Here is a 72,089-nt window from a genome sequence, read left to right as displayed (position 1 = left end):
CCAAATAGCTAAGTAGTTTCCAGATTAATAGTAAAATTAAGTAATAAGAAGTGTATAGAAAAATATGGTTTGGAGAATGAACTGCAATTTGCTCCAGAACTCTTTGGCTGTATCCTGCAGGTTTCCTCTTCAGAGGCAGGAGGAGGTGATCATTTAAGGTTTGGAGGATGATCCAGAAGGTCCTCTGAGCTATGGGAGGTGAGGGTACCTTGGCCCGGCTTTCACAGCCCGACAGCCTGACTCAAGTTCCAGGTCCAAAATAAATCCATCTTAAGCAAGTGACTGGGCCTCTCTACCTCTGTCTCCTTTTCTATAAAGTGGAGGCTGTAATAGTCCTGGCTTTGCTGTGTCATTTCAAAGATACAGTGAAGCACTATTTAGAAACCACAGTGTTAGACACAAATGCCTGTGAAATATTACCTGTTGTAATTGCTGGTGTAGGGAAGACGTTAGGGTTCAAAGCCGATGGCCAAGAAAGAACTCTTGGGATGTCTTTGGTGCAAAAGGGTGATTTTATTAAAGCCTGGGGACAGGACCTGTGGGCAGGAGCAGGAAGAGCAGCCCTGGGGTCTGGGGGAGAGGCCCATTATATACTCTCAAGTTGGGAGGGTGTGAGGGAGAGGGTCAGCCTCTCAAGTATTTTGGAAACAAGGTTTGGGAAAGGCCAGTTATTATGCATTAGTAAAAACTCAGTCCTGAGACCCTTCAGATTGCTTGGGGGATGATTGCCAGCATATATCTTGGGGGGAGAGATAAAAGAAGTTTCCAAAGGAATTTTTATATGTTAAAGCAGACTCCCAGAATGGGGGGGGGGGGGGGATCGGGCTAAGATTGCCTCTTGCCCTGAGCAGAGTATTAACATTGAGGCAGCTGAGTCCCTAGAGGAAGGTCACCCTGCCTGTTCCAAGGAAATTTAATAATGTTTCCTGTGTCTTTGCTTCCCACAACAGTTGCTAACACCCCTGATCAAATGGATGCAGCTTCATAAAAAATGACCTGAAATTGTCCAAGCAAGCCCTGAAAAACATAAGGAGTCAGCTTCTGACAAAAGAATTCAAGGAGCTTTCCATAATATTCTCCCAAATTTTTTACTGAGTCAGGAAACAAGTGAGAAGGATAAAGGCGAGATAAATGCGTGGATCACTCTTCCAATCTCAAAGGAAAAACAAAGCAGGACTAATCATACTTTGTCGTTTCTCAAACCCTGGAAGGTCCATTTGGCTAAAATAATTAAGGTCAGTAAGTTAAAGTGTCCTAGACCTTGCAATGACTTTACTTTCATAAATCTGCTCCTTCTTTTTATTTTATTTTTTTTATATTTTATTTATTTATTCATGAGAGACACAGAGAGAGAGGCAGAGACCCAGGCAGAGGGAGAAGCAGGCTCCCTGCGGGGAGCCCCATGTGAGACTCAATCCCAGGACCCTGGGTTCACACCCTGAGCCAAAGGCAGCCGCTCAACCCCCCCAGGTGCCCCTCTGCTCCTTCTTCATCTGTCTTTCCATAACGTTTCTGAGTTTCCCTTTAACAAAACTGTTTTCAATCTTGATGGAGAGGAGATCTTTTCCTGAATTTAGGACAGGATACATAATCCCTTGATACGTCAGATCCCATCCACCTCCATCAAGGCATCTGCAAAACAGGGTTTCTCACCAAGACCTGCTGTGAAGGCCCAGGGGGAAAGGGTGGGCTGGGAAGCCCATGTGAATTTGCTTCTGGTTCATTCCTTGGTGATTTGGCCTTGGCCTTGGCAGGCCTTCCGGGACTAAGTGACCAATTCCTATTCGGTAGGGGCCTGGGGCTCCAGGCCCCCTTGAATTCCTACATCTGAATGAAAGCAATGCTGGTTGCAAGTCCCAGAGGTGAACTGCGTTTCATCCTTTGATCGGGCTATTTCAGTTCCCCGCAGCCCTGCCACCTGCAGAGACAAAATGGTTCAGCCAAATCCTCATTCATTCGAACCCCAGCACAGACACTGGTGTCTCCCTGTTAAAATAAGCAAATTCTTATCAGTCAGCATCTGTTTCCCATCCCCCCTCCACCCAAGAGCCTGTTTACCAGATTTTTCATTGAGAGACTTCCCCATGGAGTATAATTCACTTCGTTTTTGCTCATTCATAAGATTTTTTTTTTTTTTACATCTCCCAGCTGCAACTATTTTAGGCAATTTTCTGAGGACTTATAATTGAATGCGACTCATTTGAATAAGGTGGTGCTGCAGCTCAAAGCAGTCAGAGCTCTTTGGAAATACAGTAAATTTACACAATATATATTTTTCGGTGGAAGAAGTATGTGATTCATTGATGAAGAAGCTTGTCAGTACCGTCTGTGCCACGTCTATTCGTAAATGACGTGGATCGTTTTTTAATATGCAAATGTCTGGAAAGGACTATTTTTTTCTTTTTTTTCCTCCCCCCCTTCCCAGAAGTTGCCAGCGTGAGGAACATAATCTAGACAAAGTAAACTCATCAGTTTCATACAACACAAAATCAAATTGCTATTGCCAGGCGTTCCCATGGCAACTGCCTTCCTAAGCAAACTTCACTACAAAATATACAGCTGTTATTTTATCTCGTTGCTAAGTTCCCTTGACAAAACCACACTATAATAACCACTCACATATATGTGGTTAAAGGGGATAAAGCTCCCATGGGCCTCACATGGCTTATTTTTAAATGATAACTTAGGAATTCACCCCTCCATCTTCAGCACCGTATGGGGTTTTTCTCTTCTTTGCTTTGAAATTGTGCCATATTAGGAAAAATCTATGCAAGTCTTTAATATACATTACTGTTAGTGGTGCAGTAGAATTTTGGGGGTTGTTTTTTTTTTTTCATTATCTAACAGTGAACAATATGTTAAACTACCCAGATTTCTCTTCTGATATGTCCTATCTCCACAGTAAATATATTTTCTATCATTGTTTTTTTCCAATTTTTTTTTTTTTTTTTAGGATACCCATGACTGGACCGCTCTTTGGGTCCCAATTACCCCTGTGCGAGTTGTAAAGAGAGTTGGTGCTGCCTGTCTCTAGACAGAAACCAGTAGGAAAATTGAACTCATTTGATCAAACTGCCAAGAGCTGGGAGAGACTGCTTTACCTGACTGTATGTCCAACCCTAACATATTTTATCACCAGTGAAAACTATAAATAAACCAGAAGAAAAATAGGTCCAAGCCCTAAAGGAAAGTCAGATTCCCATGAAATATTCACAGTGAGGATCCATTCTCTCACTAGTGAGGGGACCCAGAACAGAGAGGGAACAAGTTACATCTTCAGGAGGACAAGGGGGTCAACGCAAATCACTGTCCCAAAACAATAAAGTTGGGCTTAGTTCACAGATACACTGCTGCATTTCTTCATTACCTCCCTGTAAAATAGTGGATTTTTTTTTTTAGTTTAATTTCACTGAATTTGACAAGGAAACTGGTTGTCAGTGACCCTTACAGAAAGTTACAGCTTTCAGAAAGATTCATTCTTGGCAGTGTTTAAATGTAATATTTTATTTGCAAATGAAAGTTAAAAACAGCTTATTCTTACAGTGTTTTTCACAGAAGTCAAGCACAAAGAAAATCCTGGTTATCATTCATTGCCCTCATCAAGAGTGGGCATCGTGCCGGCCAACCCACTTCCACCCCAAAGATGGACGGGGCGAGCGTGAGCAGGGTTTTCCCTCAGTAGGCTGCAGCTGGATCCATAAGACATCTTCATTTATAAATTTAAAAAGAACCCTATTGACTTGATTTTTCTTAAAAGAAAAAAAGCCCATAAACATTAGTTTCATCATTGTCTCACATGGATTAAGATGACATCATAGTTTATATGGAGGACAAACCGACCTTCAAATTCACATCCACTTGGGTGTTTTTTCCAGATTCTTCTTGTTAAATCCTTTGATAGTCTTTCCTGCATGTTAGTGACATCAGTGCTTTGGCAGAAAGAACCCCTCATCTCTATGAGGGTCAGAATCCTATCAGGAAGCAAAAGAGGAAGCTAAGGAAGGTCAGAGGGATCAAAGGTTCTCTGAGGCAGCAGTGATTATGGGTGTACACAGTTATAGATATTTTTTGTCATCCTGGGATAGTTTTCATTTCACTGTATATGGATTTTTTTTTCCCCTTGGAACTCTTACTTGTTTGCTCCGAACTTGTGGAAAGAGCCTTACTAATAAAATCAATTTTAAGGACACTTGGGTGGCTCAATGGGTGAAGCACCTGCCTTCAGCTCAGGTCATGATCCCAAAGTCCTGGGATCGAGTCCTACATCGGGCTTCCCGCTCAGCGGGGAGCCTGCTTCTCCCTCAGCCTCTGCTGATCCCCCCCTTGTGCTCTGTCACACTCTCAAGTAAATAAATCAAATCTTTTAAAAAATAGATAAAATAAAATCAATTTTACTCACAAATTGGAAACAATATGTGTCTTGTGGGACACATCAAGCTCCCAACCCCAATGCCTTGGCTGTGCCCCATCGCCAACCTTGCCAGCACCTGCAGAGCCATGAGCCTGTTGGGCAGCCCTCCGAATCATGCCCTGTCTCACCCAGCACCTGCACCTCAGCCCTCTCTCCCCATGTTTCTTTTCTTCTCTTTTCTTTTCATGTATAGAGTTTTCCATTTTTGGTATTCAGTTAAACAAAATACATCTTCTGTAAATGAACCCAGCACAAGGCCAACAGCAAAGAAGGAATAAAAGCATGAAAAACAGAAAGTCCAGGGTTGTGCCTTATTAGGCATCTTGGTCAGGGATGTGCCCTTCTTTACTAAGGGAAATGGGGCTTTTTGTCCTTAGACATCTGTACAGGTCCCTGTTCCTAAGCCCCAGAGTTGAATATGGAACCAAGAAACCAGCTCTGAAATGTTGAAGCATCTTTGCATATCCTTTTGGCTCATGGACTTGGAGTGCATGGGGACTCCCCTGAAAGAAGCTTTACCTCCTCTTCCCAGGAAATGATTTACTATCCCTGGGCCCCCAGGTCCTGCTTGTGAGAGGTGCCCAGTTGACTGTTCCTTCTGGTTGGTGGTGGTCGCAGTATCTTGTGCAGAGGTTAAGAGCAGGCCTGGGATAGAAAATGGGGCAGGAGACAGGCCAGTTGCTGAGAGGGTGGAATGAAGTAGTGGCTTTGTTGGATTAAAGTGGGCCTTGTTGGATTAAAGATATGCATGAAGAAAAAGTGTCGGTATAAATGTGCACCCAAGTCATGATGGTGAGAAAAGGAAGCCTCCACTTCATCCCATGAAGTTCACTCAGGCTTAATGTGCAAAGCCAGTGGTGGCTTTGCTGCTGGGCAGAAGTCCGCCTGGTGGCTCTGCTCTCAGACCTGCCCAGGAGGGCTGCACAGCTCATCTCCACCTGCCCACCTGCCTTGAGGCAACCACAGCCTCATAATAACAATATTGTTATGTATATTTATACATATAATATGGAGGGTATATTTATATACCCTCTATAATATGAATATGTGTCTACCTACATCCCATTTACGTACTGATTTGTACCTACCTTTATTTATATATACCTTATATATGACTATGTAACTAGAAACCCAGCTGGCTTTTTTTCTTTTTTGGAAGGGAGGTGTGGTTTATTCACCATAGGAAAGTGCTTTATTGATGAGCTATCTCCGGAAACCAGAAAGACTATATACCCGCTTCCCGCTACCCCCTGTCTCTCCGGGGTCTCACATTGCTCCAGCTGGAGAAGGGGTATAATTGCTTCTTGAGGTTCTAGTGCCCAAGTCTTTCCCCTTATTATGTAGGTTTACTTAGAAACTCATTAGCAATATTGTTGTTGTCGATTTTCAGAAATGCTGTAGCTACTTAATAACAGTTATTGGTGAAGAGGTATGGGGGGAGATATCTATATATATCTATATTTATATCTATATTCCCTCTGACCTTTTATATATATATTCATCATGGTTTGTATCAGTTAGAAAAGTCTCTGCCATGCTGCAATAACAAATAGCCCCAAACATTTGGGAAAGGGAAGGTTACTTTTCCCCTTCCTCATCTAAATTCTCCTGCAAGTCCAGATGATGCTAATTTGTTCATGACAAAATGTAAGCCTCATCTTTAACCCACTTTCTTTCCTCTATCCTTAATATGGAAGTCAATAGTCAAATCTGTTCGAATCTGAATCCTTCACTGTCTCTTAGCTCTATTGACTGGTTTCTATCCACCCCACTGCTAGCACTATTTCAGATCAACATCATATGCCAACCATATTGTCCCCCCATAGTGGCACCTGCTTCTAATCTTTCCACAGCTCTTCCTGCCATCCACACCCACAGTACATGTCCAGTGAATTTACATACGCACCACTGGCCTAGGATGGTGTCTTATGGTACTTACTCATGAGGTGTGCAGATTCTGAGCAAGCTGGCTACCCCAGCATTCCTTTTTACTCATTTCCATCCTTCTCCATGGGACTGATGACTTTCTGTTTGTCCACAGTATTTTGCTTTCTCAGGCCTCCATAAAGACTGTATCTTCTCTGTAGTATTATTTGTTGTTCGTTAATATGATTAACTCCTAATCATTTAGCTATCTTGGAGTTCACTTCCTCCAGAAATCCTGTCCTAACTCCCTGAACACTGATCCTTATTACAGCATTTATAAGGCTGGAGTTAAGAGTCTGCTACTGCATCTGTATTCCCCAAGGCCAGGATAGAGCAGGGACTCTGTCTTGTTTGCCACCAGATTGCTCTGCCTGGCACAGTACGTTAGCCTTAGTAGACAGTCAATAAATGTTCATTGATTTTAAAAGAATGGGATATCCTAATCCTAACTCAGTTAAAATGTGATATAGAAGAAACTATTTTGCCTTCATGAAATACCCTATCTTGGTGAGCAAAACCACTTTAATATCTATTGAGTACTGCAAGAAAAATGTAAAAGGTATATTTTAGAATTATATCTATTCATCTCTATTAATCCAAAAATGCAACCACTTTCTAGAAATTAAGAATTTGCATACTTATAAGAGGATATTTCAGAATATTTCATAATTCTGTGTCTACCACAATTTTAGTATTATCAATTTAATCTATAATTCAGGTATTTATTTTCCAAATGACTGTATCATATAATTTTCAAAATGGTAAACTGGCTTAGGGTTTTCTTAGGTTTTTGTATGTCCTTCGTTACTGTCAATAGCAATGCAATCTTTTATTCATTCATTTATTCATATATTCATCCAATATTCAGTAGGAACTGTGGGAAATATGAATGAGAATAATGTATGGTCCTTCCCTAAAATTATAATTTAGTTGTGGAGGTAGTCAGGTATCAGCAAAATATAAACAGAGAGGATAATACTCTTGTAAAGTAATAAACACAGTACTGGAGAATGTCAGAGGAGAGATTTTGAAAATGTTCACAAAAGATGACATCTCAACTGCAGTGTGATGACCAAATCTTTCTTTCCATAAATAGAAAGAGAAGATGGTGTTTTGTGGGTGAGGGTATAGGGTGAGTCAAAGCAAGGTGGTCCCAACATCCGGGAAGAAGAGTGGAGTCCAGTGTGACAGAATGATAAGATGTGATGTTATGGGGGAAATGAGGGGAAACTAAAGAGCTGTTTCCAAATGATGAACTGACATCAACACCAATGAATCATTTGTCTTTATCATCTCTTCAATGGAAATCCACTGAAGGCTTTTGAAGCATGAAAATGTCCTGAAATTTAAAAACATAAATGCAACATGAAGCTGAATGAGAGAGCCTGAATTGGAGGCCTCAGCTGTGAGACTCAGGGACACGAAGGATGATGAAATGACCAAGTGTGGGAGGGGCAATGAAGCTGCCAAGGGGAGTATAGAATATGGCAACAACAACAACGATGAAAACCACTTGGGTCTGAAATCCACAAAGATTTGTGCTCATGGAGCTGGAATAGAGAATGAGGGGATCAGAAATATAAAAAATAACTTTAATTTTGATATTCCTGAACTGTTCTTCCTAGACATAGTACATACTCCTAGCAAAAGCATAGTCACTGAAATAAAATGAGACATTGCCCCATGCTCCACCAAACATATTTTCACAGACCATGGTGGGTATGCATACCACACCCCCAGAAACAGTTGAGTATTGTTTTCTTGTACTGAAATTTACATTTTATGCCTAATAGTTTTTTTATGTGTGTATATGCTATTTCCCCAAAATAATTTATCTCTTTCCAAAGAAAATAAGTGTTCTAGTTGGTAATGATCACTTGGAAGCTTGATGCCATAAGTTATGTATTTTATTTTTAAAATATTTATTTATTTATTTATTTGTTCGTTTGTTTGTTTGTTTATTTTAGAGAGAGACTGTGTGAGAAAGGAGAGGGACAGAGGGAGAGGGAGAAAGAAAATCTCAAGCAGACTCCCCACTGACTGTGGAGCCCAATGCAGGGCTAAATCTCAAGACCCCAAGATCATGACCTGAGTTGAAATCAAGAGTCAGACGCTCAACTAACTGAGCCACTCAGCACCTCTCAAGTTAAGTTTTAAGCAGTATATTAGTGAGTTCAGAATCAGAAATTGAGCTTTGTCATATAGGCAAAAGAAACATGTGGAGATTTTCATGAGATAGTCAGATATTTGGGTCTAGATTCATAGAATGAATATGGTTCAGAATATAAGTCACCAGTTACTATAAATTTATGTATTGCATAATGTCTCATAGATAGGTCATCATTAAATGCTTTGACTGCCAATAACATTAATAAAAACTTGAGGTAGTAGAGATCGTCTAAAATCTTGTGGTTCTCCAAGTCAGTTTTAAGCATTGATATTTTATTGATTCCAGAAAAAACTTCATGTAAAATCTCTGTTCGATGCTACAGTACTCAAGATGTAGACATTTACAGCCTTAGAATAGTACCCTGGAGAGAAATTTGCCAAGAACTAATAATCAAGATGTTATACACTCAGCCAACTGTGATCTTTATTAGACAGTAGGATCATGAACTATATTTCCTATTTCAGGACCTACAATAAAGATTCTTTTCAAACTTGTAATAAGAAATTATTCTGTTCACTCCATAGAATGATAGGAGAAAATTTATGTTTGAAAAATATTTCATATTCTGTGTATTTAGAAGCACATCTAAATCGTCATTTAAGGCACTGGCAATGTGCAGTGTAATAAAAAATAATAAATTCACGTGAGCCACACTGTTACTTTATCCCAGAGGGAAATACACTAAATATAAAAGAGGTAATAGAGCATACATGCTATTCTTACAATTAGTGAAATCAGTTGAAGAGCAAATTAACAGGACTTTTTTTTGACATTATAGACATATTCCTATATGTTTTAAATATATTTTTTAAAGATGATAAGGGCAGGAAATCACTTTGATGCAGTTGGTTATGGATACAAAAAAAGAGATCCTCAAAGCAATGTAGGAAATAAAATGAGATGGACATTTGGAATGAATTGAGAAACGTAGAGACAATCTGGTTTCTAAAAGTGAATTAACTTAGTGATAAATGTAGCCTTATGGGAAATACATATTTATGTCTATTTAGAGAGAGACTTGCACACGGAAAAACTAAACCCTTGGCACACCGCCTCATGACTACACAGCCAAGGACATTAAAGCATTTATCCGCCTCTGTTTCCCAGTCCACAACCTTCACTGTGTAGAAGTAGGAAAGTAAACGCCTGCATCCCTCAGAAGCTACTCCTACCTTCACTACTGTGCAAAGCTAGTTGCGCCCGGTCCTCCTGTGAGGACCCAACTAGGGTTGGTCTAGGACCTGTATCAGGTTAAATTTAGCCTGACTTTCTTGAGAAGCAGGAAGCCTTGAACATGCATTAGGATGACGGAGGTATACTGTTTAAATGTGGTGTCGTCTCTGTTGAGTTTGCCAGTGCCTACCTGAGTGCCATCCAGAGCCCACTGTTCTTTTTCTTTTTTTCCTCTGAACTTAATTCCCAAGGCATATATTTATAGTAGCTTGCCAATATGTTCAGGTTTGGCGATGAGGATGTGTTGAGAGTATTATTATAGTTATAAAATAAAACAGAAACAGAAGCGGTGAATCCTTATTAGCAAGTGGCTCCTCCACGGGCAAGTAAGGTTGGCAGAAGGTCCAAAGCAGTCCTTGTCGTGACAAGTAATCAAACACATACAACACATGTACTTGATGAAATAAATACTTTCGGAATATTAAAATAAACCACAAAAGAAAGTGAAGAAGCAGAGAGAAATGCAGATGCCTGAGGCCCACCCTGTAGTCTTAGCACTCCTCACCCAGTGCATCCATCCAAATGCTTGCAAGCCCTGCAGAGAGCCCTCCCTTCTGCTTGGTCCTCCTGAACCTGAACCCTGCTCCGTTCACAACCTCCCTGCTCCTCCTCAGCTCCCATACTGGTACCAATCTATGAGCTTTCTAATTAGAAAACTAAAGTCTTTCTCCACCACTTTTTAAAAACATGACTCTTTACCATTGAACACACTTTACTGGATCCTCTTCTTCTGTAGAAGACCCATTTTGTGTCTCAGGGGGGTTTTCATAATCTGGTTCCTGGAATTCTTGCCACTCCCAGATGGAGACCCCATCCTCCAGGCTCGTTGGACTAATTTCATTTCATGGAATCTACCACAGTCTCACATCCCTGTTTTCCCCCCACTGAGTGTTTAGTCTCCTTCTTCATCCTGCTAACTCCAAAGTCAGGACGCAATTCATGAGTCACCTCCTTCAGGAAGTCATCCCTGGCCCACCGCCCATGCTTTGCCTGAGTCCCTGTGTCGTGGGCACATTCAAAGAGTATTTTGTGCAGTTAGTCCATTTGGATACCTCTTTTCACTGACTTGATGTACATGTGAATCAAATTTATCCAAATCAGCAATGCTGTCCACGATTGATAAAATTAGATAGGTTTCACATGTAGACCACAAAACGCAGTTCCACTGTATGACGACTACTATTTGAACTTGATTCATGATCTAGTTTTTAAGCCTTTGGATCCATCTCAAAATTGCGTTATGGATTTAGAAATACTTTGTTGTCATTTTTTTACTGTTATAAATGATTTAATTCGGTATGTAGAAATTACTTTTCTTTGAAGGACTATATCTGAGTGAAATATATGAGTGCTGTTCCAGTGTAACAAGTCCGAGGGAGTGTGTTTAAACAATATAAAATTAAGTAATGGGGGGGTTAATTTGGAAAAAGATTACATGAAAGATGAAAAAGAAGTAGATCAAAGCAGATTTCAAGGATACATAAACAAAAGAACACAAAGAAAATTGGTCAAATGATCAACAGGATTATACAAGAAATAGGAAAAAGACTAAAGGAACTAGAAAAAAAACCCAGACATACAAGATATTTGGTATGAGGGAAAAAACTGAAATAAAAGCAAATTGGATGACAAAACAAAAAATAGAAAGCATTGTTAATGCAATAGCGACAAAATCCTGTTCTCTCCTGCAGGATAATATATAAAATATTCAGAAAATAGTTTCTGAAAGTAATAGAAATAGAACAAAGTTTTGTTCTGGCTTACTTTTAGTGAAAGTCTAAATGTAACATGACAAGGTTTCTTCTACTAATCATTTTCTAGACTATCTAGCATCCATGGTGAGGGACAGATCACAATTTGCTCAAACTATTGTTGATTTTAAATGTCTTGTAATGTCTATTTTTCCCCAAAATATCTAAATGTCTTTTAATATTCCTATGATAGGAGCCGTGCATGACCCAATTTCATGCCCACAATTGCATATATTTTTGACAGTTTTATTAATTGATAAATCTCTAGGGACAAGAAGAAAATGGGGCACAGATTAGGTGCTTAATTAATACATTTTTATTAAGTGAATTTTATTTTATAGCCATACTCATTTCATCTTTGGCATTAACTGTAGTAAAGGCAACTCCCAGGAAGACAGAAAAGAAAGTAATGAAACCACACTTCTTTGTACTTCTTTAGTTAAAAGAAACGAGATGGTTAGATCATTCTATTTCTGTAGCAATAAAACAAAAACACCACTATAAGCTAGCTCCGACTTTCCTATTATGAGTCACTTTAATGACAGGGCCTTCCACCTTGAAGTAGTTGGTTAGTACCAATCGCTTCAAAAAGTCAGTCTGTCCTTCTTTAGGGTGAGTGAAGCTGTGTGGGGGGTCTTACTGCTGCCTCGGGTACTGGTACCGTCTCTCGCAACACCTGTCATCAAGCTATGCTGCTCTTCTTTTTTTTTTTTTTCTTTTTATAAATTTATTTTTTATTGGTGTTCGATTTGCCAACATATGGACTAACACCCAGTGCTCATCCCATCAAGTGCCCCCTCAGTGCCCGTCACCCAGTCACCCCTACCCCTTGCCCACCTCCCCTTCTACCACCCCTTGTTTGTTTCCCAGAGTTAGGAGTCTTTCATGTTCTGTCTCCCTTTCTGATATTTCCCACTTATTTTTTCTCCTTTCCCCTTTATGGCCATACCATCCTGAATGCGCCCGATCTCATCTGCTGCTCTTCATTCTTAAGCACAGATCCTGTTTTCCCATGAAAGTGCAGGTGGTTTGGTTATTTAGCCTATGTTTGTTTGTTTGTTTGTTTGTTTATTTATTTATTTATTTATTTATTTATTTATTTATTTATTTATGTGTAGTCTTGCTCAGTCTAACTTAGATGTGTTTTAATTTTTTGCTTTGGATGCATGTAACAGATAGACACTCACACTAGCCCAACTAAAACACGGGTTTAATGCAAGAATGCCTCAAGGCCACAAAATCTAGTCTCATTCAGGCATCTCTCCACAGAGACAAATACAACTCCTGAGCCCCATTTCCGATTTCCAATTCTCAAAAAATTAAATGTGAATGTAAATATAAATATGCTTAATGGGTCCTGTGATCTACTTCATCTTTGTGCCTGTCGTCCTAGAATTCTGGGTGGTCTGCTCACTGACTGCTGTTGAGCTGGATGCCCACTCCTATTCTGATAACTGTACCTGGGCTGAATTTGTTCCTGATACGTAGAATGTGGCAGTAAAACAAGCCAGGCATTGCACGAGCAGGTCTGCCCTAGAAAGCAGGGTGAGGACAGTTCACTCTGGTGCATATTGAATACTAGAGATGCTCTTGCTAATACTGAGCACATGATGATGACACATACTCCTTTATTTATCCACTTACTCCACAAATACTTGTCGAATTCCACTCTCAACAGGCATCAGATTAGGCATTAGGGATGCATAACTGATTAAAAACAGGCAAGTAACCTAATTCCCTAACTCCTCAGCGCTGGGTAGGGACAGATATTTATCAATGAAAATACAAACAGGATAATTGCAGACGATAAGTTGTATAAGGAAATAAACAGAATAACATTATAAAGCAAGGGTCAGCATTTTTTTTTCCATGTGGAAAATATGTTAGGCATTGCAAGATATACTGTCATTGTTAAAATTGCTCAACTTTGCCATTTTAGGATGAAAGCAGCCACAGGCAGTGGGTATAGCTGTATTCAAAAAAAATATATGTATATATATAATTTTTTTTAAGAAAAAATCAGGTGGTGGGCTTGATTTAGTCTGAGAGCCATAATATGCTGAGCCAGTCACAGAGAATAACAATGGTGGTGGCCGGGTGAGCATATTGCTGGAGATGGTGTAATGAGAAGTCTCTGAAGAAGTGCTGTTTGAACTAGTGTGCAAAGGATGAGAAGGAGCCCGTGACAGCTGGAACAGCAGTCATTGCTCCCGGGAAGGAGCAGTAAGTGCAAAGGCCCTAAGGGGAAGGACTAGAAGACCGAGATGGCTGGAGTTTAATGAGAAATGGAATAGGTATTGTAATTAAGTTTCCAGAGGCAGACAGATGTCAGCTTATGTAGCTCATCAAATTGAAGACAAACGTGAATAACTGGGAGAATCAGAACCAGGTCAGCAAGACCTGATGGGCAGCCTTAGTGGGGCACTGCTGTGAATCAGTCAACTATCTCTCCCTCCCTGTCCTTGCATGGGATTCAGATTCCTGGGGAAAGAATCGGATGGCCATTGACCATACATGTTGATTGAGTCTATAAGACTACACAAAACAGAGGAAAGGACACTTCCCAGAGCAAAAATTCCCAGAGATTCCATGTGTGATCAAAGGAGGGAAGGATGTAACACAGACACGCAAGAACCTTTGTTTCACGTGGCAGCTCCTACATCCTCAGATCATGCCTTTTAATGAATCCTGCAATCTGGAAAGTTTGAAGAGTTGCCCAGGTAGGTTGAGACCAGCATTTAGATTCCAAGAGGGAACAAATGAGTAAAAATGTTATTGATGAGTTTACAAAAACTCTCACCTCTAGGTTAAGCAACCTTTTGTTTTAATAAAGAAGCAAGAGTCTTAAAAATGTAGATGTCATTAATTATTTGTATAATGCATGCTTGAATAACTTATTTAATATTTCCTTGGGAGCTTTTACACCAGTTTAAATGACATTGTATAAATGACGGTTTTGTCTTAAAAATAGGACCTCTGTTGGCCAATTTGAAATTTTGTGGCATTTTTATTGTATGCATTTTCATCAGATAATCCAAATTGATAATGAAAGCAAATAAAGATTCATGATTTAAAAAAAAAAAAAAAAGATTCATGATTTGTCAGTTAACTCAAGTGTCTTAAAACACCCTCCTGTCCATCCCTTCTGACCTGTAGCATGAAGTGAGTGGATGCCTTCTCCACAGAAGATAAAATTCATTTGTCACAATCAATCAAAAAAAGAAAAAAGATATCTGGAGTAGTTGAATAGATTTAAGACTGCTGGAACTAGATGGCATACCTGACAATCTAGCTGGGTTATTGATCATGATGTATTTTACCTGGAAAGCTTATGAACCACAATGCAGATTTTAATAATCAAGAATCTGTGCTAGAAGGAAATTATTCAGTATCTCACCAAATGTAAGATTATCACACATCTATATAAATTATTGAATATCTCCAGGAACAGAGGTTTTAACAAATTATGTTCAAGGATACCATATAGGTATCCTCATGATAAATAAAAGCATTTAATCCAAATGAAAAAAATTTAAAATTTTTGTGCTTTTTTTTTTTTTTTTTGGTAAACCACATTTTTTTTAAAGTGACAAAATGATCCTGATCAAGGATCTCTTTTCTGATTTATCTTTATTTGTGTTAGACACATTTAATATTTTTATCATTTATGTCTTCTTTTATATGTATATGCTTTTTAGGACATTAAAATAGGATAACCTTGTTATTTTGAAATATTTTACTACTTTTGTATATTGCATCAGATTGTTTTAAATATACCATATATAATGTTTCTTTCTCACATTAATATATATTCATCTAAATTTTTGTATTAAATAAAAACACTGTATTTGTGCATTTATCTCATGCAGTTTAGAAATGAACCCTGAATTTTGATGAATCTCATAGTATTGCATATTTACCTATGAGTCACTTGGGTATTGCCAAAAAATGCCATTGAACAAGCCATCCCTGAATTTCATTGCTTACAACAGCCCCATATTGTCACATATCGCCCCATGAGCTGATGTTCAGAAGACATGCAAGGCTCAGCTGGACGGATCCGCTGATCTTGGCTGGGCTCAGCGGTGCTCCTGTCAGTTCGGAATGAGGCAGCTGGTCAACCCTGGGCTCCTCTGGGTTGTTTCAGCCCCGTGCCAAGTATCTCATCCTCTCCCTGGAATCAGCAAGCTGGCCCCATAATACTCTTCTCGTGGTCATGACAGAGATGCGAGAACAAGTCTATGTGTTTCTATCCCAACCCGCCATTCTCTGCCCTTTTCCCTTGTTCTTCTTCTCCCTTCCATCTCCTTGATCCCTCTGTCTCTGTATCTCTCTTTCACTGTCTCTGCCTCTCTCTTCTCTAAACAAGTAGAATACCAACATTTTATTCTTCTGTCTTTAAGTTGACAAATTTAAATAAAGAGTATCCAGTCTTTGGCCTAAGGATTTAAGTAACCTTTTTTTAAACCCTCCTTCAAAGGTTTACAGGGGTAACACTTAGACTTACTGTGTTGTTTACAGTTTGGGCTCTGCTCTTGTTCCTTCAGAAATAATTGCTTGAATGAATCTTAGTTCACACCAGCCAGTGAAGCAGGTGTCTGAAAGGATATGAGTTGCCCACGTGTGCTTCCACACGTGGAAGGGTTATGCCAACCCTGACCCACCAGAGTGAGCTACCTGTTGTCTCCATTTTAATTTTATTTCTGGTGGATGCTAACTATAGCCAATGTATATGAGCCAAATTGCTCATCCTTCAAAAACCTGACTGGCACCCCACAGTCCTGTTCTCTTCCCAAGACCTTCCTCACAGAGCCAAGTGTATACAGTCCTGTTCAGTAGTCTCTATCTTCCACTTACACTTTGTGCATTAAGATTTTAACAAGTGTGGCCTATTATCCATTTTCACTGTTGGATGTTTTACGTAATTTAAGAAAATATATACAGGTGGCCATGTTTTTAAAAAAAGATTCCCCATTTTTAAAGATTTTACTGATAAACTATTACCTGACTAGAAGAATTAATAAGAAATTAGTGTTCATGGGCTGATTTTCTTCCATCAATTATCTTGACAGGTTGAAGTTCATCTGAAGTGAATCCAATGAAGTGTTGCTATCAAACTACTAAACATGAGGACAACTGCTTTCACAGAAACTTCTTTCAGAAGCTGTCATGTTGGGATGCATGAGTGGCTCAGTTGGTTAAGCATCTTCTTTTGGCTCAGGTCATGATCTCAGGGTCCTGGGATCAAACCCCAGGGAGTTCAGCAGGGAGTCTGCTTCTCCCCCTCCCTCTGCCCTTTCCCACCACTCATGTTCTCTCTGTCTCTGTCTCTCTCTCTCTCTCAAATAACTAAATACAATCTTGAAGAAGAAGAAGAAGAAGAAGAAGAAGAAGAAGAAGAAGAAGAAGAAGAAGCAGCTATTGTGTTGGTGATCCTGTGGTGAGGTCACCCATTGTTCAGTATCCCCAGCCACCCCTAAAATCACAAAAGCAGAGTTGAGTGGCTCAATATTTTTAAGAGACTGCGGTCTACTGCAGAACATCAGTGCTTGAATACTGATTAATTCAGTCCAGCAGAAATACAACAAGGGACCCTTTTGGCATGTAATCACTCCATTACACCTTTTCTAGCACCAGTGCTGATAGATACGTGACATTTTCAACCCAAATGGAAGTTTTTAAATTCATTGTTTAAAAAGTTATTGTTTATGTCTCAGTTCAGACATTAGATTTGCACTGCAAGTGAAAGATGTATAATCCTGCTAAATGGAATAAATTGGAACTGGTGTTGATTGATATCTATTAATCCATGTAATCCTGTTATAATTCCGTGTAGTGCATGTACGCCTGTTTTGTGTGTATGTGCCTAAGATTGGAATTATTTGTCTAAAATCACATGCTAATAGGAAGCAGCAATAGGTTTTCAATCAAATCTGCCTGACTCAGGAGTCTGTGTTCTTTCTATTACACACTGGTACTGCAGTGATGTTTGCTTTTCAATTCTTTTTATGATTAATCTGAGAAAACCTCATAGAATATGAATTTTCAATGGCAAGATTTATGAGCTTCAACACTCTTATCTCCGCCTAAATTTTCTGGTTTTGCCCCCTGTTCTCTTCTAGAACCATCTGTCACAGTCAAGCTACTCACCCTTTCTAGACCCCATCCTCTGACCTACAGACCTCTGTGTGGCATTTCTTTTTTGTTGCCACCTTCTGATCTGCTGGGCAGTGGGAATTCCGTCCCCCACATCTCACCTAATCAACATCTTCTCTGATCTTCGTCTTCAGTAAAGATTCACTCCATTTATCCATGTCTTCCTCTTTCTTCGTGCTATTGACAGAACATTGCTCACCTAGCAGACAGTGACCGGTTCTGAAAGATATTTCTGAAATTTCTCTTAGCTCATACTATAGCTCCTTCATGTAAAAAGAAACGTGTGACAGAAGGACTAAAGAGTTGCTTGCATTCCCACTTCAGACCTTATAGTTCAATTGAGCAGTGTCATCCTATCCTACATTATAACACTGGAATTATAGTACAGTACAGTTATACTACATTACTGTTGTGAGAAACAAATATACTTAAATATAGTATAATATATAATACTAGACTAACACACTATAATGGGGTTATATTTTCATTTCAACCACTCTTGTGGGCCCTTTCTACTTACTAAGTACAGTAAGTGCTTTTTGTGCATTACAGATTCAGTCATCATGGCGACACTATGATAAGTGTTATTATCCCATTAACTAGAATTGCCACTGACAGAGCTCCCAAGTGAAGGAGCAGGAATGTCTGATTCTAAAGTTTAAATTCAACTCCACTGAGCTTTCCTGCCTTCTGGAAAAGCCAATAGGTTCAGAGATGTTAAATACCAAACAGCCAATAGCGTTGGTAGCAATTTACTCCCAGATGCTTCCAAGCCATTGTTTGTTTTATTTTATCAAAGTTGCCTTCCCCTTACATATGTAGTTGTAAGTCATTCAGAATTGAAGATGTTGGCTTGAATTATTGTCAAAGGAGTAGAAATTCTTCCCTTTCCAACTTAGCTATTGGTATCTTCAACAATTAAAATGGTTTGGGCTACATTGAAAACCTGCCTGTATAGCTCACTTACATGCTTGTATATACCCTAATGTCATCCATAGCACCAGTCTTAGAGAAGCCAGATCATAGGAAATGCAGAGTCCAGACATTGGAAACCCATATTTGCCTTTAGGCTGAAAAGAACAGAGCTGGGCTATCAACAATTACTATTTTAACAGCTTACTTCCTGTTTGGAACTGCAGTATAAAATAGTGTCTACTTGTTCTGAATTTGATGCCAGTTTTCAATCTTAGTTTTGGGAAGTTGCTTTGATAGAAGACTCAAGCATTCCAGTTATATAAAGTAGAACCTATAATTTTTCTAATAAAACAACTCCAAATGAATCACAGCCCTTGTAGCGATCTTGCAGCCATGACACATTGGCCATAACTCAGAACGTAGCTCAGGGCTCTCACACATCTTTAAGGTTAACTGTTTCTTCAAATACCTGCTCCAAAAAAAGTGAGGGCTGTGAAAGGATCAGGATGGGTATACTCATTTAGGCAAGTAAGTAAAGTTTTTATACAGCATTGATCGCTGCTGGTAATTAATTATTAATATGTGTATTAACCATGTGGGTAAACCTCTGTCTTACTTTGCTAACAAGTGATAAATGTCTTAGATCTAATGTAGGTGTGAAAAGTAGATTGCTGTTGTGTCTATTACAACTTCCCTACTCCCTGTTTTCTCAAAGCAATCTCTTCAGAGTATTTTTGAAATTATTTTTTATGTATTTCTTTATAATTTTGTTTGCCAAGAAGTTTTTAAATTGTACCAGCTTCTTATAGTATTTTAGATCTCAATAAAGAACTGTCTCTGTTAGGAATGCTTTGTTTCTAAGAGCAGCTCCCAGGAGGCCGAGAGGGAGTGACGGCCACTGTTGCTCTGGAACTCGACAACATGGTACCCAGCATCTTTATGAAAACCTTAGTTTCCCTCTGTATCACTGCTTTCCTTTCACTTTCACCCTTCATCTCTCTGTTCAGGGCAGAGAGAAGGTGGGTGAGATATGCCAGCCTCGTCTTTATGTCAGCAAAACCAAACAGCCAGGGCTTTTCCCAGCAGACTTCTATTCTCTTAAGATCAGAATCAAGTTTCTCAACCATCCCTAGCTAAAATGTTTAGAAACAGTTTGCATAGGCATGATGGAAAAGATTATTTAATTCATTCAAATATGTATTTAGGATCCACCACGTGCCAGCCACAAGGCTACCTGCTAACTTACCTAGATGATCCATGGAAGCTTTCTTCAGTTTATTGGTCACTGAAAGTCATACTTCTCTGAGTCCCAGTAGTGAAGTGGAGGGCTTGCAGATGGAGCTACTATGGAGGTTAAAGTAGGAGAATGAATTATTCATGGTCATACATTAGTGTCTGGGAGGACAATGAGAGTGTTAACTGGAGGATTTGAGATGTGGTTTTAAGTACAAAGCAGAAATACAGGATATACACTAAGTTAATAACCTGGTGACCTAAGATCTGTGTCCAATTTTCCTACTCAAAAGGAAAACCACAAAATCAGCAATTTCAGGTACAGATTTCAGACTTTATCTTAATTACTCTGACTCTCTAATGGACCTCATTGTTATTATATATTGCTTAAATATTTATAAAGTAATATAGAAAACTCAAGCTAATGAAGCTACCAGAAAAGTTATTAAACTATATTATGGGTGAATGCCTGTGTCCCCTCAAAATTCACATATTGAAGCCCTAACCCTCAATGTGATGGTGTTAGGAGGTGAAGCTTTTGGGAGGTGATGAGGTCATGAGGGTGGGGCCCTCAAGATAGCATTAGTGCAGACACCTTGATCTTGGACTTCTAACCTTCAGAACTATAAGAAAAAAAGTTCTGTTTCACGCCCTCCATCTATGGTATTCTGTTAATGACAGCTTCGGCAGGCTGATACAGGCTCAGTTAGATGCTCTCTAAGAGGACGTGTAACAACCATTATGATTTATTCTGGAGGTGTTTTTGTTCTTCTTGTCAAGTGTTTAAAAAGCAAGTGCATAGGACTTTACTATAATCATACAAAAGTGAAACATCTGTTAGCTTGGGCTCTACCGTCAGGCCTAACGAGAGAGAAGCTACTAGTTGAGGAAAACAACCGTGATGGCTGGGGCATGCTGTACAGATACACCATTGAGGTAAAAGTATGTTGATCCATTAGTGTGCCCTGACTTAAATAGTGAAAGATGATAGGAGTTTCAGGGAAAGTCTGGAATAAATTAGGAAGGGAAAATACATTTTTTAAATAGTTTTATTTCATATGTTAATTGCAGACTTATCTTTGAAAAAGATTCATTTATCATTCATTTAATCAATATTTATTAAGAACCAGTTATGCACTGTTGCAATGCCTGGATAGATCACAAAATAAAATACAAATCTAGCTAAGGGAGACAGATGATAAATAATAAATATGGAAGTAAGTAAATTATGTAGTATGTTAGAAGTTAAAGAAAAAATGGTAAAGCATGATAAGGAGATTAATATTCTTTGGTAGTGATGGTGTTGAAAAGAATGATCTTACTGAGAAGATGAAATTTGAGCAGGACCTTGAAAGGCAAGGAACCCGCCAACTAAATATCCTGGAGGAGAGGCCCAGGATAAAGTACGGTTAAGCACATACGGTATATGTGTTAGTCCAACAAATTTATGTCATGTACCGTCTGGTAAGAAACCCATTAGAAATCTATAGAAAGCATAACAGTGGCAAAATTTAATTTTTGGAAATGTTAACTTGATTAGGAAAATAGATCTGAGAGTTAGTTAACATCTAACTAATAGATAATAAATAGATAATAAATAGGTCTGAGATCTGCAAGTTGAATGCAAAATGACGTCTAAGAAATATGCTGCAAGCGTTTTAATTTCTGCTGCACTCAGGTTCTATACATGTAAGAGAAATCAGTGTATCGACAACACTTGTGACCAATGATTCTTCTTCTTCTCTATTTTGTCTTTTGGGATGTACACCATAGACATCACTGGCATTAAGACATTTATGTGAGGCAGGATTATGGAATTTTGGAGAAGAATCAGGTTCAGGAGTTACACTTACTTTACAAGGACAGATTTGTTACTTGCTCTCATGAAGAATAGTCTAGTGGAGAAGACTAACATTATGCACAGAGTTCCTGTTCAGGCTGTATAATTACAAAGTGAGATAAAGGAAAGACCAATGATTATGTGACACGGTATGGTGGTGAAGAAAACTCACCAAGACAGGAAAGTCCTCTATGGGTGTACCTGTGCCCTAAAATCTGAAGGGCAGGTGGGGAAGAGCTAGCTACGGTTTCAGGATGGCACCTGCAGAGGACAGAATGGCCCACAGTGGAAGTGAGCATAATGTGCTCAGGATGTGCCCTAAGAAGGCCAGTGCTGCAAGAGTGCCATAGTGAGGGAAGCAGAGATGCCAGGTAAGGCTAAAGAGCAAGCAGGGGACAGAAGTTAGGAATTTTGCCTCATTTTTCTCTAAAAGCAATGAAGAGCCATGAAAGGTGGCAAGCCGTGGAGAGGAATATCTTGAACAAATCTGCCTTTGGAACAGATGTTCTGAATGTAAGTGAGGGAAGTTTTGAAAAGGGTCCTGGATCAGGGATGAGGAAAGCAGAGCTGAAGACTCAAACTCAGGTAGCAGTGGAAGAAATGGAGAGAAGTCGACAGATTTGAGAGCTGTATAGGAGAAATAAATCAGGAGAACTTTCATTCATGTGATAAACAAGGGGACAAGGGGGAAAAAACCAGCTTAGGATGGTTCCGGGTTTCTAGCCTGTGGAAAAGGATAAAGGACAGTGCTGTTATCAGGGATTTCCCATAGCAGATGGTAGTGGCCTTGACCAACTGGATTCTAAGACCCTCTGAAATGTGGATGGTTTACTAGGTGGTAAAGACGGTTAGCGTGTATGGATGTGTCTAAGAAACCTTGGGAACACACTCTGAGAGCAACTGCATGAGCCACAGTGTGAAAGCTCATGAGGCAAAGATCAGAGAAAGTCGCAGAGAATGGATGGGTTTTGTTGGACTCACCCCATAGGTGCTGCACTAAGTATTATTATCTTCTTTCCACTGTAGACCTCGCCTTAAACACTCTAGAGGGGACCAACTTCCTAGGACACAAAGTGAAACTTTAAAAAAAAATCCAGACTCTCAGGGTCTGGAAGATTTAGTGGGATGGACATGTACCTTTTGTAAGCATGTGTCTAAAAACAAGTGGAAACCACACTGTTGATTTTCTCTATATTATCAGATACTTGGGCCAGTGATCTCTAGCTTTTTTTCATTAGGATAGAGAAAGGGCTTTTAAAAGTCCCATTAATCTTCCATTGAGGTAGGACACAACCCAAATAAGCTCACTGGTTAGGCATTGGCAGGCGCAAGGACTACAGAAAGCCACATACACTGATGCTGCTCAATCAGGGTCTCGGGAACAGAGAAGAGAGCTTGTCTCTACTGTGAAGTATAAAACCGTCGCTGCAGTCAGCACAAAACAGCTCTGGTGGGAAAGCTCCTTCCCTTTCTCCTCTTGAAAAATATTTTGGGAAGCCTCGATGTACTGCCCGAGTATAAATTGCATTCTGAAAATGAGACAGGACAAATCAGATGATTTGCCAAAATAGCTTACTGCTGATACGGATCTCATGGGATGAAGCGCCTCTGCACCCCGGAGCTCAGTTGAGGGCAATCAGGAGTGACGGAGAAGGTGCTCCCAGGCACAATGTGAGAGGCTGCACTTCTGACCCTCAGAAGGCAGCAAGGGAATCAATTTCTGATTCGTAAGATGAGGAAACATGACAATCAAGAGTTTAAGCTGGGGTGACAAGCATTACCTCATCCGTGATGACCATGAGCCTGCAATTCTCCAAATAAGATGCTGAACGTATGTGAAAGAAATGACCAGGATCCAGTAGTAGAAAACTGGCCCAGAGCCCCGGATTGAACAGCGATTCTCAGAAGAGGCCAAATGAGGAGAAATAGGCCAAATATCCATATTCTTGATGTTTCTGGAATGCCACCAGGAGATGTCATCCACAGAGAGTGCCCGGGCGTAATCTGTCTGCAGAGGCAGATAAATCCTCCCTCCTTCCCACCATCTTTAAAGGAAGAACTGGACAATGGCATTTCCAAGCAACTGCAGTGCTCAGCTTTGAGTTGGATTATGTCAACCCTGTGACTGTAGGTAAGGCCGATCCTAATTTCGGGTGACCTTGAGGAGTCAACCCATACTGGGAGTCAGTGTCCCAGGTATGACATTATTTAAGTCACTCAACAATGCACCTGGACAACCTCCTACTGCTATGTGACTTTGAGTTTGTCTGTTTTAGATTTGTTTTCTCAAGAAACAAAGTCTTAAATTTGTTTACAGGATTTTATCAGGATTTTATACTTTCAGGAATTAATGTGTGTGAAGAAATCAATGCAGAAGATTTGAGTAGAGAGAAAAACTGAACTGCAGGGCAACGTCAGCAAGATCCTGGCCAGTCCCATCCATGTTCTGGAGCTCAAAACACCCCTGAGTGTCCCTCAAAGGGGTAAGGGCCTTCCCAGGAAGGGCCTGGGCAGGGAACACTCAGCAGGCAGCACTCCTTAGGCTGGGGAGTACCAACCTCAGACCAGACAGACCTGAGAAGAATGGTTTCTTGCGCCCAGAGAACCAGGCCACACCTGTCAACATAAGGGTTCCTCTGCAGGGAAGTGACGTCCCATCACCATCATCCTGGGAAGAGGTTAATCAGGGAGAGACTGGGAGCTGCTTTTAAGGATGTTGTGTTGGTGGAGGGATTTCAATTTATAGCAACGTCACCCTTGTGGAGCTGTACTCGGGAGGTTATAAAATGACACAGGTATCTCCTGCAAAGCATGACTACAGTCTGTGTTGTCTGATTCTGATTTCAGCAATCAGACACAATTATTCTAGCACAAGAAATAGGCCGCTATGCAACAATTACATGATTAGAGGAATCGCAGTGTTGGTTGTAGTACCGTGGCATTAGTTTGTGTGGGCGCCCAGGAGCCCCAGGGTCCAGAGTTAGATGGCTGAGCCCTGCCCTCAGGACATGAGTGACCCCAGACCCCTCCACAGCCCATCCCCTGAGCTTGTTATCTGAGATAGTAAGAGAAGCACTAACAAACAACACCGTCCTGTAGAAATAGGATGGCAGCCACATACAGAAGTTCAAACTTTCTAGAAGCCACGCTAAAAACCAGAATAAAAAAAAAAAAAGTCAAATGAAATTCAGTGTATTTGGCTTCCTTAACTCAGTATGTATCATCATTTGATAAGTAATGAAAATAAAAGTTATCAATATATTTTACTTTTTCTTCATACCATATTTTCCAAATCCAGTGTGTGTTTTATACTGCTCCCACATTTCAATCTGAACTAGCCACATTTCCACTTCTCCGTTGCCACACATGGCTAGGCACTACCGTCGTACAGATTAAGCATCATGCCTGGTGCTTAAGAATTAGCTGATAGTATTTTTAATTTATTTTATGTTAGCTAGTATGTCCTTGCCCAAGTTGACGTTTTAATAATTTTTACACCCTAAACTTGCAGTATAAATACCAAAAATTCTAAAATTTTCTGTCACCTTCTCTTCTGTGTAGACACACACATGCGTGCACGCACACATATTTTATATAAAAGGGATTTTTATTTGTTTATTTGTTAGTATTTTCTTGAAGAGAGAATGAAATGGACTATATTTACATAAACTAATTTGTCTGAATATCAATGTGGAATTTCCATCACAGCTTTTACGGTGGGTTAACAACTTAAAATTTGAGAGTTCAGAAAAAAATAGCATTTCCACTACAGGAGGTTTTAGGTCCTCATTTTGAGGCAACGAAGCTATTGCCTAATGATAAAATTTCAGTGGATAAATTTAGCATTTAGATGTTAGTTTGAAAGTGTTTTATCCTAGAGGAATTAAAATGTGGTATGTTACTTTTGAATGAAAATATTCAAATAGGTTGTGCTTTTATTCCTTACGCATACAGAGAAAATAATTTTTCTCACTGCAGGAGGTATATTTGTCATTGTTTTTTTTTTTAATTTTTTATTTGTCATTGTTTAGAAGATCTGTAGCCACTGGTATTAGTTAGGTAAGTAAACACAGAGCTTTTTCTTTTTTTTCTTTTCACTGCTTCTTTTTACCAGTCAGGACCTGTCCAACCTAAATCCAAAGGCCTAGCAGAATGTCCAGGAGCATTTCATTTATCCTGATCTGAAGACTGCTCAGCCTGATATGTGCAAATTTGGTTGAATAGCATCTTGTGAAATAAGAAAAGCAAGGTAGCATCAACAGTCATGTGCTACGGCACACCTGAGCAGCGCAAAGTTTCACTGGGGCCCTGACTTGCTTGTCATTTCTGTCTGTATCGTTGGGCTCTTACTACAGTTTTGGATCTGCCATTGAATTAAGATCACTGGATACTAATGGCTCAGTCAAACTAGCTTGTTTAGTAATGAATGTTGGCACAGTGGGTGCAGAGCTGGAACTCAAACCCTCATCATCTCTCTCTTCGTGTGGTGCTGGTCTCTCCATCCTCTGGTTCCTCCTAACACATCTTGAGCTGGGGTTGCACTAGATGAAGGAAGTGTGGTGGACCTCAGGCCGCACGTACATACATGTGTGCGTGTGTGTGCATGTGTGCGTGTGTGTGTGTGTGGGGGGGTGTCTGGGGACAGGGATGGTGTGGGGGTGCTTTTGGGCTGCTGTAACAAAGCACCCCAGCCTGGAGGCTGGAAGTCTGAGATCAGGGTGCCTGCATCCTCAGGTCCTTGTGATGCCTCTCTTCAGAGGTGCAGACAGCTGTGTTCTCTGTGGGTCCTCCCATGGCAGGAGCGACAGGGGGTTCTCTGGGGTCTCTTTTATAGGGGCACTAATCCCATTCATGAGGGCCGCCCTCGTGACTTCATCACTTCCCAAAGGCCCTACTTCCTAACAATATAACTTTGGGGATGAATTTTCAACACAGGAATTTGGGGGGATACATTCAGCCCATAGCAGGATGGGAGCAAGAACTGTCAGGGAGGGATAAGGCATGCTTCAAAATAAAAGGAACAGTATATGTTAAGAAATGGTAAGAGAGCTGCCTCCTTAAGCTGTGGGAGACTCTTGGGTTTAGAATTATTCTGGTTTCTCTGTGTGGCTTTGAACTGTTTTGATCGAAAATATTACTGGCTCCAAAAAGTAATATAAAAACTTGGCATTTTCATAATCTTTTGGTTCTGTTAAATTTACCTAGGTATTTTCAAATGATTCAACTTACTAAAACAGCATTAATGCATATATTTTTATATATCGAAATGAACTCAAGTGCAATAGAAATGGTCTCCCACCATAACAGCCGCACCTTGACTTATGTTTGAGCATCTTTATCTCTAAACTGGGAATAAAAGCTCTTGCCTGCCTAACCAACCATGTGATGGTGGGAATTAAAAGTCTCATATGTGACAGGATGGTAGATTCTTTTTGCAGGGAATTCATGAAATTTAACTGCAACCACAAGACCCATCACCTTGAGCAAGGAAAAAAAAAAAACAAAGCAGCTTCCCAATGAATCTAGCATGCCCCTCTATTAGGGTATTTATGTAGCCTTTGGATTCCTAATTGTGTGTGCAAGACATGCAAAGACCTGACGGGGTTTAGGGAAAAGCAGTGAAGATGATGAAGGAGCTGTTTGCATTGATTTATGAAGACATTTTAAATGAATGCAATATGAATAACTCTCCTAAGTGACGACCAGGGAAAGACATCATAAATGTCTACAAATATCTGTTGGGTGTGAACACTGCAAAGAGAGATAGATGAGGTACAGAAGGATATGATAAGGAATAATGAGACACAATTGGGGGAGTCTATATGAAAAAAAAAAATGTAGTCATTTTGTTCTCCTGGAAAGGGTCCATCAGTGAAAAAGCTCGATACCATGATTAGAAGCACTTAGACTCTAGAGTCAAGGCTGTGGAAATATATTGCTACAAATGGGTGCCAGTGAGCTGCGCAGCCAGGCAGCAGGGTTGCAGGGAGCAGAGCCGGGGCCCTCAAAGAGCAGCCCTATCTGTGTCCTGTGTTCTTGTCTTGTGTCGAAAATAGGCAGGGACTCAGAACTTCTCTGTCTTGATTCTGTGCCAGCCCCATTGTTCACCTGCGTCTACTTCTGTATTCCTTGGAAGAAGTGTGGAGAAGGGTCTGCTAGATTAGCAGCTTTGTATAAAGGGCTGTGTCTAGCGCGCTCACTTCTCTCACCCAAGGGCATGAGGCGCAATATTGAAAGGTCTACGTGTGTCAGCACACAGTGTACTAACATTATGGTCTTTATTTTCCCAATCCATGACCTCTTCCATCCTCCTTCCCACTCTGAGATCTGAGATCATAAGACAGAGAGCCAACCAGGGAAGAAGGGCGAGCCCTGGCATGGGGCCCTCCTGGGTCCCACTAAGTTAAGACTCTATTCACAAATGGGAAGTCAGATGGCTAATAATTAATGAGCCCAGCTGAGGCAAATAACAATTACATTTTAATAAGGCCTTAAAATTAGCATTTTAACCATTATTGCCTGGGAAGCGAAACATTAGATTAGTTATGCTTGCAGGAAGTAATCAGCTAAGAATCACTCCACTCATTTTTAAGTAATAAAATTATTACTCCGCTCATTTCTATTGAGACTTTCAACAGAGGCTCTCAGGCTGAGCCCATGGCACAGCCGAAAAAAAGGATACACGTTGCTGACTTAGAAACTGTAGTCGTCAACATGTAGCCTCAAGTTCATTTCTAAAATAAATGCGTGAGGATTTCAAAAGAAGCTGGACGAGTGTGTATTTGAATGACTGCAGGAAGGGTGGTGCAGGCCTCCACAGGAACCCGTTCAACATTTTGGGCCAGGAATGTGTGCAGATTCCAAACGAAGACACAATCATTCTTTGTCACATTTAGCCATCAGGCATAATCGCCAGAAAAATGTTTTGAGCAAGTAAATAGATAAAATACATCACTGGTCAAATGGTTTATATGAGCTAGGACTAAATGGGAGGTTCCCCAGTCAGTAAGATAATCATCTGCATGTTGCACAGTTGCTGGATTTTATCTTTTTTATATTTACCATTTTTATTCCTGGCACCATGTTTCTATTATTTTGTCCTGCTGGTGGGATAGTGGAACACACACTGGCCAACACTTTCCTTTAGGAGTGAGCTCTTTACTGGTTGCACATAAGCTGTTAAACTGGACAGGGGACCATTGGACAGAGGTGGCTCCCATGCTGCGGTGGCCGAGGAAAGCAAACCCGTACCTAGGCTTGCACATGCCCCAAGGTTACGCAGTCAAGACACCCAGGTCCCCATCACAGGCCACCAATGAGGCTTTCAGCGACAGCCAATCGATAACCTCCTTGCTCTGCTGCACACTTTCTGCCTGTCTCTCTCTGGCTCCTGCCTACAACATCCTACTTGGCATCCCTCCCGATTAAAATCAATCTTTGCTCCAAGAAACTTTAAAAAATTGTTTCAGTGTGCCTCTGCTTGTCTTTTAGCAGCCACAAGAAGAGGTTGGGTGAAATGTCCTTTTTCAAATTAAAAAGAAAAGATATTTTAGAATTTGTGATGAAAACAGGAAAACCTAAGAAATCACTCGCATGGAGCCAATCCTAGGGACAAAGGCTTTAGGACATTGAAAGGAAACAGATTCTAACATGTACAGCATGAAATAAAAATGGAACACCATTTAGCTGTTTTTTTCCATGAACCCATAATTGATCTTCAGTGATTGTCATAATGGTCGAAGCTATTGGTTACCAATTGCTCTAAAGTCCGTATGACACCAATTTTGACCTTTTAAGTCAGGAAACATTTCCCTCGCATGCCAGAAGAATCCTAATTTCATTTGAAGTCTTGGAGCAGCATATGCGCTAATGCAGAAACTATCCTTTAATTTCCCATGACAATCTAATTAAAATGAATGACCTACAATTAAATTGAACCATATCTACCTTCCAGTGAGTGACGTGAAATCCTGCTCAGAGCTCTTGAACTTTAATTCAATATCTGGCTATATTTAGGCCCATGGTGCGACTCTCATTCTGCATTCTGCGTACGTGTCTAAGTTTATGACGTTAAACAAAAGAGCGCCTGTTTCTATAGTAATAAGAGGGAAGAATTAATTTCTTAATGCCTTGAAAATTAGTGTTCTGATATTTGTGAACTCTTATCTTTGTCCCTCAGTAGATGGATAATCGACCGGTTTGATACTTCAGGTTATAAAATTTTCCCGACATACATTGTTTATGGTAACGTTTCAAAGTACAGTGATCATCCAAGAAAATGCCAGTTGTTATTGCAAAAGGAGATGACGTGCACAAACACAATGCTTTTCCCCCCAAAAGTCTTTATTTTCCTGTTATCTTGTTTCTTTCTTTTCTGTTCTCTTCGCTTCCATAACATTTGCCGAAAATCAAAGCACGTACAGTTCATCAATGCACATGTGGAAACATTTGCAGTTTACTAAAAGATTAACACATGGGTCTTTGGCTTTCAGGTCTTATTAATAATGAATAATCTGTTCCGTCTTACAAGGTGTTTTTTTTTTTTTTTTTTTTTTTTTTTGTATTAACTTTGCCAGAGTCCTTTGGAGGGGAGAAGAAAAGGAAATGGATTTCAGTTTCTGTAAAACACGGTTTATAAATGAGCATAAGCATTTGTCAGCAATTTTATTATCAGGAAGAATTTTCTGTACGAAGACATCTCAGCATGTCAAGGAGAACGCTTCCTTGGTTCAGGCTCTGCCCTTACAAGAAGCGTCGGGTTTGCTTGAGGCATTTTGAGACTGATTTCAGATGTTTGCAGGGTGACCATTTATGCCCAACAGTCATAAAATAGGAGCACCTGGGTGGCACGGTCGGTGGAGCATCTATCTGACACTTGGTTTCTGCTCCAGTTGTGATCTCATGGCCGTGAGATCGAGGCCCACGTTGGGCTCCACGCTGGAGAGTTTCTCTCTCCCTCTTCCTCTGCCCCACCTGCTCATGCTCTCTTTCTCTCTTTCTGTCTCTGAAATAAATACACAAATCTTTAAAAAAAAAATGTCATTGAAAAAACAGTCATAAAATAGATAAGCCATCCCTTAGTGTTGCAAGTGGAAGGTTTTGCATCCAGTCCCATGACGGTTATGAGGATAAGGTCTCAGCGATCAGAGAGGGGCCGTGCATGGAACGGCATCAGGGGAGGACCCCATGTGCCTGAGGGAAGAGCCCTCCGAGGGTCTAGGTGGGGCTGCCCAGGACCAAGGGCAGGCAGGGGCAGGTCTGCTGCAGGCTCCTAGTGCTCCATGTCGGCAGAGGTGCCTTGTTTCTCTGTAGTAAACGTGACATGAATGACACACATTTATAGACAGCTCCTTTCTGCTTCCGGCATATCCCATATCCTGAGAAACCGTGAACTGGGGAGCCACAGAGAGGCCAGGCAGTTCAGATGTTTCTTCAGAGAACAAGGTGAATGAGTGCTGTCTGCGTTCATCTCTTTGTTTGCCCCAGGAATTCCATTTTGCTTTTCAAAGGATCCTTGGCTGCTCCTTGGATTTTGGAAAAGGTTCACATGAGAACCCTAACTCCGCAGAGTGGCTGCTTACCTCAAATCAAATGTCCCAACACCCCTGGAGCTTTGGTTCAATGGGTTCTCTTTGTCAAGGGTCGTTGAATGCCTTCTCCTATGAATCCAGGACCCAAGGCCAAGTCAGTGAGAGAGTGGCTGCCGTGGAGCATGGGGAGCTGAGGCTTTGGTGGCTTTGGTGCCTGAGTCTAAGGGCCCCAGAGCCACTTGCTCGGGCCAGCTGACCACCTGGTTGCAGATCCATGCAAAGGAGATCGCAGAGGGGCTAAAGCAAGACCGTATAAGGCATACAAGGCAGTTATGAGCCTTGCTGGTGTAACACAGAAGTAACTGGAAAGAACAAGACCATCTTCCTGGATAAAAGACTTTTTTTTTTTTTCCTTTTTTTTTTCTTTCCAAATCTGTGCCGGCCACATGGAGTCGCTTTCACTGCGGCCCTGGATCTCTGGAGTGACTGCCCTTCATCTCTCAAGAGTCTTCCTGTCTCCTCTCTCCACATTTTCTAATCTAAGTGCCATTTTTTTCGGTTGGTTTTAACTCCCCAGACAACAGCAATAATGCATGTTCCTTCCGTATTCACTTCAGCAGTCACAGCTCTGGGGACCAGAATAGGGGCTAATGAGGCCTCTCTAAAGCCACTGACCCCCAGAGAAGGAGGGAAAACAAAGATGGTCTTGTCCCCCTTCCCGCCTGGGAACAAACTGAGGTCACAGCTCCACTTTCTTGTAGAAAAGGAGAAATCTTTTCTCGGCATCAATCCTCACCACACTATGTCAACTCAGGCGGAAATGCTGAGCAAGCGCAGGCCTTGTGTGATGTGTGTCACTCATTTGGAAACGGGTAAAAGAGAGAAATCTGGGAGTTGCCTGTCAGAAAACAGCACAAAAAGGAAAAAAAATGGGAAACATTGAATGGATCCTAAAGTATTAGTAATAAGGGTAATGGTGATGACAAATGGATAATATTAAAATAGTGTCTCTACTAAGCTTCCGCGCAGCCTCGCAGTGGAAGTTAAATATCGACAGTGTGAATTATGGGAGTAAACAGCTCATATGCCACGTCTGTCTGCTGAAACTTTAAAGGAAGCAACAGCTTCTATGAGGGCCGTGTGTTTAGATTCCACAGAGAATGAGATCAAGTGGTATTTGTCCTTCTGTGACAGGCATATTGCACTCGGCATAGTGTCCTCCAGGTTCGTCCATGTTCTCGCAAATGGCAGGATTTCCTTCTTTTTAAAGTGTGATGTGTGTATATATGTATATATAAAACACACAAGAATGGTGGTTGCTGGGGGTGGGAGATGTTGGTCAAAGGCCATGAAGTTTCTGTTATCAAATGAAGTCACTCCAGAGGTCAAGTGTACAGAGCAATGACTGTGGGTAACAAGACTGTGTTGTGCCCTTGAAATTCGCCAAGAGGATAGATCTGAAGTGTTCTCACCACAAAAAAGAAAATGCTAACTGTGTGAGGTGATAAATATATTACTTAGCTTGATCATAGAAATCATTTCACAACGCATATGTGTATGAAACAGAACATTTTACACCTTAAAGATACAGTTTTTGTCCGTTATATCTAACGAGGCTGGGGCAAAAGAAATGCTAGCAGCATCCGGGTATTGAGGCCAAGGTGCCAGCGTGGTCTTGGCAGAGAAAGGAGCAAGGAGCAAGACTATCCCGGGAGGTAGTCACGTTATAAAGAATCCTTACACAAAGCCAGAGAGCTCACCAGCTCTGGAGAGCTGGGACATTTCAGCCCCAGGAACAGGGAGGCTCACCAGGGGTTGTGCATGGGTTTGCACACCGTCTCAGAGTCAGGGTCCTGTGGGCCAGCACCAGAGCAGAGCATGAGCTCCCCAGCACCTGTGGGCATGATAGGATTCTGAAGTGGCTGAGGCCACGTGGCAATGAGGGGGATCTGTGACCCAGGTGACAGACAAGGTTGGCACAAGTGTGAGGTGGATGGGCAGCTTGAGGGTAGTACTTGACCCATCTAGAGAAAGACTGTACACAGCAGTGAGCAGTTACCACAAAGACAACTGTTGAGGTAGACAAGTTAGGATGTCTCATTCCCTTTGCCCTTCTGGGTTCTCTGACTGGGATGGCCATGAACTAGACTGACAGAGACTAACAGGAGGAAAACAAAGAGGAGTTTCTTACCACGTGCATCGCGCGTGCACACGGGAGCACTCAGGGAGGAGTAATCCAAAGGGTTGTTTAGAACTTGGGGTTTATAGAGCATCTTGGGAAAGAACAATAAATATGTAGAGAGATGACAAGACAAAGGAAAAGAATTTTGCGTTCCTAGGGTGGCATGTTATAGAGAGGCGAGTCTCTGGGGAGCTAGTGGGAGATGAAGCCTAGTTACTGAGGTTGGCTGCGTAGACTCCTCTGCGCCATCTCTGGACTGATCAGGATATAAAGATGTCTCCAGTGCAACTTCTGTCCTTCCTGGTAGAGAAGGGGACAGGGGGACATCTTTACAGATCTACAGGGGAGGATAGAGAGATTTTCTTCTATCCGTTTCTTCTCAATCTATTTGGCTTCAAATCATCCTCCTGCCAAAGTGACATCTTTTGGAGCGATAGACTCTGCTACCCTACAGTGGGAAATAAGTCCCACTAGAGATTAAGGGGTAAAGAGTTCAGGGACCTAGTGCACAGGAGCATTCTGTGATACCACTTTTAAAAAATTTAATTTAATTTAATTTATTTTTTTATTTGAGCACAGTTGACACACAATGTTACATTAGCTTCAGGTGTGACATCTTCTTGAGAGTAAAGAACACGTTTATATCTTGCATCTCCTGACACAAAGAAGGAAGCACACACAGCTCTCAGTACATGGTTCTTTGGTTTTGGAGCCAGTGAGATCTGAACCCAGAAATACTACTCCACCCCCTTATTCGGTGCCTGGGAGGGCTGCTATTTTTGAGAAGGGCCTGGAACAGAGACAACTTTGAAGCAGGCTTAACATGAGTGAAAGGGACCCCCCCCAGCTTGAGCCATAGGAAACAGCAGATCCTGTTGTGCTGGAGGTATCTGCGGTCATAAGAATGCTGTATAGACCCCGGCTAAGCCTCTGTCAGAGGGTTACAGTATAGACCTCCATGGTCTTGGAGCCTCACCTGCTTGCTAAGATGGAGAACCTGTGATTTCTGGATAGAGTAGAGGAAGTGGCATGAGAAGTGATGTTGGAAGTCCTGTCCTGGGGTGATGGGGGTAACAGCTGCAGCCGTGTCCTTACTCAGCCACCTGACACTGCAGCGTGTCTGTCTGTGTTTATGGCTATGGAGATTCTAACCCTCCAGAAAACCCCACGGACTATCCAATATTTGTACAACAAATTCCTTCACAACTGAGACCATCACAGTTGGTATCTGTTGCAAAGAATCAAAACATTGAGCAGTGGTAATGATTACCCCGACTCTGTTGCCATGGAAGCTTTCTGGGGTTACAGGCCCACCAGTTGCTCCAGGATTGGGTCAAAGTTTGCTAGTGTGTTCAAAATCATCTTGTGCGCTGCCCTCACTTTCCACGCTAATGGATGAGCCTCCGAGGGAGATTACCTCTTGCTCAAGTTTGCACGAGTGTGCAGGTTCTTAGTAAAAGAACTCTTATCCCCCAATGGTGAAGCCAGGGCCCCCTCACTTTGGGGCTGTTTCTTTACCTCTGCAAACACACATACTGCAATGACTTTCTCTTGTTCATTTTATTAACCTTCTGGGACCAAGTTGGATATTATCCAAACGGAGCTCATTCCCCTGTATGTCTGAAAAATAATGGTGTTGTGTGTTTCTTGGTGGCTATCGAACTCTATAGATTACTTGTACAATATGATGAAGGACTTTAAAAATTTTGCAGTAATGATAATTGGGTCAAGGATATATCAAGGAGTTAATCAGAGGGGTTTATTAATTAGCATATCTCCAGTGAAGCCATTGCAACTGATTAATAACTTGGTAGTGTGGAAGGGAATGTGAAGTTTAAAAATCAATGACCCAATCGACAGCACTGTGTCTTCCGGATCAATTGCACTGAAGCTTTTTTAGAGAAATCTCAGATTATTAATCATCAGCCCAACAGCCCTTTGTTTAAGTTGACCAAGGTAATGTATACCCAGGGGAAAACAGCTAGACTCTCCCTAGGAAACGTCCTATGAATTTATTTATGTTAGAGAATACGTCTTCCTGTTCAAATTGAAATAGCTGCACTGTTTAATTTTAGTTTTAAATGGCTACAGCAATTAGTCCACTAAAAGAACTAATTGCTTGCAAATTTTCATATTTAAACACAAAGCCAATTTTTTTTAAATGACAGTACCGAACAGCATTTCAAAGTCTAGGGAAACAATGATTTTTAAAGTATTGAGTTATGCATAATTTCATAAGATCTTTCACTAATTATAAAACAGTAAAGCAATGGTTTCAAAAAATTCAAGAAAAGAGTAAAAGTCATTATTACTTTTTAAATTATTTATTTTTGTAAGAGGATATTATCAAGAGGGTGATTATAACCACTGCCAGTGTTAAACAACATACTCCTATTTAAAAACATCACTCTTGGCATCAGACATAATGCAATCTACTCCTAGGGATTATCATTATTTTCAGAGCTGCAAGATGATAAACTTGTTTCTTTCTTCTCATTTAATCCCACTTTACAACCACCTCTCCTTCTTTTGAGACTACCTCAGGTGATTAGTTCACAGAAATAGAGTGGATGACCATCCACAATACTTGCTTTCACAGGTTTGCCAAAATTTTAGAGCTCTCAGAATTAAAACGAGCCTTTTTGGGTGGAAAGCTGTTCTTAGAAGACCCTCCCTTCTCCTTAATCTTATTTCAGAGCTTATGACCAAGAACTTTGGAGCCAGCCAGACTGGATCAGAGGTAACCTTGGGTAAATTACATGTTCTTTTCAGCATCAGGGTCCTCATCCATAAAATGATGGAACACCGTAATCCATCTCATCTAGTTATTGTCAGGATCGAATAAGATAAGCATATAGTGTAATTACTCAATAAAAATGTGCTCAGTTTTTGTATTAATATTTTATGATCATGAATAAAATGATCATACATTACAGAAATTAGACACAGGAAAAGTATTTTGTGAACCCCTACTCTGTGGTAATGGCAAAGCAAGATAATAAAGAAAAGAACTGCTAACAAGAGATAATTAAGATGGGCCTCTAGACTAAGCAAGTATGCAGTGCTCACTCACTGCTGAGATTTCAGGGTCTCTACTCAGAGATAAAGGGTATTAGGAAGTGAAGTGGGCAAACAAACACTTTATCTACTCCACCATTTTGTCAGACTGCTTATAGAGAGTTTAATTCTGTAGCTATTTTTAAATTTTTGGTGACCTTAGAGCAGATTAAATAAAAGGTTGAGGCAAGATTAAATAAAAGGTTGAGGCAACCTTTTATTTATAGCCAAAACGTGGAAGAAACCCAGTGTCCATCTATAGGGATATAGATATGCAAAATATGAGGTAAATAGAGAGAATATTAATCTCCTATCAGATACATGAATTGCAAGTGTTTTTTATCCCCCCATTCTGTGGGTTATCTTGTTATTCTGTTGATTTTGTCTCTTGATGAATAAATTAGAAAATTTTTCATGGAGTTCAATTTGTCTCTTTTTCTCTTGTGGGGTCATATCCAAGAAAGTCCAGCCAGATCTAAAGTCATGAAGTTTTTGCCCTATGTTTGGCATTGTCTTACAAAGCTAAATAGAGTCTTACCATATGTATGATCTTGTAATAACATTTCTTGATATTTTCTTAATTGAGCTGAAAATATATGCCCATACAAACCTGCACAACAAATGCTTATAGCAGCTTTATTCACAACTGATGAAAGCTAGAAGCAACGAAATCCAGGGTCATGAAACTTTTGCCCCTTGTTTTCTTCTATGGGTTTTACAGTTTTAGCTCTTAGGTTTAGGTCTCTGATGCCTTTTAAGTTAATTTTTGTAGTTGGTGTAGGATAAGGATCCAACTTCATTATTTCATATGTGGATATTTAGTTTTCCCAGAACCACTTAATACAAAGATTACACTTTTCCCCTTAAGTGATATTTGCATCCTTGTTAAAAAATCATCTGACCAAAAAAAAAAAAAAAAAATCATCTGACCATAGATGTGAGGGTTTATTTCTGGGATCCCTGTTCTGTTAGATTGGCCTGTGTATCTGCCTTTATACCAGGATTACACTGTTTTGATTCCTGTAGTAATAAAAAATCAAATTACTGGAGTAATTTTTGAAGTCAGAAAGTATGAGTCCTCCAACTTTGTTCTTCTTTTCTTATGTTTTAATATTTATTTATCTATTTTAGAGAGACAGAGAGAAAGTGAGCAAGAACAGGGGGAAGAGCCTAAGCAAAGAATTCTAAGCATACTCTACACCAAGCACAGATCCCAACTTGGGACTCAATCTCACAACCCCGAGATCATGATCTGAGCTGAAATCAACCAACTGAACCACTCAGGCACTCCTGTTTGTTTGTTTGTTTGTTTGTTTTGTTTTTAAGATTGTTTTGGCTACTTGGGATCCTTTGTGATTCCCTATGAATTTTGGAATGGGTTTTTCTATTTCTGCAAAGAAATGTCATGAGATTCTGATGGGGATTGCATTGAATCCACAGATTGTCTTAGGTAGTATTGGCATCTTGACGATATAGAGTCTTCTAGTCCATGATGGGTGTGTTTCTCTTTATTTCTGTCTTCCTTAATGTGGTCTCCTTATAGTTTGCATTGTAGTTTGCATTCCTTCCTCAGTGGTCTCCTTATAGTTTGCATTGTAGTCTTCTAGCTCCTTGGCTAACTCCTAAGTATCTTATTCTTTTTGATGCTATAATAACTAGAATTGTCTCATAATTTCTCTATTAGATTGTTCATTGTCAGTGCATGGAAATGCAACTGAATTGTGTGTTGAGTTTATATCCTGTACTTTTGAATTCACTTATCAGTTCCTAAAGATGTTGGTGGAGTCTTCAGGGTTTTCTACAGATGCGATCACAATCTGTGAACAGAGACAATTTTACTTCTTGCTTCTAATTTGGATATCTTTAATTTCCTTTTCTTGTTCTGGCCAGAACCCCCGAACTATGTTGAAAAGAAGAGAGAAAAACTTGTTTCCTTGTCTTGTTCCTGACCTTGGAGGAAAAGTTTCTAATCTTTCACCATTGAGTACAGCATTTGCTGTAGGTTTTTCATATATCCAGAGAAAGGCCTCTCAAACAGATAAGAATTTATGAAAATGGAAAAACACCTAATACATCTAGAGACTAGAGAGCAGTGAACCAATTGAGAAATATGATATTTTGAAAAGGAAGAATGTAGCTGGGCGTGGGAATTTAAAGATAGTTAAGATGAAAATGTCAGATAATAAAGGACAGTTGTATCTCGTACTGCACAGGGTGGCTGCTATCCTGACCTGTGGGCCCATGGTTTTCAAACTTCTACATGCAAATTAAGGCAAAATTTTTCATGCATTATCATTTGAGGTTTCAAAACAAACATTACTTTGGATAAGGAGAAATCAGCAAAGTTTTTAAAGGAGAGAAAGGTGTGAAATTCTGTAGGCCAAAATATACTAGTGCTAATATGATTGTAAGCTATAAGAGAAAGTCCAAAACTTTGTCTCTAATAGAACACAAATAAAAATTAGTTAGATGGCCTGGGGGCAGGAAATAGAAACTTCAAGCAAACCAGATTATAAGAGCAACTTTTAATCAACCATACACACTTACATAAGATTAACATGGTGCCAATGGTTAAAACTAGGAGAGAGTTCCAATAGAAATTGTCTGGCTGGGGCACCTGAGTGGCTCAGTGGCTGAGCATCTGCCTTTGGCTCAGATCATGATCCTAGGGTTCTGGGATCGAGTCCCACATCAGGCTTCTCGCAGGGAACCTGCTTCTCCCTCTGCCTGTGTTTCTGCTTCTCTGTCTGTGTTTCTCATGAATAAATAAATAAAATCTTAAGCAAGAAAAAGAAAGAAAAAGAAATTATTTGGGTTCCCAGAGTTCTGTATTCTGAATTCTTGAGGTATCTGGTTACCTGAAGAAAACTGGATGAAAGCACAGAATGTCAGCCAACCTAATGTCTTCATCTCAGAAACATGAGAATTAGCTTTGCAAGTTTTAAAAATCTATATTACTCTATGGTTTTGTGCAAATCAATTTTCCAGAGGTTTTTTCGCCTCCTCTAAATCAGAGATCCCAGAGTATAAAATAAGGATTTTCATTTCAGAAGAACAAATTGATTTTGGAGAACATGTCGATGAAAGAACTCTCCACCAAATTTAGGAATCACCTAAGGGAGCATACAACCAGCATATAGATATTGTAATTGCTCTATAAGCTTATCTACCCAGAAATTTTATTAACCACCTCTAAGCAAACATACTCAGTGTACTGTGCATTTCCTCCTATACTTAAATTTACCAAACTCTTTATATTAGAACGAAAAGTGATGGTATTATCTGTATTAACTTCCCAAGGTTGACTTGAAGCTGTCCTCAAGATTTTCATCTCCCAAGCCTCATCCCATCAAAGTGACCATTACTTCCTTTGATTCTGTAAGCAAGATAGTGCTGGGTTTACTCTCTCCTCTCCAAGCCAAATGTACTATTTTAATAGTCATTTATTTTAGTCAGAACCATTTGTTGGGGACTGAGTACATTCCCCAGCAGCCACTTATCACATTTCTGCCACAATTAACTTCCTTTAAAAGTCATGGATGCCCTTGTTAGGAAAGCTGTGTTATTTGGAACGTAACAAGAGTGTGGCCAGGAGGGTGAAGCAACTTGAAATGGGAACATGCAAGGAAGGATAAATAAACTGAAGTTTTTAGCCTGGAGAAGAGAGAACTGGGAAACAGAGGGATAAGAAACTGGAGAAGGAGAATATGTGGTAGTCGTCACCAAGCATTTTTAAAAAGTCATATGAAAGAGTTATCAATCTGTGTGTCCAAAGGAGCAAATCTGGAACTAATTGGGAGACAGTAGCAAAAAGGATTTTGATTTTATGCCAGGGACGCTATCGATCAGAGCTAGCAAAAGGGAAAAGGGGATCAGAGAACCTTGGCAGGGGAAGTATTTAGAGGCTGGATAATCATCCAGGGAAGTTATTTTGAAAGGAATTCCAGCAGCTGAAGAGTGTTGGACTAGAAGACCTTTACGGCCTATTTGATGGAGATCTCTATGATTCCCTACCTTCTGTTTTCTCTACACACTTGCTGTTCTTCCATGATGGATATATTTGTGTTTTTCCCAAGCACGTTAAGAAAAGGATGAGTTCTGTGAGCCAATAACACTAAGGAACATTAATATTCTCTTTGGCAATAGATTTATGTCGAATAAAAGTGCCTTGATGCTAATGGAGAGAATATGTGCTTTCCAGTCTGGTACATACAGAGAGCTCATTAGTTCTAAATTTAGATGTAAGCTTTAGTGTTGGAGGGGCTCCAAGTTTGACTAATACATCTGAACATGTCCTTGTTAGAAAAAAAAATGATGGAGAATTCTATTTTTCTACTTTGTGTATGTGTGGGTGGAGAGGAAAAAACACATGCTCTTTTATATCAGCTAATTCCATCTGCTCACAATTATTCAGTAGGTGTGCCAATCTAATGATACTAAATACACAGAAGGTATGCAACCGATGCTTTTAGTTTGATAGAATAGTTCTTACTTAGCAGAGGTGAATCAGTTTGCAAATTCTTAGAGTTGATTTAAATCAACTGCTGTACTTTTTTCCATAGCAAGCTCCCCCAAAATGAGGCAGTGGCTAATGACAAGATGTCATTTTATTTCAACAAAGTTTTATTAAGCGCCTACCAGGTTTAAAGATAAGTGGGCAAAGGTAGGCAGGTTGCTGCCTTCAAATTTCAACTCTCGAGGAACTCAGTCTTGACAGAGATGACTTCAATAAGTAACAGACATGTCACTACCCGGCTCAAAAAAACCTATTATTTAGGATAAATTCTCATACCACTCTTAAAAAATAACTACAGTGGTGCCTGGGTCACTCAGTCGGTTAAGCATCTGCCTTCAACTCAGATCACGATCTCGAGATCCTGGAATCAAGCCCTGAGTCAGGCTCCCTGTTCAGCAGGATACCTGCTTCTCCTCTCCCTCTGCCACTTCCCCTGCTTGTGTTCTCTCATTCACTTGCTCTCTCTCAAATAAATAAATAAAATCTTAAATAGTTCAAAATTCTCTAAACTACATTGCCTGTAAGCATTCAATAAATTTAAAGAAAATAGTTCAATGCATAGTCTATTTTCCCAAATATCCCTTCTCCATTAATATCAGAATAAATTATAAAAATGATTTGTCACAAATGTATAATTTTATTAATTATAAATACTGTTAAATATGAATTTTAAATAGTTTAAAATATTTAGTTACAGTTTTTATTTAGGGGGTGTCTGGGTGAATCTGTGGTTAAGTATCTGCCTTTTGCTCAGGGCCTGATCCCAGGGTCCTGGGATCGAGTCCTGCATCGGACTCCCTACAGGGAAACTGCTTCTCCCTCTGCCTATGTCTTGGCCTCTCTCTGTGTGTCTCTCATGAATAAATAAATAAAATCTATAAATAAATAAATAAATAAGTAAGTAAATAAATAAATAAATAAATTTTATTTTGAAAAAGGAAGTTACTTATAGGGAAACCTATAACCTCAACAGAGTTCTCATCATAATCTACCTGCAGGTTCTCCCTTCATTGTTAATTATCAACTAGTAGAAAATGACACTGTCAGACTTATCACAGGAAACGTGGCAAAGTGAGAGGTAAACCACATTTCCACCTGGAGAACCAGCTGGAGTGCCCTCAGATCAGGAGTAGTTGGCAAAATGATGTACAGCTGACATTTAATTACAATCTAAATAACAGCTGATATTACACTGGGCTATCACTATCAAATATTCACTCTGTTTCCTTCCTCCTAATATTTCCTTAATGACTCCACTGGAAGTGGGTTGCCCTCATATTAGAACCTAATTTACAAGCCTACATTGACAAATACTTTTTCACATTATGCCTCACTCAAAAAGGCACTAGTGGTTGTGTTTTAGTCATTGCTAATATATTAAGAAGAAATGGTCATGGTGGTGATTAGAGACCAACATAGTAAAGCAGGAATAGAAATAACACCTAGAGATGGGTATAAAGAAAAATAAACTTATGTATAGTACTTTTTCCTCAAAAAAAAAAAAAAATCCACTTGGGAGTTCAACAACATCATCAATTAAGATAAAATTAATACCGAAGGAATACTTCACCAAACAACAGCAAAATCCATACTCTTCTCAAGCTCATATGGGATGTTCAGCAAGACAGGCCACATTCGGGGTCAGAAATGTACCTTCACAACTTCAAACAAATAGAACTCATGCAATGTCTGCTCTTAGACCACAACACAATTAAACCAGAAATCAGTAATAGAAAGGTATCTGGAAAAAAAATCCAAAATACATGCAGATTAAACAACACACTTCTCAATAACACATGGGTCAAAGAAAAAAATGACAGGAGAAATAAAAAGTATTTTGAACTAAATAGGAATTAAAACACAATGTATTAAAAATGTGTGGAAAGCAATGAATGACTGAAGGAAAAATTAGCACATTGAATGCACATATTAGAAATGAAGAGAGATATAAAATCAGTAACCTAAGTTTATGTTTAAGAAACCAGAAAAAGAAGAGCTAATTAAATCCACAGTGAGCAAAAGAAAGAAATAATATGCATTAGAGCAGAAATCAATGAAATTGAGAGATAATGAATAAAACCAAAACCAGGTTCTTTGAAAATACAATAAAACTGATAAGGATCTAACCAGGTTAACTAAGAAAAAAAGAGAGGACACAAATCACTGTTGTCATAAATGGAAAAGGAGACATCACTGTGGGTCCCATGGACAATAAAAGGATGATAAAGAAATATTATGAACAACTCTTTGACCACAGATTGGATGACCCAAATGAAATGGACCAATTCCTTGAAAGACACATTCTCCCAAAACTCAAAGTAGAAATAGGTAATCTTATCTATTAAATTGATAGTAATACAAGTATATAATAGATTAAATATCAGTTAAAGAAGTTGAATCAGTAATTAATAAATCACCCAAAACAGAAAGCTCTGAGCCCAGATGGGCTTACTGGTGAATTCTACCAAAAATTTAGGGGAAAAATATACCAATTATCTACAGTCTCTATCAGAGGATAGACACAGAGATAATAAACCAAACTCATTAACACAATCAGACAAAGATATTAAAGAAAACTCTAGATGAATATCTCCCATGAACTGAAAACCCTCAACAAAAGGTTATCAAATTCAATCCAACAATGTGTAAAAAGAATTATATACTATGACCACATGGGATTTATTCATATATGCAATTCTGGTTCCACATTCAAAAATCAATTATAAGAATGAACAAAATCCAGAACACTGACAACACCCAGTGCTGGCAAGGTGGAGCAGGAATGCGGAGGATGGTAAGAATGTGGAGCAACAGGACCTCTTATTCATCGCTGGTGGGAATGCAAAGTGCTGCAGCCACTTTGGGAGACAGCTTGGCGGGTTCTGACTATAGTGCTCTTACCCTATAATCTACACAAAAGAGCTGAAAACCTATATCCACACAAAACCCACACGTAGAAGTTTATAGCAGGTTTCTTCATAATTGCCAAAACTTAAAGCAGCAGAAATGTCCTTCAGTGGATGGGTGGGTAAATTAACAAACAATGGAATATTATTCAACTCTAAAAAGAAATGAGCTATCAAGCACTGAAAAGACTTGGAGGAACCTTAAAGGCCTATTATTAAGTGATAGATGCTGATCTGGAAGGGGTACGAACTGCATGATTCCAAGTCCATAACAGGCTGGACAGATAAAACTGTGGAGCAAAAAAATCAGTGGTTGGCAGGGAGGGGTTGGGGGGAAGAGAGTGACGAGTGGGCAGACACAGAGGGTTTTTAGCTCAGTGGAAATATTCTGTATGATATCATAAGTCCGTGTCATTGTACATTAGTCCAACTCCCTACGATGTGTCACCCAAGAATGAACCTTCATGTAAACTGTGGACTCCGGGTGATGTTGACTTGTCACTGTAGGTTCATCAGTTGTAACAAAAATGCCACTCTGCTGGGGGTGTTGACAGTGGGGGAGGCTGTGCAAGAGTGGGGCAAGGGGGCACAGGAAATCTCTGTACATTACCTTCAGTTTTGCTGTGAACCTAGAACTGCTCTAATAAAATCATAATTTAAAAAACAAACCAGGGGATCCCTGGGTGGCTCAGCGGTTTAGCGCCTGCCTTTGGCCCAGGGTGCAATCCTGGAGTCCCGGGATTGAGTCCCGCATCAAGCTCCCGGCATGGAGCCTGCTTCTCCCTCCTCCTGTGTCTCTGCCTCTCTCTCTCTCTATGTCTATCATAAATAAATAAATAAATCTTTTAAATAAATAAATAAATAAAAAATAAAAAAATAATAAATAATAAAAAACAAACCAAAATACACCCAGCTGTATATCCACCATGAAGCTTTGTCAAATCTTAGCATTAACAACATTTGCATTGTCTAGGATGTTAAGTAATAAATGGGTGGATGTTGAATATGGGGAAAAATCCACCTGGAATTTTGATAGGACACCATAGAACTGATGATATAATATGTGCAATCATCAATGAACAATACTTAGTAACTAATAATAATACCAACTAATCACAGGATGTCTCTCCATCTTGAAGTTCCTTCAAAAAATACAATTTTTTTTTCTCCAGAGAGATCTTTGTCTTCTTTCTTCAGTCAGTGCTTTGAAATGCTCTATTTTCTTAGTACTAATGGAACTATCTTATTCAGTATGATATTTTCTACATTTTTATTGCTGGTGTAGGTAATACCATATATTTGGAGTTTTATTGTTAGGTGACATTGACAAACTCTCTTTTTTATTCTAATTTTTGAGTCTCTGCTTTTGTATGTGGATGACCATATCCCATACAATTAGTGGCCTTCCTGGGGCACCTGGGGGGCTCAGTGGTTGAGTGTCTGCCTTCAGCTCAGGGCGTGATCCCAGGGTCCTGGAATCGAGTCGCACATCGGGCTCCCTGCATGGAGCCTGCTTCTCCCTCGGCCTGTGTGTCTGCCTCCCTCTGTGTGTCTGTCATGAATAAATAAATAAAATCTTTAAAAAAAACCATAGTGGCCATTCTAATTCTTCATTTCTACCACAGAAGCTGAGATAATGAGCAGTTCTGACTTGTTTCTAATCATAAAACAGATGAGTCAGAAGCTTTCAGAATACATAATATTTACAATGCCCTGTCAAGACCAAATTGAGGGACATTTTACAAAAATAACTATCTTATATGTGTCAAGAAGCATGACGGTTGAGATTTTACTCTACTCTCAAACTGAAATGTTAGCTGGCTGCAATTTCATGAATCTAAGAGTTTTTTAAGATGGTCCTTCTGACGCAATGTTTTAAAGACCTTGTGTGGCTGAGATAATAAGTATTGTGCCCTTATTTTACAAAACAATTTGGGTTGCTATAAAATTACAGATTCAAAGCTTTTCCTTTTCCTTCCATGTTTTAAAATATTACTTATTTTCTTGGATCCAGTTTTGTCTGTCTGATTTTCTTTTCTTTTTTTTTTTTTTTACCTTTGTCGGTGGTCATTTTTTTTTTTTTAATCTCTGAAGCATTTAAATGATTGTCAGAGAATATTTTCTTCAATTTTCTTTTAATGTGTTCTCAGGCAGATTTTTTTTTCAGTTCTCTTTATATTTATTTATTTGTTTGTTTTAATTTATTTTTTATTGGAGTGCAATTTGCCAACATATAGCATAACACCCAGTGCTCATCCCATCTCAGTTCTCTTTAGCATTCTATCGGCTATTTAAATTAGGTAACTTTTACCTTTTTGAAACAGTGGTTTTCAAAATATGGTCTCCAGAAGGATTCAACTTTGCTAGAAAGGCAAATTCTTGTGCCCAACACCAGACCTACCAAATCAGAAGCTGGTGGTCGCTGTGGCAGGTAATTCTGACACCTTGTCAATTCGTAACCCATTATTTGAAAAGACAAGAAGTCTGTCATCCTGTTTTCTTCAAATATTTCCTTTCTTCCTTTTTCTCCCCCCAGCCTTACTGAGAGATAAATGACAAAGTTGTGTATATTTAAGGTGTAGAACGTGATGATCTGAGATGTGTGTGTATGTTTTATACACATATTGTGAAACGATTACCACAAGCCAACCAGTTAACACAGCCTTAAGAGAGAAGGACATGCCGCCATTTGCAACAGCATGGATGGATCTGGAGGCCACTGTGTTAAGTGAATAAATCAGTCACAGAAAGACAAATGCTATGTGATCTCCCTCACACATGGAATCTAAAAAAGGGGAAGTCCCAGGAGGAAAGAGTAGAGTGGTGACTATCAGGAGCTGGAGGCGGGGCGGGGTGGGGGGGGGTGTAGAGAGAGATTCAGAGATGTTGGCAAAGGGCTCAGGCCTCCAGCTGTAACACGCACACATCCCAGACCTAGTGTGCAGCAAGGGGACTCCAGCTCACGGGAATGTACTGCATGTGAGAGGAGAGCTTAGCGGTCCTTCTTTCCTGTAGCTTTTCCTTTTTTACCAGACTCCTGTTCCCAGATGTTGACATTTCTAGGAATGTTTCCCTTTCTGCTACTTTATCCAAGGCTCCCTCAATGGCGTGCTTCTCGTCATCACTCTACAGCTTTATCGATCTTGCTTTTCTCCCCAGGGCTTGCTTCTTTTATTCCAACTCCCGTACATTGTGCTTAATAGTTCTGTTTCAAATTTGGTAAGTTCTTATTTCTTTTTCAGACTAAAACTACCCATCTTTGTCTTTGTAAGGGTTTTTTATCATAAATTCCTCATCTTTTACAGCCTTTCAGGCTTCTAGGTGTATGTTGAGTCACCTGTTGTCACCTTTGTCATGGTTGTAATCTCCAGATTTTAGCCATGGGCCTGTGAGCCCATTTTCTCTGGGGCTTTTACCATCATGGATGGTAAAGTATTTGAGGGAGAAGCAAAGGCAGGCCCCAATCTGTGTGCCTCCAGGTGAGGTCCATTGGAATGGAGAGAATGCGGCCAGAGCAGTATGTGCCAAAGAACACAGAGCCACTGCTGATAACTTATCTCTGTTATGGTGTACCCGTCTAGCTAGTGTTTTATTTTTAAACTTTTAAGGGGATGCAGAATTGAAAGGCAAATATTTTTAGTTTATGTTCCTTCAGGTGTTTGCCTCTGGAAGGAGGCGTTCTTCAGGAGTGCATGTCCAAAGGCAGCTGGTCAACCTGTTTTCATCAACATTTTACCCTAGGATGACTCTTTCTTTCCAATTTCGGTAATACCTGGACAGTAATAATCCTCTCAATGAAAGACTCAGGGCAAGTAAGAGCAGATTCTTTTTTCTCTTGCAATTTGTATGCTATGTGCAAACAACAGATCTAACACCTTGTTCCTTGCAACCCATACACACAACAGTTTATGCCAGGCCTTGTTGTCCCTTAGAATATGTTTTTCACTCTGTGTGTATGTGTGTGTGTATTGCCCAGACCATGTTTTCCTTTAGCTATGTAGCTTCTTCAAGCTCGATGCAAAGAAAAGAACCAGTCTAACAGCCTGTGCTAATTCCCCATTTTGTCCTAGTGTTATCTTCTTGAAATATAGATTCAATTATTTTACTTTCCTTTCTAAAAAACACTCAAATACCACCCTTCCGCAGTGGAATATAGGGATTGTCATAGCCTGGGCCCAACCAACTCTTAAGCTTCAAATCCTGGTACCCTCCTCATTTGCCATGTAACCTGGTTAACCTACACTTTCTTGCATTCCCTGATATGCCAATCTGTTTTATCTTCATGTCTTTTCTAGTGTTGTTTGCTTTTTATAATATTCCCTTTTGTCTCACTCTCTCTTTGGTAAAATCATATTCCATATTTAAGACTAAAGTCAAAATTTTCACTAAAAGAAATATCACCTCTTGGGGTGGTGAGGGGCATCCCCAAAATGTGCCTATCTGGTGTGTGGATTATTTTGAGCTGAAGATCATCAAAGCCCAAAAACTCGGAAGAGCTTTTACCTCCTCCTTAACTGCTTCTAAGAATTTAGACAGGGAGCCTGGTTCCAGAAAAGCGATATCACCAGAAATGTCTACAAAGAGTGTGAACTAGGTGTGGTAATCTGGGGGCAGTGGGGGCAGGGGGTGGAGTTCAAATTCCTCTCTCTGACCCACTATCTCTGCAAGTCATGAGAAACATCTGTTTACCAAGCATCTACTCTTCCCTTTTTCTGTGAATTGTCTTCCTTCCCTTTGAAGCCACAGACCCCTACCTCCCTGCCCTTATATGCCCAGAATGGCATATAAGCCTCAACTGCCTGACTTGCCCATGGGTCTATTTTTATGATGCTCCCATATATATCAAATTAAATTGTTTTTTCTCCTGTTAATCTGTCTTATGTCAATTTAATTACTAGATCAGCCAAAGAACCTGGAAAGATAGAAGAAAAATTTTTCTACCTCTACAGTATAATTATCCTTTTCTTTCTTTACGTGGTCAGGATGTGGAAAGAATACAATATCTATCTTTCTTGTTTAGTTTTTTAGATATTGTTAAAACTGAACTATACACTTAGCCTTGTTAATGCCTAAGCACTAAGTAGATTCAGTTCCTAATTCTTAAGTACTAGTCTGTAATCTTGTATTTGTTGCTCTAGCTTGAACCTAGACCAACATATTCAACATGTTTTTGTTTTTGTTTTTTTAAGATTTTATTTATTTATTCATGAGAGACACACAGAGAGAGAGGCAGAAACACAGGCAGAGAGAGAAGCAGGCTCCATGCAGGGACCTTGATGCGGGACTTGATCCTGGGACTCCACGCTGGGCCAAAGGGAGGAGCTAAGCCACTGAGCCACCCAGGGATCCCTCAACATGTTTCTTGAAGTGGACAGACAAAACTAGGCAAATGTTGGATGACTCCACATAGCTCATTTAAGTAAAAAGAACCATTAAAAAATTTTTTTTGAAGTAGGCCCCTTGAGTGTCAAGTTTTCTTCATCACTTATATCAGTTATAATTCCAAATAAATCCACTCTGCTATGAACCTCTGCTAAGGCTAGATTTAGCCACTGTCATCTCTTAACCTGCGCTACATAAAATAGCTGCTAAATGATGTGCTCGCTAAGAGTCTGCTTCTTTACAATTCATCTTTCACATGACAGATGACGTGAGCTCTCCAAAAGAAAATTTTCTATTTTTCTGTGGCCTCCAATATGTCAAGAATAGAATTTTTGAGGACCCTGAATGACTTGAATCTGGACAGACTGGTTTACTATCAGTTTCTCAAAACTCTAAGCAATTTTCTGCTTTAAGGCATTTGTACTTCCTGTTCCTTCTATCTGGAATGTTCCGATGCCCAGCTTCTCATCATAGGTCAAGTTCCAGCTCACTTGTTTGCTTTTCCAAGAGTCTCCTCTGGAAACAATATTGTATCTGGAGTTTGTCCTTCAGGACACTTTGTACTAATTTCACAGCCCACTGAGTTCATTGCATTGTGTTGCATTGCATCCATGTTATGTGACGGCCATCCTGCTTCCTTGTGAATGTGTTTAGGCTTGTCTTTGAAGTCTGGAATAGATAATTCATGAAAGCAGGGAAGAGCTCCTCTGACTTCTTTATAATTCTAAACCCAGTGACAGCCACAGTAAACAGCACATGTATATAGTCCTAAAGTCTAATCAACTTGTCTCTTGCCGAATAAATATGTGAACTTAGTTGTTCAGAACTTTTATAAAACTAACTTCCCACCACCCTTTAAATATATTTGTTGAAGAACCAGTTTTACCTTTTATGTTGTCTACTTTATTTTCTGAAACAGAAAAAAAAAAATCCAATATTTTGGGTCTTTATCAAGCTGAGTAGTGCAGAGCTAGTAATGAAATATTATGACCATCCTAGGTAGTGATTTGTCAACAGGTGCTTCACACATTCTCTGATATGTGGAAAATGTTATGCGAATAAACATGAACAGCATTATAAACTATTAAATTATACTTTTTCAGCATAGTATAGAATTCTTGACCGATGATCATTTCAAATTTTATTTGTTCAGAACAACAACTGTGGGCTTTTAGAAACCTTTGTGTCCTCTCACAAAGTTCTCTTTTGATTAACAACTTTCTTGTTTACTGTTGCTTGTCACACTCTCTAGCCCTTTATTTGCTATTACTTCATTTGCTGTCCAGTGATGCAACTCTGTCTGGAGTATGTCACAGGCAAAACAGAAACATGTCCATAGCACTCGGCTTTCTTCCTTGGATTATGTAAGACCAAAACCCACCAGGCACACTGCCAGCTTTTGCACGTAGGTTGAAATGCTGTAGGAAACCCATGGCTGACAATTTTTGTTGTTTCTTCCAAGTTTTATGTCTTTCTAGGCAAGGACTGAGAAGCCAGAGAAATGCAGGACATTGGGAAGAGGCCCCGTTTTCATGTGGCTGTTGTGGCGCAGTGAGGCCCAGGGTCTGTGGCAGAGAAAGGTGTCTTGCCTTAGGAATTCAATAGCATGTTTAACATTTATAACTTGGGAGTTACTTTTTCTTTAACACACAAAATTCTTTATTGATGCACTTTGGACATAGAGAAGGCTGTTCATTTATCTTCAATAAGTCTGTGATTTATTGAGAGGAATAAAATACTTATTAATCATTTGAGTTCAGGATATGAAATAATTTTTCAAGTTGTCCAGATGAGCCTGTCCAGTAAAATTCTATCATCAATTGTAGGAGTTGGTAGAAACTTGGCCTTGAATGTCAATCTGTCTTCAGACACAGTTTTAATTTCAGCCTCTCCCAGTGCATCGGTGACTTGACAGTGAGTTATGAATTCTCACTCTCTCAGCTGGACAAGTTGCTCGCAGATTTTCTGATAACATGACTGTATTCTGGAGGAATATTCTTAGATAAATGTGGATTTTTTAATGAAAATAAAAATCTTTCTTCTTCTGTACTACATGAAGATTGTGAGTGTAGAATGAGTTGTGAGACATATAAAATGGTAACTGTATTCACCGTGCAATTCCATCTTTTGAAAATCCTGCACTGTATACTGAAAATCAATTTTCATCAGTGAAGAAGAAAATCTGGATAATGAAGTAATATCATTCTACTAACAATTCCCATGGGCCAGAGGCAAACTCCATTGTCATTGTACTTCCCAAAGTGACAGTTTAAATGGCAAGAATACATTTAAATACACAAGTTGACATACACAGAATAGAAAATCAATTAATTGCACTGTCCAACACTGATGAGAACACAGGAAAATAAAATAAAATGGCAGGATTTATTTCAAAGGATGAATTTAAGGTAAATATCCTTTAATACTACACATTCTAATAGAAATCAATGATAGAAAAGATTTAAAAAACAGATCAATTGATCGTGAATAAAGTGAGGAAAACTTATGAGGCTCTGGCAGTAGATGCCTCAGGTAACTTTTAAGGCAACAGAATTTGAAGTCCTCATTGTGTCTGTATACCCTGCCTAGGTTTATATATTCCCATAACAGGCATTTAGTGTTGTTTTAGGGATAAAGTTAGGCTATGTATGCAGAATGTGGCACAGCATCTCTTGCATGGCAGGTGCTCAAGGTAAGTGAGCTATTATAGTTACTAGTAATTATGAGTTATTATGTATGCTATTCAAGTAACTACGTATGAACTTATCCTTTCTGAATGTAATTTCTGTCTCCAAATCAGTGGATCTCAGTGGAGGGTTTTGTGGGGTTTTTTTTTGTTCTCCAATACCATTTTTGACAGTATCTGGAGATGTTTTCGGTTCTTATAATGGGCAGGGGTCTGTTACAGACATTTGATGGCAGAGGTCTGGGATGCTGCTAAATGCCCTACAGTGCATAGGACCATGCCGACCACAAAGAATCTTCCAGCCCAAAGTGTCAGTAGTGCGAGGTTGGAGAATCTTGCTCTTACCCTGTGTGATTTCTATAGATGTAGAACTAAGAAAGCAATCATCATAAAAACCATCACACACCACTTCAGTTCTTGTCTGACCCTCATCAATGCTCCAGGCAGACTGGGTGAGAGGGTGTAGTAAGCGAGTGCTGAGAGAAGCAACTGGAAGAGAAGCTAATGAATAAACAAGTCGACTTTTCAAGAAAATTTGTTTAGTATCTCTTCTTCCAAATTCCCATGTTGAGGGAATGGGCTGAAAGTGAACTAAAACCATCAAAAAGCAAAAATCCAACCATAATAATAAGGATCCACACAAATATGATATCCCAGTACTGGCCAGGAGGGTCTACGAGAATATAGAACACACAGAAATGTACACACATAATTGGGAAATACACAAATAGAAATACAAACGAGACCACAAAGGTAATTATGTTCTAACACCTGCTGCTGACCTGTACTGTCCATTCAGGCTGCTATAACAAAACATCACAGACCAGGTGATTAAACAATAATCACTCCTCACAGTTCTGGAAGCTGGAAATCCCAAGATCAAAGTGCCAGCTGGTTCCATATTTGTTAAGAACCCACTTCCTGGTCTGCAGAAGACACTTTTCTTGCTGTGTCCTCACATGGTAGAGATAGATCATCTCTCTCACGTTCATTCTTACAAGAGTACAAGGGTCCCACCCTCATAATCTCATCACCCCCTAAAGGCCCTACCTCCTACGGGGCTAAGGCTTCAACATATGAATTCAGGGGGACACACTCACTTTATATCATGCACCGTAATCAATGCCATAATGAAGAGAAAGTGGAAATCATACCAGAATCCCTCCTTTTTTTTTTTTTAAAGAATTTATCTATTTATTCATGAGAGACACAAAAAGAGAGGCAGAGACAGAACCAGAGGCCTGATGTGGGACTCGATCCCAGGACCCTGAAATCACACCCTGAGATGAAGGCAGATGCTCAACTACTGAGCGACCTAGGCTAGAATCCCTCTTTATATTCTTGTTTATATAATTATTTGTTACCATATTGTAAATTTGCTTACTGAGTACTGAATAATTCTCAGACTTCCTGCCTGAGTAAACAAACTCACACAAAAATTGCTAGATATCCTTCTCTGCTATGTGGGTATCTGGCAATTATGGCTTTGCCCCCCGGCACTAGTAGAAACATGCTGGAAAAGACACTCTTTAGAGAATGTTAAGTTTGCAAGGTCTGTGTCAAGGTCTTTCCAGGATGTGTATACAGAGAGCTCTCTTGGCTGGATCACTCACATTCATTTATAAAGCTAAGTATTATTAGCTGCAAATGAAAAATATCTTTAATGAATGCTGATCATGAAGTAGGAGATAAGAACCAAGAGGAAAACTTAAATGAGAAACAACTTTGAAAGATTTATAAAATGTTATGCACCTTGCCATCGTGTAGGCCAATGTCATCATCTTATAGATAAGTGAGGCTCAGAAAATTAAACCCATCCAAGTTGACACAGTTAATAAGGGGTGGATTTCAGTTTAGATTTGCCCAGTCAAAGCCATATTCTTTATTCCTGGGCCATGCTTCTTTCTCCAAGCACACAGAGATACTTCCTGGAATATAACCTAGGTCAGAGGCTAGAGGGAAGGGAATCAGAGGGACTCTTCTGAAGGCATCTCGATTGTAAAGAGCGAAGTGTGGTCATCTCAAAGGGTTGTAGTCATAGAACAACAGGGATCAAAACTGGAACAGACGTAGTGCTGAGAGCAGTCCCTAAGGTGCAGAGACCATTGGTGATGGTCTCCATCAGAGAGCAGGTGGGGGAACAGATACAACATCATGTACGATAGGAGAACTCGCGTGGGTTTTATGGATTTGGAGTTTTTGCCCAATTCCACTGTAACTCGACATAATAAAATATTGCATAGACCATTAACATGCTCGGATGAAATAGTAAATTAAGGACATCTTAAAAATTTAAACATTGGAGGTGGACTTTAAAGATTCTTTTAAGTTTTGGACATACCCATATCTATATTTTTAGTCTTGCCTTTTTTCCACGAAGTGATTTGTGGTGGAATAAGCACCTACACAGTAGCATGTCTTTTCAACAATGCTCTGGTGGATTAGCACACAGACCTGGGTGGTGTTGTCAGAGCTGATAAGATGCTCTGAAGACACAGCAGTGATTAAAGAAATGCTGACGGTGACAGAAACAAGAGTTGGCTAGAAGCTCTTCAATTTTTCTCTTTATAGGGAGGTCAAAAAGTCTATCATGCATGATTAAAATTTTAATTAAATACGTTTAAATTCTGGTTTAAAATGTAGTTTCACTATCTATCGAACACTTTGAATTCTCCAAGAAGATAATAAATCTCAGTTGCCATAGGAATTTCACTCCTTGAAATGTGATTAAAAGTGGGTTTTTGTTATCTAGCAGAACTCATTATAGGGATTGGCTGTCAATAATGGTAGGGAGATTTCCTGTTAAGAAGGAAGGAAATTAGTATTTGTTAAGTCACTACAAATGCCAACCACTGTTACTTGTTTTTCAGGCATGATCTTGTTTACCTTTTTTTTTTTTTTTCAGTTAGTGAACATATAGTACAATATTAGTTTCTTGAGTAGAATTCAGTGATTCTTCACTTACATACACAGGGCTCATCACAAGTGCCCTTCCTAGTGCACATCCCACATCTAGCCTATCCCCCACCCAGCTCCCTCCACCAACCCTCAGTTTGTTCTATATCCTTAAGAGTCCCTTATGGCTTGTTTCCCTCTCTCCTTTTTCCTTTTCTCTACATTCATCTGTTTTGTTTCTTAAATTCCATGTAAGAGTGAGATCATATGGTATTTGTTTTTCTCTGATTGACTTATTTTACTTAGCATAATACACTCTAGCTCCATTCACATCGTTGCAAATGGCAACACTTCACTCTTTTTGATGGCTAAATAATACTCGATTGGGCATACATACCACATCTTTACTCATTCATCAGTCAATGGACGTTTGGGCTCTCTCCTTAGTTTGGCTATCGTTGATAATGCTGTTATAAATATTGGAGTGCATGTGCCCCTTCGAATCAATATTGTTGTATCCTTTGATAAATACCTATTAGTTCAATTGCTGGGTCATAAGGTAGTTCTATTTTTACTTTTGAGGAATCTCCATACTGTTCTCCAGAGTGGCTGCACCAGTTTGTATTCCCGCCAACAGTGCACAAAGGTTTCATTTACCCTTTTTTTTTGCCAAAATTGCAGGTGATCATTAGCACCCCCACTTTATATATGAAGAAATCGAAACACGGAGATAAAATAAATTATTTTGTAAGTGATCACAAAGCTAAGAAAGTGGAAAGAACCAAGTCTGTGGCTATAAAGGCTTTGAAGTTTACACCACAACTCAGTTGCTCTCCAGTAAGACTGATAGGAATGGATGACTTATTTTATAAAATGGAACTATCAAAATCTAAACATACTACATAAGGTTGGAAGGATTCCATGGAGTTATACAATCTTTAGGAAAAATTAAAATTTATTTTCAAAGTATTAAACAACTTTGCTTCAGAGGCTATATAATTTTGTTTTAGACTTACCGGAAAATATGACATTGTGGGTTGACCGTGTCTGTGCACAAGTGATTTGGCCTCAGTTGAAGGGAGTTTCAAGAGAAAGGAATCCTGGAAATGCAGTGTCTGTCTCTTCGGTCCAGTGGTATTGTAGTTTCTTTGCCCTACAGCTTCATACTGTGACATCATCCTAATCAGAAATGTAAGAGTGTCCTGCCAAATTTAGAATGTACTTGAACTTTGTGATTTCATACATTAGAAATAAATGCCAATCTTTAGAAGTCAGTTTGTAAACTATAAAATAAAAGAACATGACTTCCTTTTTCCAAGAAAAGTGCCTCCCAGCAGCTTCTTGGACATCACATTTCCTCCATAAAACTAGACTTGGATGAGCTAAGTGTGAGTCAATTAGAAACATATGTACCAAATTGTCCCTGGATCTAACGGCTACAAAGGAAATACTCAAGTGCTTTCCTGATAAATATAGAATCTGGAGATTTAGGTACACCTCAAACAGAGTTAAAAATGAATAACTGAACACCTAATGGGGGAGAAGTTACGTTTGTTCACCAATTCTAATGCTTGGTACTCACATATTTTTCTTAAAAACAAGTCTAAATATAACTTAAAATAAAACATTCCCTTGTGACAGCAAAGCCACCCCAGAATGAAAAAGAAAAACAAAACAAAACAATGTGAACATGGGGGACAAAATCATACTTTTCATGTAGGCACTTCTATTTAGGCTTATCCAAAAGGTGAGGTGTGCTGGATTAATTTTTATATTAATATTAAAAGTGACGATCAAGATTTTATGTGTCTTTGAGAAACTGAAAAAAAATCGATTTACCCTTGATGAATAGTTATGATATAACACTTTAGAAATATAATAAGCATCTTATAATGCTGTTGCATTTCAGTATCAACACTTTATCAACCCATCAACAAATCTCCCAAGGAATTTGCCTTCTTGATTTATTTCCATGTTATTGGGAACTCATATTAATTGTTTTCATTTGTATTTGAGACCTGGCATAATTCCAAAACCTTTATCCTGGATTATTTTCAGAGTATTTGGAGGGACAACAGCTATAATTGTATTGCTTTTATTTTTTTTTATTTTTTTTTATTGGTGTTCAATTTATTAACATACAGAATAACCCCCAGTGCCCGTCACCCATTCACTCCCACCCCCCGCCCTCCTCCCCTTCCAACACCCCTAGTTCGTTTCCCAGAGTTAGCAGTCTTTACGTTCTGTCTCCCTTTCTGATATTTCCCACACATTTCTTCCCCCTTCCCTTATATTCCCTTTCACTATTATTTATATTCCCCAAATGAATGAGACCATATAATGTTTGTCCTTCTCCGACTGGCTTACTTCACTCAGCATAATACCCTCCAGTTCCATCCACGTTGAAGCAAATGGTGGGTATTTGTCATTTCTAATAGCTGAGTAATATTCCATTGTATACATAAACCACATCTTCTTTATCCATTCATCTTTCGTTGGACACCGAGGTTCCTTCCACAGTTTGGCTATCGTGGCCATTGCTGCTATAAACATCGGGGTGCAGGTGTCCCGGCATTTCACTGCATCTGTATCTTTGGGGTAAATCCCCAGCAGTGCAATTGCTGGGTCGTAGGGCAGGTATATTTTTAACTGTTTGAGGAACCTCCACACAGTTTTCCAGAGTGGCTGCACCAGTTCACATTCCCACCAACAGTGTATGAGGGTTCCCTTTTCTCCACATCCTCTCCAACATTTGTTGTTTCCTGCCTTGTTAATTTTCCCCATTCTCACTGGTGTAAGGTGGTATCTCATTGTGGTTTTGATTTGTATTTCCCTGATGGCAAGTGATGCAGAGCATTTTCTCATGTGCATGTTGGCCATGTCTATGTCTTCCTCTGTGAGATTCCTGTTCATGTCTTTTGCCCATTTTATGATTGGATTGTTTGTTTCTTTGGTATTGAGTTTAATAAGTTCTTTATAGATCTTGGAAACTAGCCCTTTATCTGATCTGTCATTTGCAAATATCTTCTCCCATTCTGTAGGTTGTCTTTTAGTTTTGTTGACTGTATCCTTTGCTGTGCAAAAGCTTCTTATCTTGATGAAGTCCCAATAGTTCATTTTTGCTCTTGTTTCTTTTGCCTTCGTGGATGTATCTTGCAAGAAGTTACTGTGGCTGAGTTCAAAAAGGGTGTTGCCTGTGTTCTCCTCTAGGATTTTGATGGACTCTTGTCTCACATTTAGATCTTTCATCCATTTTGAGTTTATCTTTGTGTATGGTGAAAGAGAGTGGTCTAGTTTCATTCTTCTGCATGTGGATGTCCAATTTTCCCAGCACCATTTATTGAAGAGACTGTCTTTCTTCCAATGGATAGTCTTTCCTCCTTTATCGAATATTAGTTGCCCATAAAGTTCAGGGTCCACTTCTGGATTCTCTATTCTGTTCCACTGATCTATGTGTCTGTTTTTGTGCCAGTACCACACTGTCTTGATGACCACAGCTTTGTAGTACAACCTGAAATCTGGCATTGTGATGCCCCCAGATATGGTTTTCTTTTTTAAAATTCCCCTGGCTATTCGGGGTCTTTTCTGATTCCACACAAATCATAAAAGGGTCAACCAGGAAATTAAGGAAGAATTAAAAAGATTCATGGAAACTAATGAGAATGAAGATACAACCGTTCAAAATCTTTGGGATGCAGCAAAAGCAGTCCTAAGGGGGAAATACATCGCAATACAAGCATCCATTCAAAAACTGGAAAGAACTCAAATACAAAAGCTAACCTTACACATAAAGGAGCTAGAGAAAAAACAGCAAATAGATTCTACACCCAAGAGAAGAAGGGAGTTAATAAAGATTCGAGCAGAACTCAACGAAATCGAGACCAGAAGAACTGTGGAACAGATCAACAAAACCAGGAGTTGGTTCTTTGAAAGAATTAACAAGATAGATAAACCATTAGCCAGCCTTATTAAAAAGAAGAGAGAGAAGACTCAAATTAATAAAATCATGAATGAGAAAGGAGAGATCACTACCAACACCAAGGAAATACAAACGATTTTAAAAACATATTATGAACAGCTATACGCCAATAAATTAGGCAATCTAGAAGAAATGGACGCATTCCTGGAAAGCCACAAACTACCAAAACTGGAACAGGAAGAAATAGAAAACCTGAACAGGCCAATAACCATGGAGGAAATTGAAGCAGTCATCAAAAACCTCCCAAGACACAAAAGTCCAGGGCCAGATGGCTTCCCAGGGGAATTCTATCAAACATTTAAAGAAGAAATCATACCTATTCTCCTAAAGCTGTTTGGAAAGATAGAAAGAGATGGAGTACTTCCAAATTCGTTCTATGAGGCCAGCATCACCTTAATTCCAAAACCAGACAAAGACCCCACCAAAAAGGAGAATTACAGACCAATATCCCTGATGAACATGGATGCAAAAATTCTCAACAAGATACTGGCCAATAGGATCCAACAGTACATTAAAAAAATTATTCACCATGACGAAGTAGGATTTATCCCTGGGACACAAGGCTGGTTCAACACCCGTAAAACAATCAATGTGATTCATCATATCAGCAAGAGAAAAACCAAGAACCATATGATCCTCTCATTAGATGCAGAGAAAGCATTTGACAAAATACAGCATCCATTCCTGATCAAAACTCTTCAGAGTGTAGGGATAGAGGGAACATTCCTCGACTTCTTAAAAGCCATCTATGAAAAGCCCACAGCAAATATCATTCTCAATGGGGAAGCACTGGGAGCCTTTCCCCTAAGATCAGGAACAAGACAGGGATGTCCACTCTCACCACTGCTGTTCAACATAGTACTGGAAGTCCTAGCCTCAGCAATCAGACAACAAAAAGAAATGAAAGGCATTCAAATTGGCAAAGAAGAAGTCAAACTCTCCCTCTTCGCCGATGACATGATACTCTACATAGAAAACCCAAAAGTCTCCACCCCAAGATTGCTAGAACTCATACAGCAATTCGGTAGCGTGGCAGGATACAAAATCAATACCCAGAAGTCAGTGGCATTTCTATACACTAACAATGAGACTGAAGAAAGAGAAATTAAGGAGTCAATCCCATTTACAATTGCACCCAAAAGCATAAGATACCTAGGAATAAACCTAACCAAAAATGTAAAGGATCTATACCCTCAAAACTATAGAACACTTCTGAAAGAAATTGAGGAAGACACAAAGAGATGGAAAAATATTCCATGCTCATGGATTGGCAGAATTAATATTGTGAAAATGTCAATGTTACCCAGGGCAATATACACGTGTATTGCTTTTATTTTTATGTATAACTTTATCCATAACCAATAGATCTGAAAAAAATCTTATGCCTCAGTTCTCACTCATATGAGTCAGTGCCTTCAAATGTGTGTGTGATAGCATCTTTGATGGACCCTGGGTGTGTTCACCTCAGAAGGCATCATCTCAGAAGGATGCAACCAGCCTGGTGTGTTTTGTCAGCCATCCCAGGATTGAGAAGTTTGGGTAAAAAGCAGCGAAATCTTGAGTACGTGAAGGATTAGAAACCTATCTCAGCTCTTATAAAAGCACAAATTTCCCTTTTATTTTTTAAGTCCCCAAATGATAAAGGAAAGGATGGTTCTTGAACTGAATATACAGGCATTCACAGATTGTTTTTCTAGCTAGTGCTGTTTTCTTCTCAAGTCAGGCACTGATATTTTCTTTTGCTTTCAACGGGACCTTTCTTGAAGTAGGGGGAGGGGAATTCGAGAGCTGGGACTTCCGCATGTTACTGTGCACCTTGGCTTTATTGAGATGGGATTGAATTACCATGACATTTCAGGAGGAAAAAGCAAGCTGTTCTGAATTGTGTGTCTCACTCGTAATCTATTTCTGAACCATGTACTATGACAATATTCCTGTTCACACAGAACCAGTGATTTACCCTCTGGTGGGTTCTACCCTTACAGCTGCTTGGCAATAAATACAGTCAGAGCAGAGAGAGAGAGTATAATTAAAAATTAACAGCACCCAATTGGCTCCACACTGCTTTCATTTTGGCATGCTTGTCTGATGAGGTACTCTTCAGATCTTTTTAATTGCGATATAAAATAAGGTCTCTGGTGATCAAAAGCCCTAAATAAGAGAGGGGAGGGGTGTCGTCCACCTTGATTGTCCTCAAACCTTCCTTCCTGGGTTTCTGCTCCTCAAACTTATTGTAGCTTCATGGCTCCTGGAGGAGACTGGACTCATAAAAACCATGACCAGATCAAGAATCCAGCTCTGATTCTCTTACTAATCTTTAACGTACTCTGGAAGATTTTGAACAAGGGTAGCTGGCTTTCAGAGATGTGCTCTAACCATTAAATGAAAGGGAGAGGAAAGCATAGAAAATAGAGAAGGAATTGTGTTACTCATATAAATTTCTAAAATAATGGCCATAAATATATTCCGTTTCACTCACTGAGGTTGATAAGTTTTAAAGATGAGACCAATTCTGAGCACCCATCTCTTAACCGTTCCATGAAGGACCAGCCATCTGCTCTATGGCAAGTCCATCACAAGTCGATTCATGATGAAGTGGGAAACTTTATTTTACAATATTTATAGGAATTTTCCTTTATTTCCCACACTTCTAGAATCACCATTCATAGACTTTCAGAATGTCTTGTTAATCACTACTTGTTCATAAGAGAAAAGAGGCAGGGGCTCACATCCATGGCATTGGCTGGTATTACCTAGTGCCTCATCATCCCAGAACAGCTATGGAATGATAGAGCACATCCAGAAGGCTCAGAGCTAAGAGACAACTCCTCTGAGTTTGGGTTTCAGTCCCACAGAATTCTATTTGACTCTCAAGATCAAAACCAGTGTATCGTGCTGTCGACACCATGTTAAGAAATGGGAACTGTGGAGCAGACGCCTGGGAAGATTTTGACTTCCCAGACCCATAGTCTTGAGCCTATAGGCTTTGAAGGTTAATATTGACCAAGAGAACCATGTTTCACCAGAGAATGCAGTCACAGTCTATCAGAGTGTAAACCTGGACCGCCCACATGGCAATGCTGGGTTTTTCATCCTGCTGAAAAACAGATGGGCAGTGGATTTGTACACAGTGCTTTTTGTCAGTGTAAATATATACATATATACATAAACATAAAGACATGCAAATTGTATATGGCTATTAAATATGCCTTGAAAGAAAAAGTGAAATGCATCCACATTAAGTCATTTGACTAAATAAATTTTAAGAACACAATTGACCCTTGAACAACATGGATTTGAACTGCAAGGGTCCACTTCATATGCAGATTTTTTTCAATAAACACAGTACAATACTGTAAATGTATTTTCTCTTAGGAATTTCTTAATAACATTTTCTTTTTCTCTAGGTCCCCTTATTACAAGAATATAGTTTATAATTCATATAACTGGCAAAATTTGTGTTAATTTCCTTTGTTATCGCTAAGGCTTCCAATCAACAATAGGTTATTAGAAGTTAAGTTTCCACAGAGTCAAAAGGTATATGTGGTTTTTTGACTATGCAAGGGAAGTAGTCACCCCCAATCCCTGCATTGTTGAAAAGTCAACTGTAAAAAACCCAACCCTTAGCTGCATATGATCTGTGTCCCCGATAGGTCTACTATTTATTAGTAGTCTGGTTCTGGACAACTCAATCACTTTTGACCTGATTTCCTTGACTGCAAAATGGGACAATGGTAGTAGATATCTCTTAGAATTATTAAAAAGACTAAATGACAGAATTTATATAAAGTTATAATTCATGTGAAGTGTTTAGTACCCCTTTCTGAGAAAGTAATCAATAAAAATGGTCTGTTATGCTCATGTATTTATAAAGATATATTTATGTACATGTATGCAAACACATATCAAACAGATGATAGTTATAGATGAAGTGACCATTTATCATGTAATTCTTTTAATATGTTATTTCTAGTAAAATCATAGTGGAGTTATAAACCTTCCTTAATACATATCAACTTAAAAATTATAGTTTAAAAATGACAAGTGTGAAAGTAACAAATTGTTTTATCGAATATGTAATTCATTCTCTAAACAATATTAAGAGGAACAACCAAATATATTTGTGTTTATGAAATTGAAACTTTAAACCTTTGTTATATGCTTAACTGTTTTACTCTCCCCATATCATCCCCAGAATGGTTTTTCGTCGTGCTCTCCTGTTAAGTATTAGCAACAATGTTAAAATTACCATTCCCATGGTTCCTAAGATTATACATTTTTGTCAGCCTTTAGCTTTCTACCACATTTTTCTCACAGTTTTATAATTTATAGGGCAGAATTTGCTAGGAACATACATACCTAGGGCCATTTTTCTTAATGCTTATATGGCTTTTTAAAAAGTTTAGGTTCAAATTGGTACAGATTTTTAGTAAATCACTCCCCTTGAATGTCATTACTGGGATGACAACTCTTGTCGGCCCAACCTTCTAACCCACAGACTGCCTTGATGTGGGAATTGTAAGGCTATAATTAATCCTGAAGCAAACTGAAATACCCGTGATCATTTCATGGAATGTTTTTTAGCTGTGTAATTCCTCCCACACTGGTGCTCAATCTGTGCGTTTTCCAAATATGGTTGCCAAAGAGAAACACTGATGGAAATAAGCTTGAAATAGACACGGGAACGGGAAAAGTAAGTGGATTTAAAAGTTTAATGAGAACCAAAATAAGTTTAACGGGGTTAGGAGTTTTTTTTTGCCAATTCTTGGTTAATTGCAGTTAATCAAGCTGGCTGTTATTAAGACTGAGAAGGGGGAGTTTCCTCTCTTAGAGATCCTTTAGGCCATACAAAGACTGACTGAATTTCTTTTTTAAGAGCCACAGACTATTAAAACTAAAAGAAAGGGTTCATATTAAGTAGTCTAAAGCACTGATTGGATAGATACAAACACCAAAAGATGTGAGTGGTTTACCTAACTGACATCCCCTGCACGTTATCAGTAGAACCAGAACTAAATTCACGTTGAGTTTTCCATATGCGGTCCACATGACATACTATATACCAGACATGTATCTACTGTCTGTCCTGTTTTAGCCATAGTTTGATATGTATAAAGCTGATTTCAAAGCACATAATTAAATTAACTTCAGAAAGTGGAGGTGGGGAGAGAAAGCCTTATCCATGGTGGAATGCCCACTAATAAATGCAGATGGAATGATGGAGACCATAGAATTGCCACTTAGCAAACACAGTAGTAATAAATGATCCAGGCAAGAGTGATCAATGAATGCTAAATCCATTTGGTAAAATTCTTTGAAGACAGGATATTCAAAGAACTTGAAGATATCTCTGCAGAGATTGCTTATTCACAACACCAGGAAAAGGTCACCGCACTGGAGAAAACTGGCAGGTACCACCACAGTCCTGAGCCTCACGCTACCATTCCATGCACAAAGGAGCTGGGGAGATGTCTCCAGCATGATGAGCTGAGCACACAGACCTCAGAGAGCATTGCTGCCAACAAACAAACGGCTCCTGAGTCCACTCAGAAGGAAGCGATCAGAAATCCACCACTCAGGGGACAGTTTGAAAATATGCTTCAAAAGATGTAGATGTCATAAAGGGCAGAGATTGAGGAGTTGTTCCAGAAGAAGACTAGAAAGGCATGGCGGCTGGACGAAACCAGCGATACCAGACTGCTTGTCAACTTGAACAAAATGTAGGGAAAAGACTTCACTATAACGATGGCTGAGGCATGAATGTAGTCCCGCCTTATGTACTAGTACTGCATCACGATCAATTTTCTGAATTTGTTAAAGTGCTATAGATGAGTAAGGTGATGCCTTGTTCTTGAAAGTAGGGGAGGAAGTCTTCTGGGGTTGAAGGCGATGCCTACAACTCATGCTTTGGTGGTAGAATGATACTATGGGGTCAACTTGGCTGGGCCTCAATACCCAGCTATCTGGTCAAACATTATTCTGGATGTTTCTGTGAAGGTGCTGTTTTATGAGATTTTCATTTAAAGTGGTGGACTTTGAGTAAAGCAACATTGGCTTTTCTTGGTTCTCTAGCAGACTGCCTTAGGACTCGAATTCTAGCTTTTTCCTGAGTCTCCAGCCTGATCCCCCAGCAGATTTTGGACACACCAAACTCTACAGTCGTGTAAGCCTTACATTCCTTAAAATAAATACCTTTTACGAATATGCACGTCCCATTGGTTCTCTTTCTCTGAAGAGCTCTGATGAACATGGCTATCTAAATCACGGAGGCAGTGCCAAATTGATGTATCATGATTAAATTTAAAAATACCAGAAAACGACCAAAAGAGAGAAGAGCAAGATAATGGAGAAATGACAAAACAGGAAGTAAAGTTCAAGTATTTTTATAATACCATTTGACTGCTTTCAATCTTGCCAATATGCTGTTCAAATTAGCCTTATTCCCCCAAGATGATCTGGCTTTCAATTCATGTAAAAACACACGTCCTGAAGTGCCTGGGTGGCTCAGTTGGTTGAGCCGACTCTTGATTTCGGCTCAGGTCATGATCTCAGGGTCCATGGGATCCAGCTCCACTTCGAGATCTGTGCTCAGCAGGGAGTCTGTTTCTCTCCTTCTCCCTCTGCCCCTTCCCCCACCTCTGCTCCTGTTCTCTTTCTCTCTTTCTTTCAGATAAATATCTTAAAAAAAAAATAAAAATATAAAACATAAAAGGTTCAGTTCCAGCTACAGTGCCAGAGCATCATTAGCTGCATTAGCTACTGTGATTCTATCCTAAGTGCAGTGAGAAGCCGTGAAAAGGTTTGGGACAGGCCAGTGAAATGGCAACCTGTTTCAAAACGATGAGAGAACTTCAACAAAAGGGTTAAAAGGGGGATATTCAGGGCTTGAAGTGAAATCAGCTCTGGAAGAAAGGCTGCAGAAGGGGTGCGGATCTCGAGTCCCTGCGTGTCTGAAGAGGACTTGATTCTCTTCTTACTTGACAGATCTGATGAACATAAAACTTCCAAGAGGAAAATAATTTCCTCTCCCAACTTGAAGGGCATATTCTAGTGTGTTCCAGGCCACCACTGTTTTTGAAGCAGGAGAAAAATCAGTTTTAACCCCCCCCCCCATTGTACATGGACTTTGAACGATATGAATTTGTTTTGAATTCTATGTCTGTGTAGGAAAATGTATTTTCCTTTCTATCGTCTATGAGAGTCCTTTCATCCCTAGTGTTTTTGGATCTCACAAAAACATGTCTTTGTTTAGATCACTGCATTCATTTCTCTAGGTACTGCTTCCAGTTTTAACTGGTCAGTTTGTAATTTTTCCATTCAGCAATTTTTTCTGTGTATTTTAACACATTTGTCTCCCTCACTATGCACCCCACCCCCATGCCCAAGTGTACATGCAGAGGCATATACAAGTAGGGCTTTGAACACAATTGCTTAATGCGTGGCCTGCCTCTCTTAGGCGTGCTTCAATGCTCTCTTCTTTCATTTTTATTCTAACTCCAAGAAATGGTCCTGATTTTGTCACCCCATCCATGCATTGAACCATCAGTTTTCTTCTCTTTTTCTCAACTTCCATGGCATATTTCATGTGTTTCAACTTTCTCTTATTCTTGCTATCCTGTTTTTCTTTAGTAGATGCAATGTCTCCTCTTCATCTTTGGGGCCCGTTGATTAATTATAGATTCTTTTACTCATGTGGTTCTCATGTTGCCCAAATTTCCCCTTTACTTGTTTCCATCTCCACTCCCAGCCCTGAATGCTGCTGCCTGGCACTTTCACGACTGGGGCTGTGGTCTCTCCCACCATTGTTCTGTTTAGAAGCTACAGAAGCTGAGCACTGTGCTTGCACTGGAAAGTCACATCTTTCCGTCCTTCCAATTTTATGTTTCAAGTTTCAACTCTCCCCCTTCTCCTCTTTGCTTTTGGGTGCTCTCCAGCATCTTCAAGTGTGTGCCTTTTTAATCGATCCATTCGATAATTGTTCCCATGATCACTTCATTCTTCCACCTTCAGCCAGAAGCCTGACATGGTTTTGAAAACAAATGATACTAACTTTTTGCTTGACTTTCTAGTAGTCTTCATTAAGTAAATTACACCAAAAATAAAGTTAAAAACTCTACAATGATTTGTGCTGTAACATCTCTGAAAGGATGAAGGTTAAGAAGGTAAAATGGGTTCTTATTGAGTTCAATTTTGCCCGGAGGCATTTGCCAGACAATAAATTAAGGCTAAATTAAGTACCATTTAAAGGATAAATTGTTATTGAACATCAGTGAGGGGATTGAGCAGGTTAAAAGTAAAATTGATTCTTTCCCATAAAGACTGAAAGAACGTTCATATTTTATATTTTGTGTCGTGTCAGTAGGGGAATGATTGGCAGTCCACTGTGTGGTGGTTCCTCAATTGATACAAGGTTTGTTAGATGCAAAAGTCAATGTTTGATGTTTACGTAGACAATCAGGTTAGGAAGCCTTTTCCAGAACTGATTTTGCTCCCATTGTTCATCCTACTGCTCCCTATTCCCGTGGAAATGCTAAATATCTCTGTTCATGGTCTTTTAAGACCAGTTTTTGATTTTGTAGCTATGAACTTACAAATTGGTATTTACCTGTCTTTTGAGAATTTACAGGGAACGGATAATCTGCCAATAAAAGAAAATGGGCCACTTTTATGATTCATTTCTGTGTATTTTGTCCTAGTATGGAATTTCAAACAATATTTTAAGGCTTGATCATGTTGAGATTTTTTTCCTTTATCAAAACAAAGAATAATAAGCCCAATTTCTGAAATTAAAAATAAAGCCTATTTAGTATGTATATTTTCTTCTAGGCTAGTCAGAGACAAAATTACCCAAACTGATATGATGGAAATCAGATTTCTAACAAAATGCTTGGAATTAATGTCCATTTTATTTTAACTGTATATTATATTATGAAGTAAATACCATAGATTTTTTAAAAAGTTATTTGACTGTGTATGCTGGCAACAAACGTATCATTTTTTATTTCAAGATCCTAACCACAACATTCCTAGCTGCACTCCTAGATTTAAAATTTTCTATTCATTTGCTAATCATCTGCAGATTCTTTCAGGGGTAGTGTCTGATCAAGTATTTGACTCACTTGAGATATTCCTGTTTTTTTTTTTTTTTAATGTGATTTCTTTCTGTCCTAGGTTCACTTTTGTTTTTTAATATTATTTTGTTTTCAGATGTGTTTTTAATTTCTAGGTCCAATTAACATATTAAAAATGTAACTTTCTTAACTCGTGTTCAATTTTGTTAAAGTTCTACTCTCTTGAGTCACTTTTATGTTCTTCCATTACGTTTTGAATCACGAGAGCTCGGACAGCAAGGTCATCTTGGCATCCATGACAAGTTAGGCTATGACTTCTTGCCTGTGACAATACACGGGTCAGATCAAGCCTCCAATCTGTTTTCTTGGGCCATGCAGCTTTACTATGTGAATTATGAGAATAATGTGTAAGGAAAATGTTTTGCAAGCTATACAGAAATAAGGAGCCTTCGGAATGTGAACAACATGGCATCATATACTCAACCAAGAATGGCAAGTAAGACTGGTCCCCACGTGACATGGCTTCTGGAGGAAAGAACTCTATAGTCAGAAGCCCAGCCTGTGCACAGGGGATCTTGAGCTGGTAGCCCTAGCACGCAATCTCACAAGGATTGCAATGCATTTTTTTAAGGTAAAATATATATATTTTTAACTTTTTGTTTGTTTAATCAGATTCTTAAATCACATATTCCTTTATCTGTATGAAAGTAAGGACTGTAGAGCTAAATACAAAGTAAGAAAATATGGAAATGTATAATTGAAATTCTAGGAAATGCCCTAGCAATGGAATGTCTCCATTACTTAAGAAATACAGAGGAACCAATTAACCTCTGGAGCTCTATGTAGTGGGAAGAGAAAGTAGAAAGAAAGAAGCAGCTCTCAGGAAGAGCTGGTAACTCGAGAGAGCATCATGAGCAGGTCAAAACTAACAGTGAGGTGCGTGTTAACTTGTAGCTCCCTGGCCAAACACAGTCTAGCACAAAGCAGAGGAAATCATTTCCCTCAGAAGTACCTCCAACCTCTGCTCAAGAAGACAGCTGCCCTTTAGCCACCAGGGTGTGCGGGAAGGCATATAACTGGTTTGACTTGTGTGTTGTCCATGTCCTGTTGATTATGGTCACTAAGATGACCTCTGAAGCTACAATTCCGTGATTCTAAAAATAACAGAATAAAATTCAAGACTTGAATTTAAAAAAATTTTAAAAATTTTATCCAATTTTAAAAAATTGGATACCAGAAAATAAATGAGATGGTTCCAATTGGTTAGATGGGACCTAGAAATTAAAAACACATCTGAGTCTTGCTCTCGACCATCCGTAGTTGGGGTGGCAGGGGGGGCGTCTTTCATGGGGAAGCATGGTGCCAATGGCTAGAGATATTTTCCATCCAAATTAGCAATATCTCAGGCAGAAGTACTTGTAAAATACAGAAAACTGATATTCCAAGAAGTGCTAATTGGTGGTTTACAAGTACCTACTATTTTTCAATAATCTCTCAAAGATAGTTGGTTTATGGTGGGCTTACCTGTCAGTGGTCCAGGGATAGGACTGTCACTTACATTGATGTAAAGTGTCTGAAATGAAAGACTTTTGTTCCATGGTTAGCAGGATCATTTTCTCTCTTTCACGAATGGTATAATGCTTCGTATTAGAAGATTTCTCAGCGCTTTTTTGGTACCTAATTTCAGATTGTTGACATAATTAAAAGCTCACCCTAGTTGTTTTTATTAACTGTTCCATATTCTGGATTTGTCTATTTTTTTCTCATGATTGCATTCAACTTTAATGTATTTTTGGTAAAAATACTCCATAAATGATTTTATGTTTATTTTAAGTGTTTATGCAGAAGTGAGACTACCCTTCCTTCACTTGGGACACCAATTTTGAGTCCTGCATCCCCCCAAGACGACTGTCAGACTTTATAATTTGCTTGAACTCACATTGATAGCTGTTAAACTCACGGTTGTGGTTTGTTACAGCAGAGGGATAGAGAGGAAAGTCAGCCAACGGAAGGGGGGTCTGGGGGCAGTGACCAGGACACTCCCAGGGACAAAGAATCCTGTTATCCTGTCCCAGCAACTGTGGGCAGCATTGCCTTCTCCTGGCAATCACGTGTGGTGATGTAGCATGGAGTGTGCCAACAAGGGAACCTTCCAAGTCTTGGTCTTTGGCATTTTTATTAGGATACTGTCCACCTGTCTGACCTTTAGTCACTTGACCCTCTTGACCTTGAGCTGATACCACGTGTCCCACAGTCCCCACCATAAATGGCACTGTAGGTAATCAGTGTGGCCCAAGGCACCAGATAAACAGAGATACTCCCATCAGACAGGACCTTCCAGAGGCTTAGAAAAGACCTTCCAGGAGGTGGGGGTAAAGGCCAATGCTCTCTGGGTATGGTTAATTCTTTACTAAACAACTCTCTGTCTCCTGCCTTTGGTGGTGTAAGAGGTTTTGGCTTTCTTACAGCAAAATGATCACATTTGTCCTAGCATCTACAATTAGTATAAAATTTATGAGAGACAGAGCAAAGACAGTATCATTCTGAATATGCCTAACATTTGGAAGATCCAGAGTTGATCAGGGATAAATTTAAAGAAAGAACTAATGTATCCTATAAAGCTATGATTTTTCGTATTTTGTATAATTTGATAATTCCTTTTCTTCCCTGATCTACTGCTATTTGGACCTTAAGAAAAAGTTTTGCAGGGTCACCGGGGTGGCTCAGTCATTTAAGTGTCTGATTCTTGGTTTGGGCTCAGGTCATGATCTCAGGGTCCTGGAACTGAGCCCTGCAACAGGCTCTGCACTCAGTGCGGAGTCTGCTGGAGATTCTTTCCTTCTCCCTCTGCTCCTCCCCCTGCTCATGCTCTTTCACTCTTTATATATAAAATAAATAAATAAAATCTTTTTTTTTTGAAGTTTTGCCGAGCTATTTAGCATATAAGTTAGCTGAGGACTAGCTAAATCAAGTTCCTGATGAGGACAGTTGTCTTCTTTTGTTTTTTCCATTGGTACTACCAATATTATTGGTACTAGAGTTGGACATGAGCTTAATTCAACTTCCTGATACATTTGCTCACCAGTATCAGTATTATGATCTCACCAACAGTACCAATATTATGCTATATCATTGTAAGTTAGTAAATGTTCCTGAAAAATGTGACTCAGAAGATACTGGCACATTGATAGAGTCCCACTCAGTCATCAAAAATTGCTCTAGTTCATCACCATCATGTGACCAAAATGTCTCCCTCAGTGGTGCCACCCAGTTTTTTGGCTTTTGTTTGACCTTTTCAATTTCCAAGCAATCTTGGCAACATGCAACTTCATCCATGCAAGTATCTGATACAGTTGAGCAAGACAACACCATCTCTTCCTCTGAGCCTCTCATGAGGTATCAAAATATTAGATTTGCCTCACTGTATAACCCATTTACTTATCCTTTTACCCTCAGCTATTTCTGAGGGTACTATTCCTTCTTTTCTCCATTTGCCTTTTATTGTCACCCAAACTTGTCTATTTTGAGAAGGAATATTAAGTTTGGCTACTGTGCTGGTCCATTTTGCTGACAGTAGCACTAGTCTAGCAAGTCCTCATCTTGGCCCATTCCCATCCATGTAGGGTAGGGTTGTGTAGGTATGGAACTAGCAGTCTATATCAATCACTGTACAGCACAGATGCATTCTCTGTCAAACCCAATTTTGCCAGAAGGGATGAAGTCATAATCTACCCCACCTGGCTCTTAGTTATTCTGGCATAAAAGTCTAAAGATAAAGTTAGTAATATGCACATGCATGTGAGATGTGCTGTGTGTATGTACATGCATATGCTGTATGCATGCACATACTGTGCGTGAATGGCATGTGCACACATATGATATGTATATGTGTATGAGGGTGTGATGTATGTGCATGCATAGTTGTGTGATGTGTGCATGCATGTGCATATGTGTGTATATGTGCATGTGGTGTGTACATATGTGCCATGTGTGCATGTGTAGAGAAGGGGATTATAGGTCGTGGTCACTTTGACATTTTGATCCAGAAATAACTCCTGTGTTTAAAATAAATTAATAATATTCTTTACGTAAAGTTTTATATCCTGATTTTTTTATTTTCACTTTGTCTATGTAAGGTGATTTTTCCAAATAATCAAATAGTATTATTTTGGAAAACAATTATTAGTTACTTGATAATTACATAATATGGATAAACTATTCCTTTTTCAACTGTTTATCTATTATTGAAA

At 39.4% G+C, this 72,089-nt stretch overlaps 1 long non-coding RNA gene across 2 annotated transcripts; it reads right to left on the bottom strand.

Moving 5' to 3' along the window:
- Window positions 1–29,847: 29,847 nt before the first annotated feature.
- On the bottom strand, window positions 29,848–55,982 carry LOC144313911 (uncharacterized). Of its 2 annotated transcripts, none has more exons than XR_013379561.1 (2): window positions 55,806–55,982; window positions 29,848–32,063 (listed from the first exon to the last, which is right to left on the bottom strand). It is a non-coding gene; the product is annotated as an uncharacterized LOC144313911 (long non-coding RNA). The 2 variants fall into 2 exon arrangements; XR_013379560.1 differs by lacking the exon at window positions 55,806–55,982 and adding an exon at window positions 33,357–33,430.
- Window positions 55,983–72,089: the final 16,107 nt, after the last annotated feature.

The sequence above is a fragment of the Canis aureus genome, chromosome 5 (genome assembly GCF_053574225.1).
Source record: "Canis aureus isolate CA01 chromosome 5, VMU_Caureus_v.1.0, whole genome shotgun sequence".
In the NCBI taxonomy this organism is placed as follows: domain Eukaryota; kingdom Metazoa; phylum Chordata; class Mammalia; order Carnivora; family Canidae; genus Canis; species Canis aureus.
The sequence above is the reverse complement of the archived record's forward strand: the minus strand, read 5'-3'. Positions and strand labels throughout refer to the sequence as shown.